Source organism: Euleptes europaea, chromosome 2 (assembly GCF_029931775.1).
Source record: "Euleptes europaea isolate rEulEur1 chromosome 2, rEulEur1.hap1, whole genome shotgun sequence".
Lineage (NCBI taxonomy): Eukaryota > Metazoa > Chordata > Lepidosauria > Squamata > Sphaerodactylidae > Euleptes > Euleptes europaea.
Genome location: NC_079313.1, coordinates 137,920,714 through 137,983,137, shown reverse-complemented (window position 1 = coordinate 137,983,137; position 62,424 = coordinate 137,920,714). Strand labels below are relative to the sequence as shown.

Genomic DNA, 62,424 nt, shown 5'->3' with positions numbered 1-62,424 from the left:
CAGCCGATAGAGATCAGTTCCCCCGGAAAAAATGGCCGCTTTGGCCATTGAACTCTATGGCATTGAAGTTATGGTTGCCAACCTGCAGGTACTAGCTGGAGATCTCCTGCTGTTGCAACTGATCTCTGGCTGATAGAGATCAGTTCCCCTGGAGAAAGTGGCTGCTTTGGCCATTGGACTCTATGGCATTGAAGTTAGGGTTGCCAACCTCCAAGTACTAGCTGGAGATCTCCTGCTGTTGCAACTGATCTCCATCTGATAGAGATCAGTTCCCCTGGAGAAAATGGCCGCTTTGGCAATTGGACTCTATGGCATTGAAGTCCCTCCCCAAATGCCGCCCTCCTCAGGCTCCGCCCCAAAAACCTCCCGCCGGTGGCGAAGGGGGACCTGGTAACCCTACTATCGGCTGGAGATCAGTTGTAATAGCAGATTTCCAGCTAGTACCTGGAGGTTGGCAACCCTATTTAGAGGGTAGAATCTATGGAATTATATCCTGCTGAGGTTCCCTCCTGAAACTCTGCCCTCCCCAGGTCCCCCCCCAGATCTTCAGGAATTTCCCAACCTGGAGCTGGCAACCCTATGTTCAGGATGCATCCTCCCCCCACCTCCCTTGAATGCACCCACAAGTCTCCCTCCCAGCAGACCTCCTCCGCATCTAAACAGAATGACTTCAGGAACACCTTCTGGGAAAGAAATGGCAGAGTGGGCGGATTTCAGACAACTTGGGTGGGGGGGGTGTCGTGAAAGGCAGGCAACTGCAATTTGGGGTTGGTTTGGTGCGCCACAAGAAAATCCTGCCACGCAACCTGTTAGATTTCTAGCTCTTGGCCATTTGCAGTTTACTCTGTAAGCTTGGCCTTATGAGGAAGAACAAACGAACCACAGCAAGAAGATGAAGAAGAAGAATTCGTTTTTATATCCCGACTTTCTCTCCCACTTAATAATTAAGATATATATAGATACCCTTCTGTATTTTGCTTTTGCTTTTTGTATTTTTTATGTTAATTTCATTGTATTTGTGTTTTGATGTTTTGTTATAAAAATTAAAAAAAAAGTTGGTTTTTATATCCCGACTTTCTCTCCCACTTAAGGAAGAATCAAACCGGCTTACAATCACCTTCCCTCTCCACAACAGACACTCTGGGAGGTAGGTGTGGCTGAGAGAGCTCTAAGAGAACTGTGACTAGTCCAAGGTCACCCAGCTGGCTTCATGTGCATGAGTGGAGAAACCAACCCGGTTCACCAGATTAGAGTCTGCCGCCCACGTGGAGGAGTGGGGAATCAAACCCGGTTCTCCAGATCAGACTCCACCGCTCTAAACCACTGCTCTTAACCCCTACACCATGCTGGCTACATAGATGCTCTGTCAGGGCTTCAAATGTGCAACGTTAATCTCTGGCAGTACTAAGGTTATATTTGCTTTGTTAGGGAAATTCTTTTATCAGAGGTTATGGATCGTATGATAATGGCTGGTGAAAGTCATATTAAAGCACACACACACAATGAATAGACAAAGTCCTTTGAGCAAAAACAAACTACTCACTATAAAATAGGGTAGGGTAAACTGGAGGTTAAAACAATAAATCCTTACTACATCTCTAGTTTCCTATACATGCCAGAAAAGATCTGGCAGTTACTAAACTTAAACACATGGCATCTCTAAATTACAGAGTTGCCCCATCCTCTCTGGTTGAGATTCAGAAAGTAACTGCCTACTGCTTTCTCTTCTAAACAAAGGAAGAAAGCAGTAATATGCTAATTCTGTCTACCTGACAAACAACATGTTTGCAACTGATCCTCTCTGATCAATAGCTAATTGACACATCGGCGATTACATCACCTTCTTGAACTGGTCAGCATCAATATAATCAATATTAACCCTTGTCTGTCTGACATGTAACGAAGCTCGCTATCTAATCCTCAACATGCTTGCCATGCAGCTGGGTCACACAGCAAACTTAGGCTAGTCACCATGCTCCCTGAGGCCCCCCCTGCCCCATAGGGATGTTGCTAGTGGTGGGGGGGGGATGCACTATATACCAATCCGGTCCACTGTGAAGGAAGGTTGGCATTAGGGTTGCCAGCTCCAGGTTTGGAAATACCTGGAGATTTTGGGGGTGGAGCCTGAGGAAGGCAGGGTTTGGGAGAGGGGAGGGACTTCAATGCCATAGAGTCCAATTGCCAAAGCGGCTATTTTCTCCGGGGAACTGATCTCTGTCGCCAGGAGATCTCCATCCAGCACCTGGAGGTTGGCAACCCTAATTACAGGATCGACGAGTCAATTCACTCTGAGAAAAGGGAGCTGCAAAGTTATCCAACAGTGAGAAACAGGGCTGCCAGCTATGGGTTGGGAAATTCCTGGAGATTTGGGGATGGAGCCTGGGGTAGGCAGGGTGTGGGGAGAGGAGGGACCTCAGCTGGGTATAATGCCATACACTCTGCCTTCCAAAGCATCCATTTTCTCCAGGGGAACTGACCTCTGTTGCCTGGAGATCCGTTAAAATTCTGGGATATCTCCAGCCACCATCTGGAGGATGGCAAGCCCAGCTGGAGACAGGGCAGGAAAGAAGGAGCTGGGGATCCTGGAGGGTTTTTTGCCTTCCTCTGGGCATAGAGCAGGGGTCACTGGGGGACTGGGGGGGGAGGTAGTTGTGTATTTCCTGTGTTGTACAGGGGGTTGGACTAGATGACCCTTGAGGTCCCTTCCAGCTCTTATGTTTCTATTTCAGGGCCTGCACCCACAAAATGGCAGGAACTGACAGCTGTAACTGGCAGAGCCAGCATGGTGTCATGGTTAAGAGCGGTGGTTCGGAGCGGTGGACTCTGATCTGGAGAACCGGGTTTGATTCCCCACTCCTCCACATGAGCAGCAGAGGCTAATCTGGTGAACCGGGTTGGTTTCCCCACTCCTCCACACGAAGCCTGCTGGGTGACCTTGGGCTAGTCACAGTTCTCTTAGAGCTCTCTCAACCTCACCTACCTCACAGGGTGTCTGTTGTGGGGAGGGGAAGGGAAGGTGATTGTAAGCCGGGTTGAGTCTCCCTCAAGCGGTAGAGAAAGTCAGCATATAAAAACCAATTCTTCTTCTTCTTCTTCATCAAGGGTGCTTGTTTGGAGACACTACCATCTGCCTCATGAGGCAATCACTGAGGGACACACCCCAGTAAATGCCAGGGCCGTGAGATACAAACTGAGTGGTTAGAGCAGAGGCCTGCGGCAGCCTTGTCCCATCGCCTTCTGGTGGCGCTTGGCCCGAGGAGGGGATGTGGCCGGATAAAAAGGTGCGCGGCTTCATTCCTAACAGGGGAGGTGCTGATGCTCAAGGGTCCCTGCCGGAGCAGATCTTCAAACGGTTCGGGGGCAAGGGGAACGGAGCCTCCAGGGTGGTTCTGGCAGCCACACTGGAGTCACTCCACTTGGATCCAGGCCATGATAATGAGGAGGAGAATTGCCCTTCTGCATGTCCTGCCTCGTCACCAGCAACACAACAAGCCCGCGCCCATTGGCGTCGCAACAGTCTGACATAAGAACATCAGAAGAGCCCTGCTGGATCAGAGCAGTGGTCCATCTAGTCCAGCACGGCTTAGGGTTGCCAGGTCGCCCCTGGCCTCCAGCAGGGGATGGGGGTGTAGAGTTTCCAGATCCTGGTTGGGAAACTCCTGGGGCACTTTCACACCTGCCCGAATAATTCACTTTCAATCCACTTTCAATGCACTTTGCAGCTGGATTTTACTGTGTGAAACAGCAAAATCCACTTTCAACAATAATTAAAGTGCATTGAAAGTGGATTGAAAGTGCATTATTCAGCATGTGTGAAAGTGCCCCTGGAGATTTGGGGATGGAGCTTATGGAGGACAGGACCTCAGTGGGGCATCATGCCAGTGTGGTATAGTGGTTAAGAGAAGTGGTTAGGAGCGGTGGGCTCTAATCTGGAGAACCAGGTTCGATTCCTCACTCCTCCACATGAGCGGCGGAGGCTAATCTGGTGAACCAGGTTGGTTTCCCCACTCCTCCACATGAAGCCAGCTGGGTGACCTTGGGCTAGTCACACTCTCTTAGCCCCCCCACCTCACAGAGTGTCTGTTGTGGGGAGGGGGAGGGAAGGAGATTGTAAGCCGGTTTGATTCTCCTTAAAAGGTAGAGAAAATCAGCATCTAAAAACCAACTCTTCTTCTTCTCCTCCTCCTCCTCCTCCTCTCCTCCTCCTCCTCCTCCAAAGCATCCATTCTCTGCAGGGGAACTGATCTCTGTAGCCTGGACATGAGGAGTAATTCCAGGGATCCCCAGGTCCTCCCTGGAGGCTGGCATCCCTACCACAGCTACTATTACTGCTACTAAGGGCCAATCGCTACCATGATGTCCAGCTCCCACCCAAGGTGGCCGTACAGTTGCAGATTCTATTTTTGCCATGTGACATCCGAGGCAGTAACCAGATCTGCCGCCGTCCTCTGCCCGTACATTCCACCGCCAGAACAGTGTCTTCCCATCGGCTTCCCACTCTCACATGCCGCACACTTGCTCGGCTGAGTCACACCGGTTTTTAGCACCAAAGAGGGGCCCCCTGTTCATACACATAGCCGGAGGGGCCTGCCATTTCGCCCTGGAGCTCTGACGGGCACGGTGGGACCGGTCACCCCGGAGTTCGGGGACACCCAGAAAGCAGAGCCAACGTCCCTCCTTGGCGGCCTTCGCTTGTCAGTAAGGCGGGATGACAAAAGGCTTTGTTCTTCACTGAACACTGGTGCTTTGTGTGTTTTGACTTGCGGAGCGGCAGTGCCGCCCCGGCCTTGGCACACCCACACCCTTGCAAAAAGAGGTGGGGTTTTTCCTCTGCTGTCAGCGTGCCAAAATCAGGGAACGGCCAGGGGGAAAGGCGCTTTCTCAGAGTCGCTTCTTTGCCAGCTGGGAGGAAAGCACCTTTTTTCTCAGAGGGAGGAACGCCTGGCGGTGGGCCTCGGCTGAGAGACGGATTGCTTCCCCGGAAAAGCTCAGCTGCTGCCAGGAGGACTGGGGGAGCACCAGTCGCCTAAAGAGGTGGAAGGGGGTGACAGACGGCGCAGGGCCCAGAGGCGCAAACCTCACCTGGTTGTTGTGCACTGTGAAGAAGAGAGGAGAACTGCGCACCAGGACACCCAGCTCTCGGCGAGAACCGCCTGCGATTGCTTCGGACCATGGGCAATGGCATGAACAAGGTATTTGCTTATTCGTTTGTTGGTTTTGATCCTGCTTTTCTCCCCAGTCGGGACTCAAAGAGGCTTAAAGCATTGTTCTCCTCCTTTGTTTTCTCACAACGACAACCCTGGGAGGTAGGCCAGGCTGAGGCGGCGAGGTAGGCCAGGGAGAACCAAGTTCATCCAGCAAGCTTCCATGGTAGATGTGGGGATTCAATCCGGATCCTTTTAATCACCCTCGTTTGCTGATGACTTGGGTAGCTGAAGGTGTTTGTGGACAGAGTTGCAGCTATCCTCCAATGCACACTTGAGGAGACAGTGGCCTTTTATGCAGGGTCGTTTCCCACGGTCACCTTTGCTGACTGCTTCGGGGCGTTCTTCTGATTATGCAGGGCCTTTCCCGGCCGTCACAGGTCTCCTCGCTCTCCCTGCGCGTTTTGCCCGTGTTTTCCAGATGCTGTTTTAGCCAGGATTTGGAAAATGCGGGCAAATCGTGTGGGGAGAGTGAGGTGACCTCTGATGGGTGGAAAAGGCACGCATAACCCAAAGGATGGCCCCGAAGCAGTCAACAGAGGTGACCGCAGGGAAATGTCCCTGCATAAAAGGACAGTGTTGTTCTGGAAAGGGATCACTTATATCTGGGGAAGGATTTGGCCATGAAAACAAAGATCCCTTATGAATGAATGACCTCCAAGACATCCTATTGTAAACGACCTTGCTCAGGTCTTGAAGACTGAGGTCAGTGGCTTCCTTGATGGAGTCGATCCATCTCAGCTTGGGTCTTCCTCTTTTCCTGCTGCCTTCCACTTTTCCTAGCATGATTGTCTTTTCCAGTGACTCTTGTGTTCTCGTGAGTGGTAGCTACTATTTAATCCTGAATAGAAAGGGATGGTTAATTGTATGCCCCAGTTCTTCTTTGGGGATGGAGCCTGGCAAGGGCAGGGATTTCAGTTGGGTACAATGCCGTAGAGTCCACCCTCCAAAGCATACTTTTTCTCCAGGGGACCTGATCTCTATAGTCTGGAGACAAGCTGTAATTCCGGGGGATCCCCAGGCCCCACCAGGAGGCTGGCATCTCTCAATTTGCGCTACCATCCATGGCCAGCATCCAGGAATCTAATAACAAGGTGAGCCAGTGTGGTGTAGGGGTTAAGAGCGGTGGTTTGGAGTGGTGGACTCTGATCTGGAGAACCGGGTTTGATTCTCCACTCCTCCACATGAGCAGCGGAGGCTAATCTGGTGAACTGGATTTGTTTCCCAACTCCTACCCATGAAGCCAGCTGGGTAACCTTGGGCTAGTCACAGCTCTCTCAACCCCACCTACCTCACAGGGTGTCTGTTGTGGGGAGGGGAAGGGAAGGTGATTGTAAGCCGGTTTGATTCTTCCTTAAGTGCTAGAGAAAGTCAGCATATAAAAACCAACTCTTCTTCCTCCTCCTCCTCCTCCTTCAAGGAGTACTATCTAGCCGAGCATCCACCAGGACAGGGGACTTTGGGCCCAATCTAGAGCAAGCAGTTCCCTGGATGCTCTAATCAGGTAGCTCGGCAAGTGTCACGTCACCTGTCCTGCTGGGATTCAGAACATGTCTCCACTACCAACAGGCATACTAGTAATTAACAGTAATTAGAAGAAGGAGAAGAGTTGGTTTTTATATGCCAACTTTCTCTACTTTTTAAGGAGACTCAAACCAGCTACAGTCGCCTTCCCTTCCCCTCCCCACAACAGACACCCTGTGAGGTAGGTGGGGCTGAGAGAGCTCTAAGAGAACTGTGACTGGCTCAAGGTCACCCAGCTGGCTTCACGTGGAGGAGTGGGGAAATCAACCCCGTTCTCCAGATTAGAGTCCGCCGCTCATGTGGAAGAGTGGGGAATCGAACCAGGTTCTCCAGATTAGAGTCCGCTGCTCCTAACCACTACACCATGCTGGTGATTCCCTCTCCCCAGGAAACCCCGGGAATGGCCCTGCACAAAGCATTCCCAGGGCTTTCTCTAAACGATGCCCCACCCCCCTTGGATGTCAAACTGGTACAAAACAACTCAGGGTTATAGTGTAGGTGGCTCTTGGTGTCTTTTGGTTTTGTTGGCGGAGGGGGGTGTTAACCGCTGCTTGCACTCTTGATAGGACTCGTTGAGAGCTGCAGAAACTCCGCTTCGAAGAAGGCTCAAGACATGGGGCGGGGAGGAGCAAGCCACTTCCTTGAGAGCTGTTTACATGTTGCATTTCACCACTTGGACTGGCCTCCAGAAGAGGGGCTGGCATCCAAGGAAATCGGACTCCTCCTCCTCCTCCTCCTCATTCCATTTCCTTGGCAGTCTCTGCCCGGCTCATGAGAAGGTTTTGTGATTGCGTGTCGAGGAAAGTGGGGATCAGCACAAAAGATACTGGCCTTCCAATAAGTGGGAGAATCTGCTCAGAAGGTAGAGAAGAAGAAGAAGAAGAGTTGCGTTTTATACCCTGATTTTCTCTGCCTTTTCAGGAGAATCAAACGGGTATAAAAACCAACTCTTCTTCTTCTTCTTCTCTACCTTTCGAGCAGATTTTTCCCACTCATTGGAATGTCAGTATCTTTTGTGCTGATCCCCATTTTCCTCAACACACAATTTGGTGGTGGTGAAAAGTGCCATCAGGTCACCGCTGACTTATGACGACCCCTTAAGGGGTTGGCAAACACGGTGGTTTGCCATTGCCTGCCTCTGCGCAGCAACCTTGGACCTCCCATCCAGGTACTAACCAGGACAGAACCCTACTTAGCTTCCAGTGTCTGACAAGTTCAGGCTAGCCTGGGCCATCCTGGTCAAGGCAAGAAATGTTCAGAGGCGGTTTGCCATTGCCTGCCTCTGCGTAGCAACCCTGGACTTCCTTGGTGGTCTCCCATCCAAATACTAACCAGGGCAGACCATGCTTAGCTTCCCAGATCTGACAAGATCAGGCTATCTTGGGCCATCCAGGTCAGGGCCTAATCCCCTTTTTTTTATGCCATCCAGTCACATCTGACTAGGGTTGCCATCCACCAGGTAATAGCTGGAGATCTCCTGCTATTACACCTGATCATGCAAAAGAGACCAGTTCACCTGTTAGACTCTTGGGCCAGTCACACTCTCTCCACCTGACCTACCTCACAGGGTTGTTGTGGTGAGGATAAAATAGAGGAGATGAGAATGAGGTCAGCTCTTTCGGGGAGAAAGTCGAGGGTGTCAATGAAGTAAATAAAACAGAAGTCAATAAATCTTTTCGACTTGCTTTTTCCTTCATGCATATGCAAACGATGCCTTCAGGGAAAGGGAAAGGTTCAAAGCTAAAAAGAAAAGAAAAACTGGATTCTCAGGAAAGGCAGAAAGTGTGCCAGACGGTAATGTTTGCAAAGGCAGTGAGGAGGAGTGGGCGGAGCACACAGAGCTCAGCTCGTCTACGCCGATCTTTTCCTGAGTCCAGGAAGTGCCGCTCACACAAGCTTCACTGTTGTGTCTTGCAGGTTCTCCCTGGACTTTACCTCGGGAACTTTGTAGGTGAGTTGAATGAGTGCCCCAGGACTTGAGCTGGAAGGGAAGGAGGGGCCTTGTATTGCCGGGAGCTTCTTTGACCTTGATAGGACTCCTGCATTTTTAAGAGAGGAAGGGCATGAAGGAAATTGCCAGGTGTAGTTTTACCAATTGCTGCCTTTCCATGGCAGGGAAGAGTTTTTACCTGTTGCATTTTTGCCTGTCAAGCACCTGGGGAAAAATAGCAGAATGTAAAAGCAGAAGAGGCCTGCTGGATCAGACCAGTGGTCCATTTAGTCCAGCATCCTGTCTCCCAGTGGCCAACCAGATCCTCTGGGCATTGAGGCCGAGGCCTTCATAAGAACATAGGAAGAGCCCTGCTGGATCAGTAGGGTTGCCAGGTCCCTCTTAGCCACCGGTGGGAGATTTTGGGGGTGGAGCCGGAGGAGGGCGGGGTTTGTGGAGGGGAGGGACTTCAATGCCATAGAGTCCAGTTGCCAAAGCAGCCATTTTCTCCAGGGGAACTGATCTCTATCAGCTGGAGATCAGTTGTAATAGCAGGAGATCTCCAGCTAGTACCTGGAGGTTGGTAAACAAAGAACAGCAGTACAAAAGCACCAAACAATATAGTAATGCAATGTTAATATATTGTATAAGTCTAACTATAATACTTATAACAAGTGCACTGTATATACAAACAACTTGCAAACAAGTTGTTTGTATATACAGTGCATTTGTTATATGTCTTATAGTTAGACTTATACAATATATTAACATTGCATTACTATATTGTTTGGTGCTTTTGTACTGCTGTTCTTTGTTTACCAATCCATTTTGCAGCAGGCTAACCTTTGTTTACCAAGTACCTGGAGGTTGGCAACCCTATGGATCAGACCAGTGAGGGTCCATCCAGTCCAGCATCCTTTTTCATACAGTGACCAACCACTTCCTCTGGAGGTCCAATATCAGGGCACAGAGACTGAGGCCTTCCCCTGATGCTGCTTCCTGGCACTGGGATTCAAATGCTTACTACCTCTGTATATGGTGGTTCCCTTTTGTCATGGCTAGTAGCTATCAATAGACCATGAATCTGTCTAGTCACCTTTTAAAACTTGCAGCCATTACTACATCCACTGGCAGGAAGTACCACAGTTTAGTGTGTGTGTGTAAAGTGCCATCAAGTCACAGCCGACCTATGGCGATCCAGTAGGGTTTTCAAGGCCAGAGACTAGCAGATGGTTTGCTATTGTCTTCCTCTGCATAACAACCCTGGAATTCCTTAGTGGTCCCCCATCCAAGTACTAACCAGCCCAACCTTGCTTAGCTTCTGAGATCTGATGAGATCAGGCTAGCCTGGGCCATCCAGGTGAGGGCCACAATTTAATTACTCATTAAGTAGAAGAAGAATTTCATTTTGGCCCGTCCTGAGTCGACCCCTCCATCAACTTCATTGAGTAACCCTAAGTTCTAGTGTCACAGGAGAGGGAGAAAAAATTCTGTCTACTTTCTCTCCCCCGCCTCCATGCATGATTTTATAAATCTTCCCCTTGTGTTTGGGTGCAAAGTGCCGTCAAGTCACAACCAGATTATGGCGACCCCATAGGGTTTTCAAGGCAAATGGGAAGCAGAGGTGGTTTGCCATTGCCTGCCTCTGCAAAGTCTTTTTTGGTCTTTCCCATCCAAGTACCAACCCTGCTTACTTTATGAGATCTGACTATACTATAGCATTCAACATCCCAATCTTCTCCCTTTTTTTGTGCCGTCAAGTCGCAGCCAATTTATGGCAACCCCGTAGGGTTTTCACAGCAAGAGACAATCAGAGGTAGTTTGCCATTGCCTGCCTCTGCATCACAGCCCTGGTATTCCTTGGAGGTCTCCCACCCAAATACTAACCAGGGCCAACCCTGCTTAGCATCTGAGATATGACAAGATCAGGCTAGCCAGGTCAGGGCAGTCTTCTCTTTAAAAAAGGTAAAGGTCTCCTGTGCAAGCACCGGGTCATTCCTGACCCATGGGGAGACGTCACATCCCGACGTTTTCTAGGCAGACTTTGTTTGCGGGGTGGTTTGCCAGTGCCTTCCCCAGTCATCTTCCCTTTACCCCCAGCGAGCTGGGTACTCATTTGACCGACCTCGGAAGGATGGAAGGCTGAGTCGACCTTGAGCCGGCTACCTGAAACCGACTTCCGTCGGGATCGAACTCAGGTCGTGAGCAGAGCTTTTGACTGCAGTACTGCAGCTTAACGCTCTGCGCCACGGGGCTCCTGTCTTCTCTTTAGACCTCTTTTTTTTCTAAAGTGAAAAGTCCCAGACACTTTTGCCTTTCCTCACAAGATGTAACAACCCCTTAATCATAAAAACATAAGAAAAGCCATGCTGGATCAGACCAAGGCCCATCAAGTCCCGCAGTCTGTTCACACAGTGGCCAAACAGGGGCCTCTAGGAAGCCCCCAAACAAGACGACTGCAGCAGCACCATCCTGCCTGCCACAGCAACTCATATAATAGGTATGCTCCACTGATCCTGGAGAGAATAGGTATGCATCATGACTAGTATCCATTTTTACTAGTAGCCATGAAAACCCCTCTCCTCCGTGGACATGTCCACTCCCCTCTTAAAGCCTTCCAAGTTGGCAGCCATCCCCACATCCTGGCGCAGGGAGTTCCACAATTTAACTGTGCATCTTGGTTGCCCTCCTGCACTGTTTCCAGCTCTGCGATATCCTTTTTGAGATACTGTGACCAGAACTGTATGTATCATTCCAAATGAGGCCACGCCATCGGTCTATACGGGGGTATTACAATCTCGGCTGTTGTATTCTCAGTCCCTTTCCTAATAATGCTCAGCACGGAATGTGCCTTTTTCACGGCTGCCATACACAGAGTCGACATCCGCTAACATCTTTTTCGGTGTATGTGGACAGGAGCTATTTGGTCGCTGGCAGGTTGCTAAATGCAGCCCCCCGAGTGGCAGTTCAGGTCTCTCCAGCTCGACGTTTACTATGTGCTGCCCTCAGCATTTGCTTTGGAAAGAATGTCAAGTGTGTGTCCCAGGGGGTGGGTGGGGGGAAGCCAGCCTTGGATCGTGGCCACCTGCTTCCACTCTGTCTGAAATAAAACCTGGGCATCCGTCCACTGGGGACTCTAAGAACGCTTCACATTTCAAAAACACATACGTGTTAGGAGCCAGATATGCATGAAACGCCAGGGGTGACGCTGTACACTCAAGAAGATTCCTTACACTGAATCAGACCCTTGATCTATTATGGTCAGTATAGTCTATTCAGATTGCCAGCAGCTCTCCAGGGTCTCAAGTAAAGGGCTTTCACATCACCTACTACCTGGATGGTGCCGAGATGTTTTCTGTCGCCCCAGAAGGTCGGACCAGAACCAACGGGTTGAAATTAAATCAAAAGTCATCAGGAAGAATTTTCTAACAGTTAGAGCGGTTCCTCGGTGGAACAGGCTTCCTCAGGAGGTGGTGAGCTCTCCTTCCCTGGAGGTTTTTAAGCAGAGGCTAGATGGCCACCTGTCAGCAATGCTGATTCTGTGACCTTGGGCCGATCATGAGAGGGAAGGCACCTTGGCCATCTTCTGGGCATGGAGTGGGGGTCACTGGGGGTGTGGTGGGGAGGAAGTTGTGAGTAGGGTTACCAGGTTCCCCTTCGCCACCGGCAGGAGATTTTTGGGGACGGAGCCTGAGGAGGGCAGGGTTTGAGGAGGGGAGGGACTTCAATGCTATGGAGTCCAATGGCCAAAGTGGTCATTTTCTCCAGGGGAACAGATCTCTATTGGCTGGAGATCAGTTATAATAGTGGGACACCTCCGGCTAGTACCTGGAGGTTGGCGACCCTAACCTAGAGGTTGGCAACCTGATGTTGCAGGCACCCATGGTCACCACGTTGGGTACCCCTTGGCTAGCCATTCCTACACTGCCGTGCCTCTCCAGCTTGAGAGCAGGGCTTCATAAGTATTCCAAGCGCCTGACAGTGGGGAACAGCATTCGGCCCTCCCTGGATGTGCGGCAGACACGGCCTCGGCCCTCTGCACGGCAGGCAGCTGCTACCTCTGCGGTGGTCTCATTAAATATTGACCGCCTCCCATTAACACAATGTGTCTTAGTGTTGCGGTTCGTGCGCCAGATGGCTTGGAGGTGCACCACCCTCCAAGGCTGCCGCGCACATTAGCACTCAGCCACTTGGGGTTTTCGGGAGCACCCTCCCAAGCACTCTTTCGCAACCTGCATCAGAAGGGTTGCCAACCTCCAGGTACTAGCTGGAGATCTCCTGCTATTACAACTGATCTCCAGGCGACAAAGAACAGTTCACCTGGAGAAAATGGCTGCTTTGGAAGGTGGACTCTATGGCATTATACCCCACTGAAGTCCCTCCCCAAACCCCACCCTCCTCAGGCTCCGCCCCAAAAACCTCCTGCCGATGGCAAAGAGGGGCCTGGCAACCCTAGCATCAGAACCAGCCCTCCCTTGAAGCAGGGAGTGGCAACCCTCCCCCGGGCAGGAGGCGCCATTTGGGTGCCACTGAAAGTGCCAGGAAGACCCATCATTAGGGCGCAATCCACCAGGAAGCTGCCCAGTGCAACACCAACTATATTTTGACCCTGCCCTTGTTTCCGGGAATTCAGGTTGGTGTGGGGGAAATCCTGGAGCTAAGGAGTCACCAGGTTTCCCCAGCTTCTTGTCTGGATGGAGTGAGTGGCGTTATGACCAGATTCACAGAGAGAGAAACCATTGGTATTTATTATACCAGGAGGCAAACTTAACATGAAACATGCATAGCATTTACTACCGAAGAAAACCCATAGAAGAAGAAGAAGAGTTGGTTTTTATATGCTGACTTTCTCTACCACTTAAGGGAGACTCAAACCGGCTTACAATCGCCTTCCCCTCCCCACAACAGACACCCTGTGAGGTAGTTGGGGCTGAGAGAGCTCTAAGAGAGCTGTGACTAGCCCAAGGTCACCCCGCAGGCTTCATGTGGAGGAGTGGGGAAACCTACCCGGTTCACCAGATTAGAGTCCACCTCTCCAAACCACCGCTCTTAACCACTACACCACACTGGCTCTCTAATCAACTAAGCCTTATACCTGGCTGGCGTTTAACCCTGAGGCTCGGACTGCATGCACGCACCCTGCCCATATGAGTTCTTTTCTGTTGCCCCAGAAGGTCGGACCAGAACCAACGGGTTGAAATTAAATCCAGAGTTTTCAGCTAAACATCAGGAAGAACCTTCTGACAGAGCAGTTCCTGAGTGGAACAGGCTTCCTTGGGAGGTGGTGGGCTCTCCTTCCCTGGAGGTTTTTAAGCAGAGGCTAGATGGCCATCTGTCAGCAATGCTGGTTCTACGACCTTAGGCAGATCATGAGAGGGAGGGCAGGAAGGGTTGCGCCCGTGCTTGGCTCTCATGGCCCTTTCTTGCATGCCCAGGGAAATGCCAATCGCCAGTTTGAGGTCAGGAAGCAATTTTCCTCCAGGCCAGATTGGCCAGGGTTCCTGGAGGTTGTTTTGCCTTCTTCTAGGCACAGAGTAGGGGTCACTGTGGGTGTGGGGAGGAGAAAGTAGTTGTGAATTTCCTGCGTTTTATAGGGGGTGGGAGTAGATGACCGTGGAGGTCCCTTCCAGCTCTGTGTTTCTGGGTTTCTATGGCACTGCATGTTCTGATCCATCATCAGGGGAAGTGTGAGCCTCACCTCATGTGCCTGTTGATAACCAATGGTTACAACGGGTGTTCTGTGGCTGCCTCTTCCTACTCTAGACATTAGGAAGAATTAGGAAGAATTTTCTAACAGTAATGACCTTAGGCAGATCATGAGAGGGAGGGCACCTTGGCCATCTTCTGGGCATGGAGTATGGGTCACTGGGTGTGTGTGTGGGGGGGGGGAGGCAGTTGTGAATTTCCTGCATTGTGCAGGGGGTTGGACTAGATGACCCTGGTGGTGCCTTCCAACTCTATGATTCTATTCTATGATTCTACTCCTTTCTTTCTTCCAGATGCCAAAGATTTGGACCAGCTGAGCCGGCACAATATCACTCACATCCTCTCCATTCACGAATCTCCGCAGCCGTTTATTCCGGTATGGATGGGTAGAGCTGCCCTCTCCCAAGTCCCCATGAGGAAGCTGCTGAAGAGCCGGAAGTTATATGCCAGGGGAGGTCCAGGATCTAGATTCTCAGATAGGGTTGCCGACTGCATGGGGAACTATGTCCTGTCTCTTTGATAGAGGTTTGGTGGTGCTGGGAAGTGCTGGGAAGTCACAACCGACTTGTGGAGACCCTTTATGGGGTTTGCAAGGCAAGAGATGAGCAGAGGTGGTGTGCCATTGCCTGCCTCTGCATAACAACCCTGGACTCCCTTAGTGGTCTTCCATCCAGGTCAGAGCAGATGAGCAGAGGGGGTGTGCCAGTTATTGCCTGCCTCTACATAGCAGCTCTGGACTTCCTTGGTGGTCACCCATCCAAGTGCTAACCAGAGCTGACCCTGCTTAGTTTCCAAGGATTTGGGGAGGGACTTCAATGCCATAGAGTCCAATTGCCAAGGCGGCCATCTTCTCAAGGTAACTGATCTCTGTTGCCTGGAGATCTGTTGTAATAGCAGGAGATCTCCAGCCACCACCTGGAGGCTGGCAACCCTGTTTGGCCCTCAGGTAGTACCCTTGGGGAAGGCAGAGTAAGAGACAGATCTGACCCAAGCAGGCCCAATTCAAGAGGAAGGTCTCTTGTGCAAGCTTCATTGCAGTGACCTGGGGGGCTACACAACAACCCTTGACAGTAACGGAAGGGTACGGAAGGGATGATTTCTTGCAGAGCATTCAGAGCAAATTGTCCCATGGCCCTTGGCGAAGCAGAGGTGGCTTCAAGTGGGCAGAGCTGGTAGGAGAGGTGGTGCTTGGAATCTGCCCCGACGTCTTGCTGGAGGGAAGGGGGCTCATCCCTTTCTCTCTCCGTGCCTTTCCAGGGAATCACCTACCTTCGGATTGCTCTGCCAGACACACCAGAGGCTAACATGTAAGTATGCATTGGAAAGAAGATATTACATGAGAGCCAGTGTGGTGTAGTGGTTAAGAGCGGTGGTTAGGAATGGTGGACTCTGATCTGGAGATCTGGGTTTGATTCCCCACTCCTCCACAGGAGCAGCAGATTCTAATCTGGGGAAACGGGTTGGTTTCCCCACTCCTACACATGAAGCCAGCTGGGTGACCTTGGGCTAGTCACAGCTCTCTTAGAGCTCTCTTAGCCTCATCTACCTCACAGGATATCTGTTGTGGGGAGGGGAAGAGAAGGTGATTGTAAGCTGGTTTGATTTTTCCTTAAGTGGTAGAGAAAGTCGGCATATAAAAACAAACTTCTTCCTCTCCCTCCTCCTCCCTCCTCCAAGTGATGGCCGGAGGTCTCTGAGTCCTGAGATTACAACTGATCTCCACCTTCCCAACCTTTTTGAGCCTGCGGGGACCTTTGACATTTTGACACAGGGTGGTGGGCACAACCACAAAATGGCTCCCACAAGAGACACAGCAAAGCACAAAATGTCAAGGAGTGGGGGTCATGCACAACTCTAATAGTAACTCTTCAACATTTTAGGCAGAAGCTCTGCTTAACAGGATGCCTTTTAAAATGAACAAATGATTTAAACGTATTTTCTTGCACACACACGGCTTCCCTGCAGTCACACATCGAAGATCCGTGATCTATGGGGCAGCTGCTGCTGAAAGCCACCCCTGCCACCCTATGGCAAGGAAGAATTTTAGCCTAAAACAGTGTGGGGTGCTCCCTTTGCAAGATGCAGCTCCTGCGCCTGGAACAGCTGCCCAACAGGCAGAAATTCAAATGGTGAAGCACAGGGATGCCACGGTGAATTTCAGCCGGTCGCCATGCAGCTGTTAATGTCTTGTTTGGTTTTGTTGTATTGTTTTCGCTGTGTTACACCTGGAGCAGGACTCTAGAGAGGGGGCATATAAGTCTTCTAAATGAATACATTTCAGAGGGTGGCCATGTTGATCTGCAGTAGAACAGCTGGATTAGAATCCAGCAGCACCTTAGAGACCAACAAGATCTCCAGGGTAAGAGCTTTTGGGAGTCAAAGCTCCCTTCGTCAGAAACATAGACACATAGAGCTGGAAGCGACCTCAAGGGCCATCTAGTCCAACCCTCTGTACAGTGCAGGAAGTTCTCAACTACCTCCATCCCCCAGTCTCCCAGTGACCCCTGCTCTATGCCCAGAGGAAGGCAAAAAAACCCTCCAGGATCCCTGGCCAATTTGACCTGTGGGGAAATTCCAGCATGGTATAGTGGTTAAGAGAGGTGGTTTGGAGCGGTGGAGTCTGATCTGGAGATTCGGGTTTGATTCCCCACTCCTCCACGTGAGCGGTGGATGCTAATCCGGAGAACTGGGTTTGTTTCCCCTTTCCTACACATGAAGCCAGCTGGGTGACCTTGGGCCAGTCACACTCACTCAGCCCCACCTGCCTCACAGGGTGTCTGTAGTGGGGAAGGGAAGGGAAGGTGATTGTAAGCCGGTTTGAGTCTCCCTTAAGTGGTGGAGCATATAAAAACCAACTATTCTTCTTTTCCTTCCTGAACCCAGAATGGTGATCGGCATTACTCTGGGCATGTCAGACAGAATAGGGTCAGATACACAAGAGAATGTAGCCTCTTTCCTTTCTCTGTGCACCACCTCCTCCTCTTCTTCGGTATAGCTTTAATGGCCATAATGTTAAGCCTAACCACACTCATTTAAAGAGAAGGGGGGGGAGGAAATCTCCTTTTCCTCTTCTAAAGCAACCCCAATTATCAAAGTGTTTAATTTTTTATTTTATGCTGAATTACTAAAAGATAAGAGGCCACGGACTTAGCAGTATTCGGTTCCTTCTCCGGCAGAAGAAAAGTGGGGGAATTGATCCTTGCTCATTAACTGATCCTTCTCTAACAATGGGGTTAACCATCTCTCTGTATCTTCACTAAATAAAAGGCATTCAAGTACCAATTGAGCCAAGGTACTTATCTTCCCCTTGTTACAAAAGCTCCAACGTTTTCAATAAGGAACTCCCGCGAATCGCAGGCGATGGTGGGGCATTTCATCTGGCAGCCCTTTCTCGGTGCTGACATACAGACGGGATCAGATTCACAAGAGAATGTGGCTTCTCTCCTTTCTCTGTGCTGTAATTCAAAGGAATTCCAGCAGCAGAATTGCAGCCCAGCAGGAGAAACTGCACCTGCCAAAAATTCCCTCCTTTGTATCTCGCCACTCAAGGAAGAGGCCGACTAACAAAGCCAAAGGGGTTTGGTTCCTAGGCAGGTCCTGCCACCGGAGGAAATCTGCTCGGCCGCCTGCAGAGTCTCAGTAAACAAGTTAACTTGTATAATCCAGTTGCCGGGAGCAATATCCAAACAGTATCGTTTGGCTCGGGTTTTGCAGCGGTGTGCTTCACCTGAGCCTCAACTTTTGCGTGCAAAAACAAGTCAGGCAGTTTGAGTCTCCAGCCAATGAATTTGGGACTTCAGCTGAACGCTTGTTCCAAATCTGGCTGGAAACTGGGCATTTTGCAAGCAGCTGTCGCCTTATTTTATTCTTATTTGCTTCATGTTTACTTTCTCCCCAACACTGGGGACCCAGTGTGGCTTGGCTTACATGGTTCTCCTCTCCCCCATTTTATCTGCACCACAATCCCGTGAGGTAGGTTAGGCGGAGGGACTGTCCCAAGGTCCCTCAGCAAGCATCCTTGGCAGAGCGGAGGATTTAGGGTGGCCAACCTCCAGGTACTAGCTGGAGGAGGGGAGGGACTTCAATGCCATAGAGTCCAATTGCCAAAGCGGCCATTTTCTCCAGGGGAACTGATCTCTTATCGGCTGGAGATCAGTTGTAATAGCAGGAGATTTCCAGCTAGTACCTGGAGGTTGTGCAACCGAAACAAGAGCTAGTGCCCCAAATGTGACTACTGGAATTCTCAAGCACTTATGGCAAAACAGACAAAAATATGCTGATAAGGCAATCACTATATTGTGCATACAAACCGCAAAATGCAAAACAGTGATATACACAGATAATTTCAAAGAAGAAAATACAACAGCCCATGTAGTTTAAGGTCCTTGTAGCTTGTAAAGGAGTCCTTGCAGCTGTGCAGGTGAACTCCAATTGTAAAGGAGTCCTTGCAGCTGTGTAGGTGAACTCCAAGCAGCTGTGTAGGTGAACTCCAAAATAGGTTTCCGGTAAAAGTCCTATTTCGCATGAACGCTTTTTCATCATTGGCAGTTATAGTATATACACAGCTGCAAGGACTCCTTTACAATTGGAGTTCACCTACACAGCTGGAAGGACTCCTTTACAAGCTGCTTGGAGTTCACCTGCACAGCTGCAAGGACTCCTTTACAAGCTACAAGGACCTTAAACTACATGGGCTGTTGTATTTTCTTCTTTGAAATTATCTGTGTATATCACTGTTTTGCATTTTGCGGTTTGTATGCACAATATAACGATTGCCTTATCAGCATATTTTTGTCTGTTTTGCCATAAGTGCTTGAGAATTCCAGTAGTACCTGGAGGTTGGCAACCCTAGCAATTGGACTCTATGGCATTGAAGTCCCTCCCCAAACCCTGCCCTCCTCAGGCTCCGCCCCAAAACCCTCCAGGTATTTCCCCTACCCAGAGCTGGCAACCTTGTGCGTGTTAAGTGCCGTCAAGTCGCTTCCGACTCACGGCGACCCTATGAATGAAAGTCCTCCAAAATGTCCTGTCTTTGCCAGCCTTGCTCAGATCTTGCAAATTGAAGGCTGTGGCTTCCTTTATTGAGTCCATCCATCTCTTGTTGGGTCTTCCTCTTTTCCTGCTGCCCTCAACTTTTCCTAGCATGACGGTCTTTTCCAGTGACTCTTGTCGTCTCATGACGTGACCAAAATATGATAGCCTCAGTTTAGTCATTTTAGCTTCTAGGGTCAGTTCAGGCTTGATTTGATCTAGAACCCACTGATTTGTTTTTTTGGCAGTCCAGGGTATCCGTCACCCTCTCCTCCAACACCACATTTCCAAGGAATCTATTTTCTTCCTATCAGCTTTCTTCACTGTCCAGCTTTCACTGGCAACCTTAGGGGGATTCGAACCTGGGCCTCCCAGTACCTAGTCCAACACTCCACTGTGTGGCACCGGATCTCTTCTCTATGCTGCCAAAGCGATCCCAAAGGGATCCCAAGACTGAGAGAGTTGGGAAGAGAGTGTGTGTGAATGACCCTGTTGTGAATCAGAGGTGGTGGAGTACGTACGCCTGGTGGCCGAGCGCTCTTTATTCAACAAAACAAGTTAGCAGAAGGCTCCCTTCTCCTAACCCAAGGATGCCCGATCTAATGGATCACATTTCACATAGTTTCCTGGAGCAAGGATGCCAATCGCCAGGCAGGGCCTGGCAATCTCCTGGAATTTCAACTGATATCCAGACTACAGAGATCAGTTCCCTTGAGGAAAATGGCTAGAAGAAGAAGAGTTGGTTTTTATACCTGGGTTTTTTGCTACCTTTAAGGAGTCTCAAACCGGCTTACAATCACCCTCCCTTCCCCTCCCCACAGCTGGCACCTTGTGAGGTAGTTGGGGCTGAGAGAGTTCTGAGAGGGCTGTGACTAGCCCAAGGTCACTCAGCTGGCTTCATGGGGAGGAGTGGGGAAACCAGCCCAGTTCACCAGATTAGAGTCCACCGCTCTTAACTACTACACCGCTCTGGCTCTCTTTGGAGGGTGGACTCTAGGGCATGATAGCCCACTCAGGCCTCACTCCTCCTCAGACCCTGCCCTCTCTGTCTGGTGGTCGGGCCAACCCTGCATATTAGAGCAATCCCATCCTCTCCTCTGCTGACATGGGGTTGGACTAGATGACCCTGGTGGTCCCATCCAACTCTATGATTCTATGATTGTATGACATGCCATCTTCCCTGGAGCCTGACTCTGCCTCCAATGTTTTGCTTTGCTTTCTCCCCTTCTAGCAAGAAGCACTTCAAAGAATGCATCCATTTCATCCACTCCTGTCGCCTGCGCGGAGGAAATTGCCTTGTGCACTGGTACGTTCAATTATCGTGTTAGCAAAAGGAGACAAGGGGAAGGCCGGGAAGTGAAACCGGTGTAGAGCCCGATCATAAGAACAAGGCCCCCATTGATCTGTGCCGCAAGACAATTGTACGAGAAAATACGAGAAGGAGACGATTGGGAGGGGACACGATAACCATTTTCAAGTATTTGAAGGGCTGTCCTATAGAGGAGGGTGCCAAGTTGTTTTCTGTTGCCCCAGAAGGATGGACCAGAACCAACGGGTTGAAATTAAATCAAAAGAGTTTTCGGCTAAACATTAGGAAGAACTTCCTGACAGAGCGGTTCCTAGGGTTGCCAGCTCCAGGATGGGAAATACCAGGAAATTTGGGGGGCGGAGCCTGAGGAGGGCAGGGTTTGGGGAGGGAAGGGACTTCAATGCCATAGAGTCCAATTGCCAAAGCGGACATTTTCTCCAGGGGAACTGATCTCTGTCGCCTGGAGATCAGTTGTAATAGCGGGAGATCTCCAGCCACCACCTGGAGGCTGGCAACCCTAGCAGTTCCTCAATGGAACAGGCTTCCTCGGGAGGTGGCGGGCTCTCCTTTGGAGGTTTTGAAGCAGAGGTTAGATGGCCATCTGTCAGCAAGGCTGATTCTGTGAGGCAGGAGTCTCTGACCATTTCCCATTCTGGCCGCAGCCTCGCTGGGATCTCTCGCAGTACCACCATCGTCCTGGTCTACGTCATGGCGGTGACGCAGCTGAACTGGCGGGAGGCCCTGGAGGCCGTCAAGGTGGCCCGGCCGGTCGCCAACCCGAATCCCGGATTCCGTCAGCAGCTGGAAGAGTACGGGAAAAGCAAGTCTGCGCGGAAGGTGAGAGCAAGAGGCGACGGAGGGCCCAGCCTGAGTTGTAAACGTTTAAAGGCCATTTATGCAGGGTCGATTCTGCCCCTCTCTCAATGCTGATTTTTTAAATCCGACCTTTAAAATGACTATTCACGGTCCCGATGCAAGAGGAGAAAGTCAAACAAATTCCACCTCCCCCCCCCTCGCCTGCTCCTTCGTTCTTTCATTTGCATAGCCATTAGCTATAGTTGTTTGCATAACTAAGCTACGGCTGGGATTCTGCATGCTTCCTTCAGTGAATGCTTTGATGCGGGGGTGGAGCAAATACAAAAGGCCGTGTTAGGGGGGCTCTTAAGAAATGCGAAGCAGGTATGCGCCAGCTTCGCCGTGACATCTGGAATTATGGTTCAGCGTGACGAAATTTTTAAAATATGCAGGACACTTCAGTGCTAATTACCAAGCATAAACAGCCAAAATGTTTATGTCCCCACCCTGCCTTCTGAGTTTCCACCAGGCATTGTGGACACAGCTATGAAATCAGTTCTAAAAAGACCTTTATCATTTTTTTAAAATGCCACATTGGGGGCTTGCCCCATGCATTTGCAGGTACACACAGCTACGTGTTGGCTTCTTGCATCTCAGAGGACTGAAATTTTTTGTTATATAATATAGTTTATTTATTGGTTAGGTATGGAGTTTATATCTATGTGTTATGTTTATATATATGAAGGAGAGACATGAAAGGGAAGTGGAGTTTCATTTGTGGGGCTGTGAACTCCCATGCATTTTTGAACTGGTGACTCTTTTGTGTTATGAATTTTCGATTTGATATAATATAGTAGTACTGGGTATCTTTGCCTTTCTGTGTTGATTGAACACAGAGGTGTTATATTTTGTGTAACCTTTGACATTCTCGGCAGATCCGCCGGCAGCTTGAGCACAAGTTTGGTGCATCCCCTTTCAACGAAGAGGAGGAGATCCGAGCCTTGCTGCCGGCTGGCAAAAGACCCGACGCCGACGTGCCTCGGCAGACTCTGGCACCAAAGGGCTGGGGTGCCAAGCACACGGGACCCTTTCTGCTGCGGGTGAAGGAGACATTCTCCTGCCTTCCAGGGTGTCTGAAATGAACCTCCCTCGGGCGTGCTGGGAAAGCACAGAGGCTACGTGCAGTGGACTGGCCAAGGGCCGAACCTGGCAAGGAACGCGCTCGACCCTGGAGCCGCAACAGGAACATTTCCATGGCGGGGGGACACTGTGCCGTTGAGAAAGAGGAACTGTTCCCGGGTAGCCAACGTCTGCCTCGGTTTCTTTCTCCTGTGGAATGAAGGCAACTGTTACAGAAGAGGTGCTCAGGAAACACATTTTTTCAGATTTTAAAGGCCTTCTTATTAGGAGGGCCCTGAGCGAAAGCTTTGTGCCATGGCTTGCAGAATTTTTGACACCCTGAGGCTGGAAGTCATCTGCTGGTCAAAGACTTTCCGACACAGATTCTTTGGCAGGGAAACGAGGACTCTTCAGTAATTGTTGCATAAAATTCGGGGTGGGAGGGGGAGAGAAATGTAAGAAACAGGAGAGACTAATGGAGACGGTTCTTGCACAATAAAAAAACTATTTTCTATCCAAAAGGCACGCCAGGCCTTCCTGTGTGGATGCGTAGTTGTGAGATCAGAGCCCGTATTGTAAAAAATGCCCTGGCCTGGATGGCCCAGGCTAGCCCAATTTTGTCAGCTCTCGGAAGCTACGCAGGCTTAGCCTTGGTTAGTACTTGGAGGGGATACCACCAAGGAAGTTCAGGGTCGCTACGCAGAGGCAGGCAATAGCAAACTACCTCTTTTCATCTCTTGCCTTGACCTGGATGGCCCCAGCTAGCCCGATCTCATCAATTCTCAGAAGCTCAGCAGGGTCGGCCCTGGTCAGTACTTGGATGGAAGACCTCCAAGTAGGGTTGCCAACCTTCAGGTAATTCAAACAAATAATTCACCAGTGCTGTATATGGGCTATGCAACAAAAATAAATCAGCACTAAATTAAACCTCTCAACTTGTATTATATAACTTCAGTTACAATGTGCAATAACGTACAACGTGCAAACTATAAACATACTATACACATAAGCAGACCCACTCTTACAATAATACAGAACCGAAGAAATAAGTCCATATAAATCCTCTGCTTCCATGAACTTGAAAGACTTGCATTTCATCAAAGTCACAATGGTAACAAATCTTTGAAACCTTGTTGGCCACTGTGTGAACAGACTGCTGGACTTTGTGGGCCTTGGTGTGATCCAGGAGGGCCTTTCTTATGTTCTTAACTGATCGAAATAGTTAGTGGGAAGACGGGCTTCTACTATGCCTCCTTAGGATCTTTCTCGTTTCCCGGAATGCAAACGAGAGAGACCGGCTCTCTCCCAGTGAAACAAAAAATGATGAATTTGCCGATTCTCTTTCCAAGCGACTCGGCAGCCCAAATTGCTCCCCTCCAGGGAGCGATCATAATGAACACGCCGCACTAACGATCCGGGTGAAATATGAGGCTGCTGTGCAGCAGGCGATGATACTCCAGCCTGTTGCAGATGCTGCGAAGCCCCCTCCTCTTGGGATTCTGCGCCGAAGCCAGCTGCCCGTCCCCTTCTCCTTTCCAAGAAACTGGCAGAGAGAGCAGTTGCCGACCCCAGGTCAGAGTTAGGTTTCAGGCCTTGCGTCACAAAGCTAGAGGGGTGGTGGTGGTGGAGGATGGAAATCTCCAGCTAGACCAGGTGACCACCCAGCTGTTTCCCGCGACTGAGGAGATGATCCCTTCCACGAGGGTCTTCAGAAAACAACTGTGATGCCCCTGAGTGTGCGTCAATCATTTAGCAAGACAGACCTCCGCTTTCCCCATGGTGGGTCAGTAGGGTTGCCAACCTCCACGTACCAGCTGGAGATCTCCTGCTATTACAACTGATCTCCAGCCAATAGGGTTGGGAAATACGTGGAGATTTGGGAGGCGGAGCTTGAGGAGGGTGGAGTTTGGACAGGGGAGGGACTTCAACGGCCTAGAGCCCAATTGCCAAAAGGGGCCATTTTCTCCAGGGGAACTGATCTATGTCAGCAGGAGATCAGTTGCAACAGCGGGAGATCTCCAGCCACCACCTGGAGGTTGGCTAATCTCCTATTAAGGAAAAATATCCAGTTCACAAAGTTTTCATAACACGATTAACAATACTTAATCGTGTTATGAAAACTTTGTGAACTGGTATTTAAAGAGATACTAAGCATGGGAAAAATATAAAAATAACAAAAGAATTGGAAGTGGCTGCGTGTTGGGATATTTTTCCTTCATAGGAGATTAGCCGGCCTCTATATACAACACCACCTGGAGGTTGGCAGCCCTACACATGGTGCCCAGCAAGTGTTTTCAGAAATGGGAGTGGCTAGGTGGGGTGTTTGCCCACAAGAGCGTCTGTGCAGATTAAAAGGCATCCTGTTAAACAGAACTTCTGCCTGAAATGTTGAAGAGTGACTGATGGAGGTACACATAACCTCACTCCCTGACATTTTCTAGTTGGCAGTGGCTCAGCGGTAGAGCGTCTGCTCGGCATGCAGAAGGTCCCAAGTTCAATCCCCGGCATCTCCAGTTCAAGGGACTAAGCAAGTAGGTGATGTGAAAGACCTCAGCCTGAGACCCTGGAGAGACGCTGCCGGCCTGAGTAGACAATACTGACTTTGATGGACCAAGGGTCTGATTCAGTATAAGGCAGCTTCATGTGTTTATGTGTTCCTGTGGCAGCCATTTTTTGATTGTGCCCACTGTTATGTTGCAAAATTCCAAAAAATGCCCACAGGCTCAAAAAGGTTGGGGACCCCTGATCTATAGCATGACAGCCCCATAGCCCTGTCAGCACACACTTGTGAAGATAAAACCCACTGCCTTCGCCTTGGTACAACTTGGATGCGAGCATGCTCCAGGACTGATTGTTCCTCCAGTCCAAAAATAGTGGTTCGCCATGCAACGAAATCCTGTTAAATAACACGTTAAGAATAGAAAGAATTAATGTGTTAGCCTTGCGATAGAAAGGGACAGATGCAAATGTTTGTTTTAATCACATATATGTTGAAATTGAAGAAGTAGAACTTCTTGTTCTTTATTTCAAGAATAACCTGAACAGTTAACACCTTAAGAGCTAGATTTGAGTCCAGTAGCATCTTAGAGACCAACATGATTTTTGGAGTTTAAGCTTTCGAGAGTCAAAGCTGCCTTCATCAGTTAAATGACAAAGAGTTATTGTTGGAACTTTGTCTCTGCGCCCCACTGACTCATGAGGCCTTCGATGCATGCCAGAAAAGGAGATGCAGGCTGCTGCAATTGGCGGAACGGTTACACGATTGCTCCACCACACAGCAGAACCAGAAGTTCCCCCGTGTGTTCCCACCTCATCATGCTGCCCCAAAGGTTTCCAAATACCCAGCTGACCAGAACCCTGGTTCTCAGACTGGGGTCAGAACCCTAAAAGTGGGCTGTGACTCTCTCAAAGGCTCAAACTCCGGAGCTGGGAGAGGAGTTCCCCTGGGAAGTGAGCGCCATATGTTGATTTTATTTATCGATGTGTTACGGGGCTGGAACTTATCGATTTTAATTGAGGTTTTTGATGTTGATTTTATTGTACCTTTTTTTTGTTGTTGGAATTTTGTTGTGAGCTGCCCTGAGCCCAGGTCCAGCGGTGGTAGGGCGAGGTATAAAATGCACTATCAATCAATCTATTGGCATACATAATACCTGCAGAGAACATAATCATACAATTTTACTCAACAGAGCTCGCCTGTTCCCGTTTACAGTATCTTTCGCAGATCCACATTGCATGTTGCAAAAACTTGACTACATGGTCAATTGTGGCCGCATCCTGAGTAGACATAAGAAAGGCTACCTTGCGCTCAACTGGGTACCATTCCCTACCAGCGAACAACGGGTTGATGAACTTAAAGGTGGATTGTCTGGTAAAGGGGGGCAGTGCAAAAGAACATGTGCAACCTATTCTATGTGATTCATTCCACAGGGGCATAAATAAATAAATAAAATTATACCCTACCAAGGTCCCTCCCCTCCCTAAACCCCACTCTCCCAGGCTCCACCCTCAAATCTCCACGTATTTCTCAACCTGAAGTTGGCAACCCTATTGCATGCCCAGGAAACCAGCATCTCCCCGGCCTGGCCCACTCTGCATTTTCACAGTCACAGTTTCCTTTCTCCTCCCCTTGGGTTCTTTGCCTTGAAAATTGCTCTGGTCACATTTTGGCAAGGAACACAGTAGAACCAGTCGCCAATGACTTGAGCGCCCCCTGCTGGAGAATCCTGGTCTTGACAGCAGATTTCCTAAAATGTATTGAAGAAGAAGAAGAGGAGGAGGAGGAGGAGGAGTTAGTTTTTATCTGCCAACTTTTTCTACCACTTAAGGAAGACTCAAAACCAGCTTACAATCACCTTCCCCTCCACTACAACAGACACCCTGTGAGGTAGGTGAGGCTGAGAGAGTATGACTGGCCCGAGGTCACCCAGCTGGCTTCATGGCTATTATAGAAGAAGCAGAGTTGGTTTTTATATGCCGACTTTCTCTACCACTTAAGGCAGAATCAAACCAGTTTACAATCATCTTCCTTTTCTCTCCCCACAACAGACACCCTGTGAGGCAGGTGGGGCTGAGAGAGCTCTAAAAGAGCTGTGACTAGCCCAAGGTCACCCAGCTGGCTACATGTGTAAGAGTGGGGAAACCAACCCATTCACCAGATTAGAGTCCTCCGCTCAAGTGGAGGAGTAAGGAAACAAACCCAGTTCTCCAGATTAGAGTCCACTACTCCAAACCACTGCTCTTAACCACACCACCACACCACCACACTGGCTCTCCTAGTATGATCGTCTAACTCAGGGGTCCCCAACATGGTCCCCGTGGACACTATGGCACGCACCAATACCTTTCGTGGCACCTGCCAGTGCCAAGTGCTTTAGAAAGAACGTGGGACCAGGTGGGGCTCTTGCCCAGCAAGGCTTCTGATTTGACTATTGGAGATTTGATTGGCTGTGCCAATCACATGAACACATGAAGCTGCCTTATACTGAATCAGGCCCTTGTTCCATCAAAGTCAGTATTGTCTACTCAGACCGGCAGTGGCTCTCCAGGGTTTCAGGCAGAGGTCTTTCACCCCACCTATTTGCCTAGTCCCTTTAACTGGAGATGCTGGGGATTGAACCTGGGACCTTCTGCATGCCAAGCAGATGCTCTACCACTGAGCCACATCCCCTCTCCAGGTTCTCAGGCAGAGGTCTTTCACATCATCTACTCACCTATTCCTTTTAACAGGAGATGCTGGGGATTGAACCTGGGACCTTCTGTATGCCAAGCAGATGACTACCACTGAGCCACAGCCCCTCCCCTAAAAAATTTCTGCCCATCCACGAGCGCCAGCTATCCTGGAGGAAACTTTGGAGAGAAACCAGCTACTAGATGGTTCGATCAGTCCTTTGCCTCTATACCCAGGTCAGATGACCGATTTGCACGTCAGGACCACTACAGACCTCCACCAGAGTTTCCTCTGGCTTCGCCCTGCCCGGGCACAGTTCACCATCTTTTTGGCTGTGTTCTAACCACTATATCACACTGAAAAAATCCTCTTTTGCCCAGGAGTTTCTTCCTTGCTGTGTTCACATTTAATGGTTTCTCCAATAGCTTATGCTAAACAGAACTCACTTGCACTGTGCTTCAATTCAATAGTCTACAGGACCTCATATAATGGGCATGCTCCTCTGATCCTGGAGAGAATAGGGATGCATTATGACTAGTATCCATTTTGGCTAGTAGCCACTGATAGCCCTGTCCTCCATAGAACATAAGAAAGGACCTGCTGGATCAGACCCAGGCCCATCAAGTCCAGCAGCCCGTTCACAAAGTGGCCAACCAGGTGCCTCTAGGAAGCCCACAAGCAAGCACCTCATATAATAGGTCTGCTCCTGTGATCCTGGAGAGAATAGGTATTTATCTGGTGTTCCTTGTTGAGCCAAGCTGCTTCTACTGGTCATGCGCTATGACAAAGAGCATCTCTGAAGGGGAACAGAAACACCAGACTCAGGAGGCAGCCAGAAACAAGCACATGCAAACTGCCATTGAGGGCAGACATTGGTTTGGCCATTAGATGTGATGCGAGGCCAGAGAGCTCCCTGCAATCCAGCTGGCTTCTAGGAGCCAGTTGCTGCTGCCGATTGCCGAATCGTCTCTCGGTTCTCCATTACTGTTCTCATGCATTATTCAGGTTTCAACTGCTTGACTATTATTAGATAATATTTGAGTTTCGATTGCCTGGTTGGCCCGGTGCCCGGCCTCGTTCAAATTACATGTCTTAACACCCCCGGGGACCGTTTTGGATTAAATGTTGCTCGTGTTTGCGAGGAAGGCCGAAGTCCCGCCGCCAGATCCGATCACCCTGCTGTGGCAGAACCGCTCTCTGTTGCAAGAGAGCTCTCAGCAATTACCACGCAAGAAATGCAGATCTCCCCCCCACCAGCCTCCCCGTAATCCAGCAAGGGAGCCGGAGGCATTCATATTCAAAAGTCGTCCTATGGAGCGCGTTCAATTATTCATGTCGGCTAATTGCCACGCGGAGCCTGAAACGCACATTAATCGCCTCATCAGCTGGAGAGTTTTGGATGAGGTCACCCGTTTGACTCCCCCCATCAGCTCCTTCCCCTTCTCTAATGGTCTTCCATCTTGCAGCTGCTGAGTTTCTACTGCTGACGTCCATGCAAATGAAGCAAGTGGAGTTTGGAGGGCCCAGCAGGGCTTTTAGACTGGGGGTGGGCAAATTTGTCAGCCAGAGCCACATCTGGGTCTCTGCTCACTTCCAAGCAGGTCACTGGTTCTTCCTGGGACTGGGGCTCAGTGGTAGAGCCTCTGCTTGGCATGCAGAAGGTCCCAGGTTCAATCCCCAGCACTTCCAGTTTAATAATAATAATAATAAGAGTTGGTTTTTATATGCCAGCTTTCTTTACCTTTTAAGGAGACTCAAACTGGCTTACAATCGCCTTCCTCTTCCCACTACAGACACCTTGTGAGGTGTTATTCAAGCTTTGTACTGCAGCTAATTTATGCGAAGATCTGAGAACAATTTATGCATTTTAAGACTTAAAAATTAGTGGTAGATAGTAAGTAGGATTTAGCTCCACCCCATTAGGCATTAGGTATTTGATGCAGATCTTGTTGTAGGAGTGTAGTGTTGACTACGTAAGGAGTGTGTGTTGCATGTTGTATGTGTTATGTTGTATTGAAAATAAATAAAATTTAAATTTAAAAAAGGATCTCAAATTTCCCAGATTGTGTAAAACAGAATTTCTTATAGAGGGAACCAGCTTGTAGTCTATGTTCAGCTTTCTGTTCGTGATTTCCTCCTCAACCTCTACTTCTGTAATTTCACTTTCTGCATTGTTCACATCCTCTCTGATACCTCTTCTTCTGCATTGTTTTTCCAATTCTGTAATCCTAGCCCAATTGCATCGTTTACTGGATGTCTTATGCTGTTTGATTATGTTGTTTTATATCGTGTTATCCACCTTGAATCTCAGTGAGAAAAGTGGGCTATAAATAAAAATGAATTAATTAATCAACAGGAGCGAAATAATACCAGCTGTCCCACAAAGGATTAAATTGTGTTAAATGGGGAGCTCCCTGCCCCAGGATGTGGTGATGGGTGCCAACTTCGAAGGCTTTAAGAGGGGAATGGGCAGGTTCACGGAGGAGAGGGCTATCCATGGCTACTAGTCAAAATGGATACTAGTCATGATGCATGGCTGTTCTCTCTAGGATCAGAGGAGCAGGCCTATTATATTAGGTGCTGTGGAACGCAGGCAGGATAATGCTGCAGCAGTCCTCTTGCTTGGGGGCTTCCTAGAGGCACCTGGTTGGCCACTGTGTGAACAGACTGCTGGACTTGATGGGCCTGGGTCTGATCCACCATGGCTTTTCTTATGTTCTTATGATTGCCTTCATAGTGAATAACACAAGTCTCTTCCTCTGTTGTGATTCCAGGCAGTATCTTTGACCAGCCTAGCGGATGACTTCTCACACTACACTTTTAGGGGCACATCCAATAATGTGAAGCACAAATGCAACTAAAACATTTGCTAACACAGGTTTAGTACAGGTATGCTCACCACAGAGCCACGATTGGCTACTGCTGGACTCATGTGTCTCTTTTGTCATTAATTACAATAATTGTGGTTACGGGGCACTTTGTAATTAGTCTAATTAATATGAAAGTGAAACCAATTCCCCATCTAAACAGCAGCCATGATGTTCCTCTGTTTTGTTCCTGTGTTTTGTTCAGCCATGATGTTCCTCTGTTTTGTTTGCAGCCATGATGTTCCTCTGTTTTTGTCCTGGGTCAGCTTTTCCACGGGAATTTGAGATTCAGCCATTTCTCCATTTGATCTTCTTTAGCTGCTATGGCTTCTGGAATCCTGGATGCTGCTGTGCTACTCTCCCGTGAGGCGTAGCAGACTGGGCCCATAACCCTGACGCGAGAGCTGGCGGATTGTGCCAACGTCCAGGAATGACCACCAGAACCACTAGAGCTTATAGAAATGCAGTTGTTTATTTACAGTGCTAAATACACACTCTATCCACCATATCTCCCGACACAGACTCATGGAGTCTAACGCTTATATACATAATGCCACCACCAGGCATCAATTAGTAGTTCAGGCTGAGTCACCCTACAGGTGCAACACATCACCTCAGCCTCTGGCCTCAACTGGTTCTGGCCAGTGTAATCAGGCCTCCTAGGGGCTTTCCAGGCTATGACATCAGCCCAGGTTGACAGTTAGATCCCCTACATCTAACTCTGCCTGCCACAGCTAATATGACAGACTTGCATATTCCAACGGCTTCATGTGGAGGAGCAGGGAAGCCGACCCGGTTCACCAGATTAGAGTCTGCCGCTCATGTGGAGGAGTGGAGAATCAAACCCGGTTCTCCAGATCAGAGTCCACCACTCTTAACCACTACAGCTCACTGGCTCATTGATTCACCCATCAACTTTCATGTAAACCACAGGTGCCTCTCATTTCCTTAAAAAGGGGGCGGGGCTTAGTCTATCTGTCTGAAATATGGCAGCGTGGGTGTCCTTGGGGACTACTACAACCCCCCTCCCAGGTTTTGTCCAATTTAGATGGAAAACCGTGAAGGTACAACCCCAAGAAAGGGGGCACGTGTCTTCCCTTGAAACCAATGGGGAATAATAATATAGAATTATGAAAATGAAACAGCAATAACGAAAGAAACAATAATGAAGCAAAACCATATGAAACAACACAGTAAACGAAAGAGTCCCTTTTTGGGATTAATAACAACAGTGAAAGAAACTAAACAAACTCCCATGCGGAAGTCGAGCTACTGTTCTCTGTGGAGTGTAATGAAGAAAAAGAAGAAGAAGATTTGGTTTTTATATGGCGACTTTCTCTACCACTTAAGGAAGAATCAAACTGGCTTACAATCACCTTCCCTCCCCCTCCCCACAACAGACACCCTGTGAAGTAGGCGGGGCTGAGAGAGCTCTAAGAGAGCTGTGCCTAGCCCAAGGTCACCCAGCTGGCTGGTGTGTAGGAGTGGGGAAACAAATCTAATTCACCAGATTAGCGTGTGTAGCTCATTGGAGGAGTGGGGAATCAAACCCGGTTTGATTCAGAGTCCACCGCTCCAAACCACTGCTCTTAACTACTACACAGCGCTGGCTCTCCTACACCACGCTGGGTTAGTTTCCCCACTCCAGCAAAACACTCAGGTTTGCTGCTGCATAATGTGTTAAATGCTCCCAGCAGGGAACAAATCATCGCACCAAGAGCTAGAAACGTCCCCGTGGTAAAAGGAGGCGAAGCAAATGGCTTTCGCTTTCTTTGGTCGGTTCATCTCCAGATAACAGAAAGGCATTTTGCTGTCTTTGCAAACGCCAGGCTGGTTATTTTGTACGATTCGTCCAACAAGGTAGCAAATGGATGTCGTCTGATTATTTAAACTAAGAGAAAAGCGATTCCACCTAAACATTAAATGAACTTTCTAAAAAAGCTAGGATTACATACATGTGTAGGATATGTATGTAATCCTAAAAGAACTTTCTGACAGTGAGGGCTGTTCGATGGTGGAATGCCCTGCCTCGGAGGGGGGGGGAGTCCCAGTCTTTGGAGGTCTTTAAGTAGAGGCTGGAAGTCCATCTTGCTTTGACTGTGGGAGCCTGCATGGCGGGGGGGAGGGTTGGGGTCACTGGGGATGTGGGGGGCAGGTAGTTGTTAATTTCCTGCATTGTGCAGGGGGTTGGACTAGATGACCCTGGTGGTCCCTTCCAACTCTATGATTCCCCCCTCCCCCGCCACGGTGCAAACGGCAACTTTGATCTGCATTATTTAAATTGAGGAGGAAAAGGTTAAAAAGATTCCCTCACAGGTGACCCTTCCTGGATTTTCAAAACAGCCACACGGGGCTGCACATTTGCTAATTTTTAAAAAAATAAATCCTGACCTGGATGGTCCAAACTAGCCTGATCTCATCAGATCTCAGAAGATAAGCAGGGTCAACCCTGGTTAGTCCTTGGATGGGAGACTACCAAATAAATCCAGGGTTACTCCACAGAGGCAGGCAATGGCAAAATACCTCTGTCACTCCAGATGGGGAGGGGGAAATGGCGGGGACTTACAATTTAATTTTTATCAATAAATAACATCACTATTAAGTATGACATCAAGTTTTATTCCGTGCACCTATAGTTTAATTAAGACTCAAAACTTTAATTAAAGTTTCTTAAGTTAATAAACAGTGTGCCTACCTATACAGTTCAAGTTTAAGAAATTTGTCTCTCAAAAGAAATCTCCATCGTCGTACTGTTGGTATTTGGCTCTTTTGACTAATGAGTTTGCCGACCCCTGGGCTAGTCACAGTTCTCTGAGCGCTCTCTGAGCCCCACCGGCCTCACAAGGCGTCTGTCGTGGGGAGGGGAAGGGAAGGCGATCGTCAGCCGGTTGGAGTCTTTGGTAGAGAGAGTCGGCATATAAAAAACTACTACTACTACTACTACTACTTCTTCTTCTTCTTCTTCTTCTTCTTCTTCTTCTTCTTCTTCTTCTTCTTCTTCTTCTTCTTCTTCTTCTTCTTCTTCTTCTTCTTCTTCTTCTTCTTCTGGCACTTTCATTTCCGCGGGTCTCTCCGCTTGGCATCCCCGTCCCCCGACTCCGCCGCCAGCTGGGGCTGCCAGGGGGGGCGCTAGGGAGGAGCCCCCCCTCCCCTCTCCTCCCCTCCCCTCCGGCCCGTCGAGGCTGGCCGGGGAAAGCGAAAGGGGGCGGAGGGAGGGCAGGAGCGAAAGCGAAACCCCCGCCCGCCCGGCCGCCCGGCCGCCCTTTCGGTTTCGCCCGCTGGCGCGGCAGGAGGCTGCGGGGGTCCCGTCCGCCTCTCCCCACGTTGCGCACCGTCGAGGCAGGCAGGCCCCGGCTGCGGTGGCCAACTCCCGGCTGGAGAATCCCTGGCGGCTTTGGGGGCGGTGGAGCCCGGGGAGGCGCCGGCGCCGGCTGGGGGTGGGATGCCCTCGGGGCCGCCCCCGACGGCCGCCCTTTCCCCCCCCCGGGGAGCCGACCCCCGCCGGCCGGAGAGCAGGGGCCGTTCCGGGAGCGGGACGCTCCCGGAACGGCCCCTGCTCTCCGGCCGGCGGGGGTCGGCGGCCGGCACGGAGCCGGACGGGGCGGGCGGCTCCGGAGGGCCGGGGCGGGGGTCCGAGGCGAAGCCCCCGCTGCGGCTGCGGGAGTGGCTGGTGGCGCAGGTGGAGGGCGGCCGCTACCCGGGGCTGCGCTGGGAGAGCCGCGACGGGCAGCTCTTCCGCATCCCCTGGAAGCACGCCGCCAAGCAGGACTACCGGCAGCCCCACGACGCCGCCCTCTTCAAGGTACGGCCGCCCCGTCGGAGGCAGGCAGGGAGGGAGGGAGGGAGGGACGGGGCACCCCCCACCCCCCCCGGCTCAAGCGCCCTTTCCCCCCCGCAGGCGTGGGCCGTGCACAAGGGCAAGCACCGCGACGGGCGGGACCGGGCCGACCCGTCGGCGTGGAAGACGCGCCTCCGCTGCGCCCTCAACAAGAGCGCCGACTTCCAGGAGGTCCCCGAGCGGAGCCGCCTCGACGTCGCCGAGCCCTACAAGGTCTACCGCGTCCTCGCCCCGCAGCAGGCCCGCGCCGCCGGTACCGTCCGTCGGGGGGAGGCCGCCAGCGCGAGGGGGGACCGTCGGGCGAGAGGGGTGGGGGGGCCGTCGGGGTCGGTGCCAGGGGGAGACGGGACAGTCCGGCGAGAGGGGTGGGGGGGTATGAGGAGGGGTGCCGTCGGGGGTACCAGAGGGACGGGGACAGTCGGGCGAGAGGGTTGGAGGGACCGTCGGGGGAGACGGGAGAGTCCGGGAAGAGGGGTGGGGGGTATTAGGAGGGGTGCCGTCGGGGGGACCAGGGGGAGGGCGACCGTCGGGGGAGACGGGAGAGTCCGGGAAGAGGGGTGGGGGGTATTAGGAGGGGTGCCATCGGGGGAACCAGGGGGACGGGGACAGTCCGGCGAGAGGGGTGGGGGTATTAGGAGGGGTGCCATCGGGGGGACCAGGGGGACGGGGACAGTCCGGCGAGAGGGGTGGGGGGTATTAGGAGGGGTGCCATCGGGGGGACCAGGGGGACGGGGACAGTCCGGCGAGAGGGGTGGGGGGTATTAGGAGGGGTGCCATCGGGGGGACCAGGGGGACGGGGACAGTCCGGCGAGAGGGGTGGGGGTATTAGGAGGGGTGCCGTCGGGGGAACCAGGGGGACAGGGACAGTCGGGCGAGAGGGTTGGAGGGACCGTCGGGGGAGATGGGAGAGTCCGGGAAGAGGGTTGGTGGGTAGTAGGAGGGATGCCGTCGGGGGGGACCAGGGGAATGGGGACAGTCGGGCGAGAGGGTTGGAGGGACCGTCGGGGGAGACGGGAGAGTCCGGGAAGAGGGTTGAGGGGTATGAGGAGGGGTGCCGTCGGGGGGACCGGGGGACAGTCGCGGGGGCGCGCGCCAGGCATGCAGCAGCCGTGCGCCCCCTCGTCAGTGCAGCCGCGGGTCCCGTCCAGTTTCGGGGCTGGGCAAGGAGCGCAGGGGGGCCTCCGCCATCCTGCAGGTGTGTGCGGGGGGGGGGTACAGGGCTCAGTTGCCCTGTACTGAACCAAATCATCAGGCCACCAAAGACAGGATTGCCTGCTCAGGCTGGCAGCAGCTCTCCAGGGCCTCAGGTAGAGGTCTTCAGTAGGGTTGCCATCCTCCAAGTGGTGGTTGGAGACCTCCTGCTGTTACAACTGATCTCCAGCCGATAGAGATCAGTTCACCTGGCCGCTTTGGGTACTGGACTCTATGGCATTGAACTCCCTCCCCTCCTCAGCCCCCCCCCCAATCTCTGGGTATTGCCCAGACATGACAACCCTAGTCTTCACAGTTGTGAACTCTGTGCTGGGGATTTGCGGGGAGGGGGGAGGGGGGAGCCTGGCGGGGTCTGATCCCATAGAGCCCCACTTCCAAAGCAGCCGTTTCCTCCAGGGGAACTGATCTCTCTGCCCAGGCACCCTTGAAACCTGGAATGGGCCCTGCCACCCAGCCGTCACAGGGTGAGAAGCCCCAGGGGTCTTGCCCGGCTCCCTCCCCCCGTTGTTGTCCCAGGGGCTTGCTACGGTGCCCGATAGTAAAGAATGTTTTGCTCTCTTCCTCTTCAGACAAGGAAAATGGGAAGGAGGCCCTCCTGGAGCAGGACCGACCCTCGACCTCTGGGCACCAAGAGAGCAGAGTGAATTATGAGCCAAGCAAGGTAAAGGGGTCTTTTATTGATTGTGTGTGTGTGTTAAGTGCCGTCAAGTCGCTTCCGACTCATGGCGACCCTATGAATGAAAGTCCTCCAAAATGTCCTATCTTTGACAGCCTTGCTCAGATCTTGCAAATTGAAGGCTGTGGCTTCCTTTATTGAGTCAGTCCATCTCTTGTTGGGTCTTCCTCTTTTCCTGCTGCCCTCAACTTTTCCTATCATGACGGTCTTTTCCAGTGACTCTTGATTGGCTTTTTTATTGATTGGCTTTTCTTTATTGCCAAGGCTTTCAAAATATAGAAACCAATTCAGTCAGACAGAACAAGACATCCAATAGACAGTGTAATAGGACTGGTAGAATAAGAAAACAGAAGATAGTTTCACAGAAGATAGTTTCAGATGGGTGGTCATGGAAGTTTGTAGTACATAAGAATATCAGAAAAGTCCATTTTGACTAGTAGTTTCCATTTTGACTAGTAGCCATGGATAGCCCTGTCCTCCATGAACATGTCCACTGCCCGCTTAAAGCCTTCCAAGTTGGCAGCCATCCCCACATCCTGGGGCAGGGAGTTCCACAATTTAACTAAGTTAGTTTGCATCTCGCCCCCTTCTCCGTCCCTCCTCTGCAGGCCAGAAATACCTCAGATTCAGGCCAAGACAGCACAGACGTCCCAGCGCGGCAGAACTTGCAGAAGGCAAACCAAGAAGAGCAGCAGGGTAAGGGCAAAGCATCTCTCTTGTGAAAGGTTTGTGCAGACCCAGGCATCCGGGGGAGTTGAATTGCCCCCCTGCCCCCCGAAACGATTGCCAGCAGATATCCCTGTACTCTGCGTCCTTAGGGTAGAAATAGGGTTGTCAGCTCCAGGTTGGGAAATACCTGGAGATTTGAGGGGCGGGGTTTGGGGAGGGGAGGGACTTCAATGCCACTCCCGGCTCTCCAGATTAGAGTCCACCGCTCATATGGAGGAGTGGGGAATTGAACCCGGTTCTCCAGATTAGAGTCCGCCACCCCTAACCACCACACCACGCTGTCTCTCACCTCTGTGAGATGTGCCTCCCTCTTTGCTAAGGAGTGTGTGGCACCTAATGTCCGACAACAGAGTTAGGCCGTGATGTAAATCGTGGGGGGTGCTTGGGTCCTGTTGTCAGTGCGTTGTTCATTTGCCCACAGGTCGTAGCGGGGATGCCATGTTCTCCCCTCTAACCCCTGGTGTTGAATTTTGTTTCTTTTTAAACAAATTCCAGGCTAAAACCTGGGGACAAACGCATAACAGGGGCGGAGGTGAGAGGTCTAAAATGGACACTTCTTTCTTCCTGGCTTGGCTTTTGAGGGCCAGGATTTGGGGAACAACTTGTGTGGTGAGGTAGGGAAAAGATTTAGATGGTGCTGCTGGAGGGGATTTGGGGACACCGCCTCCTGATGCCCTCCACGAGACACACCAAGAGCCCCTTTGATCCTTCAGGGGCTGTAGCTAGAATCCCCCCCAGGGACCTATCGTGGAAGTCACTCCTGACAGGTGCGGTTGGTGTAGGGTTGGCTAAGGGTTGTAGTAAAAATTCCCACTGTCCCTGAGGGTGGGATTTGAACCCCCGGCCGCAGGTGCACAAGCCGAAAGACATTTCTGGGCTTGAATCACCATGCTGCATTAAATAGACTGAGAGCCAACATGGCGTAGTGGCTAAGAGCGGTGGTTTGGAGCGGTGGAGTCTGATCTGGAGAGCCGGGTTTGATTCCCCACTCCTCCACATGAGTGGCGGAGGCTAATCTGGTGAACTGGATTTGTTTCCCCTCTCCTACACATGAAGCCAGCTGGGTAACCTTGGGCTACTCACAGCTCTCTCAGCCTCACCTACCTCACAGGGTGTCTGTTGTGGGGAGGGGAAGGGAAGGGGATTGTAAGCCGCTTTGATTCTTCCTTGAGTGGGAGAGAAAGTCAGCATATAAAAACCAACTCCTCTTCTTCTAAATAAAAGTTCAACACTGCGGCTGATCCTTGTTTCTCCCAGGCTATCGAATAAAAGGGTATTTTTACAACTGGAGCCCAGCGCAATTTCGCTGTCATCCGAGTCTTCGCTTCCTGAGTCCTGGGTCCCAGTACAGCTTCACGGAAAACATCAGTTCAGGTAGGGAACGAGAACATAACCGACAACGAGCTACTTCCAGGCACTATTTGGATCCCGTGCAGCGCCAGACGCCTTCTGTTTAACCGATACACTTTGAAAAGGATTGCTGTCCATCCATTCTACAATGCACAGTCCGGGGCAGGGGTTCCCATGGTGGTACCCATGAGCGCCGTGACATCTTTCCTGGTGTTTGCCCTGTGTTTTTAGAAAATGGGCGGGGCCAGGTGGGGATTTTGCTCAGCCAGGCTTATGATTGGCTATTGGAGATTTGATTGGCTCTGCAGATTAAAAAAAAAATGTTGGCAGCAACTGCTAGCAGCAGCAGAAGAAGAGTTGATTTTTATGTGCCAGCTTCCTCTACCACTTAAGGAAGAATCAAACCGGCTTACAATCACCATCCCTTCCCCTCCCCACAACAGGCTCCCTGTGAGGCAGGTGGGGCTGAGAAAACTGTGACTAGCTTAAGGCCACCCAGCTGGCTTCATGTGTAGCAGAGGGGAAACAAATCCAGTTCACCAAATTATCCTCCGCTCATGTGGAGGAGTGGGGAATCGAACCCGGTTCTCCAGATCAGAGTCCACCGCTCTTAACCACTACACCATGCTGGCACAGTTCAGGAGTCTTCCTTGAGTGGTCAAAAGTAATTGGCAGCTATTTTGTGGCTGGCTGTCCCTCTTGCGGCAGCGGTTTTGTGGCTGCGCCCACCACACTGTGTCAAAATCCCAAAGGTGCCCGCAGGCTCAAAAAGGTTGAGGACCCCTGGTCTGGGGAAAGGAGGGACTTTGGGAGAAATTGTTGACAACCCCATTTACATTACCCGTTCTTCCAGAAACCAAATCCCTAGTCCCTTCTGATCCCTTGACTCACCACATGTGGAATAGTAAGAGGATGATGAAAACAACCTTTAAATTAATGTGCTGGAACCCCTAGGAATCTATCATCAGGGCCACAGAAAACTGTTTTTCCGTTGAAATGAAAACCTAGTTGGCACGTGAAACAAGTCCATTGCGATGTCTTTCCCAAGGAACATTGGACATGGTGATTATTTTCACTTACCTTTTTTTTTTTTAGAGGGCAAATGTGCAAGTTGGAACCATTGTGGAATTTGAAACCATGCACAGGGCCTAGGACATTTTGCACTCTTTTTAGAATACGAGAAGTTAATGGTAGCGTTGTGCAGGGACTGGGAATTATTTGCTGTAGATCTCTGCAGTTTGCAGAGCGGAAATCCCCAGGGGTGTTTCTTAACCGCCACAAAAGCTTTCATTTGTGAATCCTTGACTGAAATCATAAAACAACTATGAATAATTTCTTCAGATCAGAGTCCAGATCACAGATTACACCGCCCAGCTTTTTCTTGGTGCAGAATCTTGATGTGTTTTTGGATTTTCTGAGCTCTGGTTGGATTGTGGCACACGTGCTGTTTGAGCATGAAAGTGCTTTCCAGCAGTGGCTCATCTTTTTACGGGCACACATTTGCAGTTACCAGAGCAGGGGAAAACCTAACAACGCCCTTCAGGAAACAGCAAAATGATGTCGGGATCATACAGTAAATCCATTTCATCAGCTTTTCTGACTTGTAGGCTGGTTGCCACACAACGAACAAGAGCGATCTTGTACATGGTTTGATGCAAGTTTTGCCCGTCTACCCCAACCCATAATAGGTGGCTGTGCCTGGGCCCATCTGTAGGCTGTTAAAGCAGCCATATGTTTTACTTCAGTTGCTTGACTCAGGTACGCGTGGCTTGGGGTCATTTGGCAAGGGTCTTTAAAAAAAAAATCTTATCTGGAAAAATAGGGTTTCTCCCCCACTGCGTAAACTCCACTAGTAGCCACTGATATCTGCCATCATGCAATCCCCACTTTTCTTAAGGGCAGCATCTCTCACTGCCTGGGTTGTGTATTCTGAATCGCTGCTGAATTTGCTGTTTTTATTCTTCTATTATCTGTTTTTATTCTCTGTTACTTTACTGCTAGTTATGATCTGCGCTGCCTTGTTTTGCTTCTTTTTTTTGCCTCCGTTGGATTTCTTTTAAGTGATTTTTACCACTTTGTAATGTTATTAGCCACCCTGAGTGTTCAAAACTGACAAAAGGAAGTATTTCTTCACACAACGCATAGTTAAATGGTGGAACTCCCTGCCCGTGGATGTGGTGATGGCTGCCAACTTGGAAGGCTTCAAGAGGGGAGCGGACATGTTCACGGAGGAGAGGGCTGTCCATGGCTACTAGTCAAAATGGCTACTAGTCAAAATGGATACTAGTCATGATGCATACCTATTCTCTCCTGGATCAGAGGAGCAGGCCTATTATATTAGCAGTCGTCTTGCTTGTGGGCTTCCTAAAGGCACCTGGTTGGGCCACTGTGTGAACTGACTGCTGGACTTGATGGGCCTGGGTCTGATCCAGCAGGGCCTTTCTTGTGTTCTTCTATCATATGGATTCACAGGAAGGCAGGGTGTACATTTTCCAAAATAAATAAACTCATGTCTCTTGTGTCCCCCCCCCCCTTTCGCTCCCCAGATTACCGTCTGTACATCCGCATATACTATTCAGACGTTCTGGTGAAAGAGGTCACCACCAATTCGGCGGAAGGCTGCCGGATCACCTACCGCCCGGTGCCAGCAGAAGACGAGCGCCTTTATGGCCCGAGCAGCATAGAGCAGATCCAGTTGCCCTTGCCGGAGTCTGGGAACGGCCAGGCGGCCAGGACGGCTGGCATCTTACAGCGGCTGCTCCCCCACTTGTACCGTGGGGTGCTCCTCTGGATGGCCCCCGAAGGGCTCTTCTTGAAGCGCCAGTGCCAAGGCCGGGTGTACTGGAAGGGTCAGCTGGCTGCCCACGATGACCTGCCCAACAAACTGGAGAGGGAGAAAACGTACAAGCTCCTGGACTCCCAGCAGTTCCTCCAACGTGAGTCCGTTTGGATCTCTGCACAGTCAGGGATGCCACCGAAGTCTACTTTAACCAGTTGGGGATTACAACCCTGGTTGCCGGCTGGGCTGAATCATTTCCAGGCCTGATCTGGAAGGAACTGGAGAGGGTCTGAAGGGGGGCAGGGTCTTCAACACCCCCCTGCCCCATTGGAGGCCTTGTACCATGCCTGAAATGGCGTTTGTTTCTGGGTGGGGGGAAATGTGAGTAAGAGGAAGGGTGACGCTTCTTCCCTCATCCAGTGGCGGGACCGACATCTTTGGGACCCTGAAGCTTGAACTGTTATGGGGGCCCCTTCGCAACCAGCAACAATAGGGCAACATCCAACAAGGTCCAAAGGGACTTGCTGCCCTTGCAAGGACCTCGAGGGCCAAATGGCGGAGAATAGGATGGTGGGGTGGAGTCCTTGAAAAGGGGCCATGCAGTGAGCCCCTTCCCACCAGCAACGAGGTCTGGGTAACCGCTGTTATCTTCTTCAGTGGGGTTTCTCTATGGCAGATATATTGGTTCATTCTCTAATAGAGTGGCAGAAGGTCATCAGAGGTGGCTAGTTAGGATAAAGAGGTGAAGATCTGATTTTTGGTGTTAAAATGCACAAGTGAGACGAGTGCAGCCTGAATTGAGAATTCAAATGTCTTTTTATGGTTCCGATTGGCTCTAGCTTAAGGGCTGAGCTAAAAAAATGTTAAGCCATGCACCAACAAACGATTCAAGGATCGAGCTGCCAAAACGTAGGCTATGAACAGATTCTGGGGAGCTCAGGGGGCCCATACAGCTGGGGGTTTTGGCCCTGCAAGCCCCCAAGAAAATTTTGAAATTTGACCAATTACAGGGACATTTGGGGGCCATATGAAATATGTATTAGACGTATTCTAAGGTCAGTATTAAGTACTTCAACCCTTTGGCTTATGATTCTGTCACTAAAATAGCCTTATTTTAATAACAGACCCTTAAAAAAACTCCCATCGATTTTGTTGAAAAATTCACTCATTAAAAAAAAGTTGAGTTGCTTCAGGGCCCCTCCGGGATAACGCATAGTTAAATTGTGGAACTCCCTGCCCCAGGATGTGGTGATGGCTGCCAACTTGGAAGGCTTTAAGAGGGGAGTGGACGTGTTCATGGAGGAGAGGGCTATCCATGGCTACTAGTTATGATGCATACCTGTTCTTTCTAGGATCAAGGGAACATGCTGAATATATTAGGTGCTGTGGAACACAGGCAGGATGGTGCTGCTGCAGTCAAAGTCTTGTTTTTGGGCTTCCTAGAGGCACCTGGTTGGCCACTCTGCGAACCGGCTGCTGGACGATGGGCCTTGGTCTGATCCAGCATGGCTTTTGTTCTTATTATGGGATTAGGGGCCCTGACACTTAAGGTTCATTAGTTTCATAGTAGGTCCGCCATTGCCCCCATCCACCGATCCTCTCCTGCCTGAATCTCTCGCCTCTTGCGTTGGGTCAGAAATCCTGCGATTCCCTCACCATGTGCAGTTCTGTCCTAAGCTGCCTCCCTGCTGGGTTTCAGAGGCGGCTTTCTGGAATAGAAGCGGCAAGTTTGAGCCTCTGTGGTTTGGCGCAAGGCCTGCCGAGGCTCAGAAAGCTCACCGGAGCCCTTAAGACTTCCAGGACCGGCTTTGAAAATGGGAGGGCGATGGCTGGCAAACCTCAGAAGGTGTGGCGCTGAATTTGAGGGCGGGGAGGAGGCCTCCAAAAGGATTTTCTGGGGTTAGGGTTGATTTTTCTGTGCTGTGTGTAATTCCTGAAGGAGGGGCCATGGCTCAGTGGAAGAGCCTCTGCTTCGCATGCAGAAAGTCCCAGGTTCAATCCCCAGCATCTCCAGTTAGAAAGGATCTGGCAGGAGGTGACGTGAAAGACCTCCGCCTGAGACCCTGGAGAGCTGCTGCCAGTCTGAGTAGACAATACTGACCTTGTTGGCCCCACGGGTCTGATTCAGTAGAAGGCAGCTTCGGGTGTGTGTGAAGCCTCGCAGAAGCAAGGAAATGGGTATAACCTTCCTTAAGGAGAGAGAGCCAGCGTGGTGTAGTGGTTAAGAGCAGCGGACTCTAATCTGGAGAACCAGGTTCGATTCCCTGCTCCTCCACATGAGTGGCGGACTCTAATCTGGTGAACCGGGTTGGTTTCCCCACTCCTCCACATGAGGCCTGCTGGGTGACCTTGGGCCAGTCACAGTTCTCTTCGAACTCTCTCAGCCCCACCTACCTCACAAGGTGTCTGTTGCGGGGAGAGGAAGAAAAGGAGACTGTAAGCCAATTTAAGACTCCTTAAAGGTAGAGAAAATTGGGGTATAAAAAAGAACTTTTCTTCTTCTTAATTTGAATAACATGTCCCTGCCGGATAATCTGACTGCTTTCCTCAAGAGATGCCGTATGGGGCCAATCTTTTTTTAACGTATTGATGATAACACAGTCCTGCTTACCCAAAGTATCCTGTATCACACTATCTAATCTCTGGATCAGCACTTTTGATAAGTCAGTTTCCTTGGAAGGAAAAAGAACTAGAGGCTTATAGTTTGATAGCATCTGTAAATGTGTCGGCTTCACAAGAGGGTTTCCGGCAAGTTCCTGGATGTACAGTGCTTTAAGAACAGGGTTGTTGAGGGAATTGGCAAGTACTAAACAATTTGCTTTACATAAGCATGGCTGTATATTTCGTGCTTTACAAACATGAGCATTTACAGAAACTCATTCTGCACGCTCCCAGATAATTCTGTTCTTTGTTATCACTTCTTAAGTCACATCGGTAGACCCCAGGAGGGGCTGTGGCTCAGTGGTAGAGCATCCGCTTGGCTTGCAGAAAGTCCCAGGTTCAGTCCCTGGCATCTCCAGTTAAAAAGGGACCAGGCAGTAGGTGATGTGAAAGGCCTCCACCTGAGACCCTGGAGAGTCCCTGCCAGTCTGAGATGCTTCCCATCTTACCTGCAGAAATCTCATTTTTCTTCCTTTCACTAACAACGTTTCATAAGAACACCAGAAGAGACCTTCTGGATCAGACCAGTGGTCCATCTAGGCCAGCCTCCCATCTCACACGGTGGCCAACCAGTTCCTCTGGAGGTCCAACAGTGGGGCAAAGAGGCCGAGGCCTTCCCCTGATGTTCCCTCCTGGCACGGGGATTCAGAAGTTGACTGCCTCTGAACATGGAGGTTCCCTTTAGCCACCATGGTTCCATGAACCTGTCTAATCCCTTTTTAAAGCCGTCTATGCCTGTGGCTGTCCCTGCTTCCTCTGGCAGTGAACTTTGCATTTTAATCACTCTCTGTGTAAAGAAGCATTTCCTTTTTCCATCCTGAATCTACCGCCACTCATCTTGAGAGCCAGCGTGATGTAGTGGTTACGAGCGGTGGACTCTAATCTGATAAACCAGGTTGGTTTCCCCATTCCTCCACATGAAGCGTGCTGGGTGACCTTGGGCCAGTCACAGCTCTCTCCCAACTCTCTCGGCCCCACCTCCCTCACAAGGTGTCTGTTAAGGGGAGAGGAAGGAGATTGTAAGCCGGTTGGATTCTCCTTAATAAAAGGTATAGAAAGTTGGCATATAAAAACCAACTCTTCTTTGCTGGAGGCCCTCAAGTTCTAGTATTTTGGGGGAAGGAGAAAAAGTTCTCTCTGTCAACTCCCTCCGCCCCATGCATAATTTTATAAACCTCTATCATGTTGCTCTGTAATCATGTCTTTTCCAAATTGTAAAGTCCTAGACTCTTCGGCCTTTCCTCATAGGGAAGGTGCTCCAATTGCCTAATTTCCAAACTTTTTCTTCCAGCCTCTAATGGGGCAGGTGAGCGTTACTTCTGAGTAGGGGCCATCCCCACCCAGAGCCTTGAAAGAAACAGTGCTAACTGAAGAACCTGCTTTAGCCAAACAGAAGAAGAAGAGGAGTTAGTTTTTATATGCTGACTTTCTCTACCACTTAAGGGAGGATCAAACCGGCTTACATTCACCACAGGTGGGGCTGAGAGAGTTCAGAGAAAACTGTGACTAGCCTGAGGTCGCCCTGACCTGGATGGCCCAGGCTAGCCTGATCTCGTCAGATCTCAGAAGCTAAGCAGGGTCATACTGGTTAGTATTTGGATGGGAGACCACCAAGGAAGACCAGGGTTGCTGTGCAGAGGAAGGCACTGGCAACCACCTCTGTTAGTCTCTTGCCAAGAAAACCCAAAAAAAGGGGTCGCCATAAGTCGGCTGCGACTTGACGGCACTTTACACACACGCACACAGCCTGAGGTCACCCAGCTGGCTTCGTGTGGAGGAGCGGGGAAACCAGTCCAGTTCACCAGATTAGCCTCCGCTGCTCATGTGGAGGAGTGGGAAATTAAACCCGGTCCTCCAGAACAGAGTCCACTGCTCCAAACCACTGCTCTTAACCACTACACCACGCTGGCTCAATGTGACTTGTCTCTTGGCTTGATACAACCCCGTAGCATTACACTCACAGGATAATTGGAAGGAGACAGCGCAAAGTACTGAATGATGGTGGTGGTTGGTGATGGTGGAAAGCAGCAGATTTAGGGCAATCCTTTAAGGTTTTCACGGCAAGACACGTTCAGAGGCGGTTTGCCATTGCCTGCCTCTGTGTGGCGACCCTGGACTTCCTCGGTGGCCTCCCATCCAAGTCCTAACCAGGGCCAACCTTGCTTAGCTTCCGAGATCTTGTGAAATCGAGCTAGGTTAGGCCATCCAGGTTAGGGCAGCAGATGATGATTACCCCTTAAGAAAGCTGTTGTCATTCCTCCCCGTGGTCTTTCCCTCCCCCCTTTGATGAATATGCCGGGTCCACTTGGATGAAACCCTGCTTGGCCTGCTGCTTGCCTTTCCTTCCAAGCAAGGGGGTGTGAAACCCCTTGACCCCTCTGCTCACCCTCCTTGCCGTGTTCAGAGATCAGTGGCTCATTGCTGGAATCTCTTCTGCCACTTAGAATTACAAGGCTACCTGAGCCGCGGAGAGTCGCCCCCCCAGTACCGGATCCACCTCTGTTTTGGAGAGGAGTATCCCGCTGCCCCTGGTCAGAAACTCCACAAGTTCATCATGGCCCAGGTAAGTATCCTGGCGATGGATTGGTGCAACGGGCCTGATTTGCAATGCAGGAGGCATGCAGGTCGAAAGAGTTGCCCCGTGCCGCATTCCTGAAGCTTATCAAGCCCCATACAAAGTCGGGAGGATTAGAGCAAAAGTCTGTTTTACTTCCCGTGGGGGAGGGGGGAAATGCGCTACAGATTAGCATGGAAACCATTGCTACATCTGTAGTAGTGGTTAAGAGCAGTGGTTCGGAGCGGTGGGGTCTGATTTGGAGAACCTGGTTTGATTCCCCACTCCTCCACATGAGTGGTGGAGGCTAATCTGGAGAACTGGATTTGTTCCCCCACTCCTCCACATGAAGCCAGCTGGGTGACCTTGGGCTAGTCACAGCTCTCTTAGAGCTCTCTCAGCCCCACCTACCTCACAGGGTGTCTGTTGTGGGGAAGGGTAGGTGATAAAGTCGGCATATAAAAACCCAACTCTTCTTCTACTTAATTAGTAAATTGCTGTTTCCTCAGGGTAGCCGTGATGTCTTCAATTTAATCTTGATGGGGGCATTTAATCATGACTTTTCTCTTTGCAGTTGAGGCAGTTGTTCATTCCTTTTTTTCTGTCCTAGGGTTATGATTTCATAATCACAAAATAGCAGGAAAAAAAATAATGGGCATTGGTTTTGGCTGCAAAGCGAAAGCAGTGATCAGAGCTTCCCCTTCCAGAGCAATAACCAATAATTAAGGATAAGTTCACAAATGCCAAAAACACCTTAAGTGAAGAAGTAACTAGTTATGAAGAGGAGGGAAGCAGCTGCAAAAGAAGCAAGGGGGGGAAAGCTGTAGCCTGGAGACCTTGGCTTGCTAGTTCAGACTGAACAGGCTAGTAGTACAGCTGTATTTTTTTAAAGTTTAAATGAACCAGATCTTTTAAAAGACAGGACGACAGCAGGGGAACTACAGAAATGCAGTCAGACGGCAGTGGCATTGGTTAGATCCTTCAGTGTGGTGTAGTGGTTAAGAGCAGTGGGTTGGAGCGACGGACTCTGATCTGGAGAACCGGGTTTGAATTCCCCACTCCTCCACATGAGCGGCGGAGGCTAATCTGGTGAACCGGGTTGGTTTCCCCACTCCTACACAAGAAGCCAGCTGGGTGACCTTGGGCTAGTCACAGCTCTCTCTGAACTCTCAGCCCCACCCACCTCACAGGGTGTCTGTTGTGGGGAGGGGAAGGCAAGGTGATTGTAAGCCCGTTTGATTCTTCCTTAAGTGGTAGAGAAAGTCGGCATATAAAAACCAACACTTCTTCAAGAGCCAGTGTGTTGTAGCGTTGGACTGCAATCTGGGAGACCCAGGTTCAAACCCCCACTTTGCCACGGAAGCTTGCTGGGTGACCTTGGGCTAGTCAAACCCTCTCGGCCTAACCTACCCCATAAGGTTGTTGTGAGGATAGAATGGAGGAGAGGAGAATGATGTGTGTAAGCTGCTTTGGGGCTGTATTGGGGGCAAAATGTGGGGTATGAATGAAATAATTGAATTTGTAAAAACTGAGTTAATGAATGATTGAAAGAACTCGTTTGGAAGCAGCTTCAGGCCACGCTTTCACCTTTAGCAGGAAAGGGACCATGGCATGGTGGGCCTCTGGTTGGCATGCCGAAAGTCCCTAGTTCAATTTCCAGTATCTCCAGTTAGAGAGATACGGTGGCAGGTATTGGGAAGGACCACTGCCTGATACCCTGGAGAGCTTCCACTCTGCGTAGACCAGGGGTGTCAAACTCATTTGCTATGATGGCCGGATATGACATTAATGTCACTTGGGTCAGGCCGGGCCCTGCCTCGCCAGCCTGGACTGGGGGTGGCTGGCTGGCGCACGGGCTGGATAAGAGCTCTCAAGGGGCTGGATCCGGCCCCAGGCCATGTGCTTGACACCCCTGGCAGAGACAGTATTGACCGTGGTGGACCGATGGTCTGATTTGAGTAGAAGAGAGCTTGTGGCTTCGAACCTGGGGGAAATGGATGGCTCCAGAGAGGAAAAAAGCTGGAGCTCTTCGTGAGATAATCACGCAGCGTCAGGCCCAGTCATTTGTCTAGAAAACATGAACACCTGTAGCTGCCGTCTGCTGAATCAGACCCTTCATCCATCAAGGTCAGTATTGCCTAAGACTGGCAGCATGTCTCTATCCTCTCAGGCTGAGATCTTTCACATCACCAGCTACTTGATCCTTGAGAGCCAGCATGGTGTAGTGGTTAAGAATGGTGGTTTGAAGCGGTGGACTCTAATCTGGAAAAGCGGGTTTGATTCCCCTCTCCTCCACATGAGTGGTGGAGGCTAATTTGGTGAACTGGATTTGTTCTCCACATGAAGCCAGTTGGGTGACCTCTTGGAGCTCTCTCAGCCCCACCTACCTCATAGGGTGTCTGTTGCGGGGAGAGGAAGGGGAGGTGATTGTAAGCCTGTTTGATTCTTCCTTAAGAGAAGAGAAAGTCGGCATATAAAAACCAACTCTTCTTCTCTCTGGTGATGCTGGGGATTGAACCTGGGACCTTCTGCATGCCAAGCAGATGCTCTACCACTGAGCCGCAGGCCCTCTCCCTGTTTGCACTTACCGCATATGCCAACCTTGCAGTGACGTGCCGACTGTTGCTCCCCAGGTGGAACCGGTGTTCGCCCGTGATCTCTTCCAACACGCCCAGCGGCTAGGGTCAGGGGCGCTGCCAGGCTTGGAGTTCTGCCCTTCAGACAGTCCCGAGAACATCGTCCAGATGCTGAAACAGCTGTGTCCCCCTTGACTGCAGGGAGGGCAGTGGAGTTTGTGGGATGCAGCAGTTGCCAACGAGACATCTCATCTGGAAGAGAAGGCTTCGCCGTCCTCAGTAGCCGCCATCTCTGACACTCAGCGTGTTCGTTGGACATGTTTCCCATCCTGATTTTTGGCCCTTCTGTTGCATCTGACCTCTTAGACTGACACGAGTTTCCGGAAAGTATGCACTGAACATTTGTAAAAATCAAATTGAGCCAGCTGCAATGCTCCCCCCACCCTCTTTTTGGTAGAAAAGTAACAGAGAAATATTTTAATTGAGTGTGTGCTGGGCTGAATTCTTACACAGAGCAGCTGAGGTGGTCACCCCGTTTCTCTGGTAGGGTGACTGTCAATCCTGCCTGTTTTCCAGTTAAAGGATCTCAGATAGCTGGTGTGTTGGGGAAGATCTCAGAGCCATCGGAGATCTGACTATCAGACAGCTTCAGTGGGACAGGCTGAGGCTCACTGGTAGAGTACTTGCTTGAGTTGCAGAAGGTCCCGGGTTCAGTCCCTAGCCACTTCAGTTTCAAGGGTCCAGGGAGCAGTTGTGGGGAACGGCCTTTCCCTGCCTGAGTCCAGGGAGAGCTGTTGGCCCATCAGTGGAGACGGTAAGAGCCAGACGAGCTGAGCATCTAATGTTGAGGCCCTCTTGGCTCAGTGATAGAGCATCTGCCTGGCATGCAGAAGGTCCCAGGTTCAATCCCTGGCATCTCCAGTTAGCAGGACTAGGCAGGTAGGTGATAGGAAAGACGCCTGCCTGAGACCCTGGAGAGCCACTGCCGGTCTGAGCAGACAATACTGACTTTGGTGGACCAAGGGTCTGATTCAGTAGAAGGCAGCTTCATGTGTACATTGCCAGAGGATGCAGTGATGGCCACAGGCACAGACAGCTTTGAGAGAGGCTGAGATAGGTCCAGGTAGGATAGAAACAGCTGGAAGGCTCCTCCAAGGGTCATCTAGTCCAACCCCTTGTGCACTGCAGGATATTCACAGCTGCCTCCCCCCGTGGCCCTCAGCAGAAGGCAAAAAGCCTCCAGGATCTCTGGCCTGTAGGAAAATTCCTTCCTGACCCCAAAGTGGGGATTGATCAGCAATACCCTGGACATATAAGAAAGGGTCCTAAGAGCCAAGCACTGGCTCATCCCTTCCTCCCCGTCTGCCTACATTCCTAGTGGGTCATAACAAGACACTGTTCCCAGTTTTAGTCTGAAGCGGTTCAGGCCAGATGCAAGTTTAACCCCCTTTACTTGAGGTGTGCAGTTCGTACCAGCGAGTCCTGTGTTAGAACAGTGGACTGGTTTGAAACAGATGCCATGTCCTGGTGTTGCCCCACTCTTTTCCTGGCAGAAAATTTAAAAAGAAGAATATAAACTGGGTTTCAGGGTATAGGATCCAGGCCCAAGTAACAAACCCACCCAAGCCTGCAACGTTTGACATGGCAACTTGGCAGGCACAGAACCGTTTCTTTATTTGAAAAGCAAACCGTGCTTATTTAGAAAGAACTTGGGAAATATATCAACGCCTCTGTGGAACTAACCTCAAAACCTGACCTCAAAATCCTCGAACTTCTCCCCAGATGGCTCGAATAATCCCCCTGGGCTGCTTTCAAAGAAGTTTGACGGCCCTGTGTCAGAACCTTCTGTTTTATCGGCTAACGCCTGAAGATTATACATTCCTGTTTTCACAGCATTGTGTGTGTAAAGTGTCATCAAGTTGCAGCCAACCTATGGCAACCCAGAAGGGTTTTTAAGGCAAGAGACTAAGAGGTGGTTTGGCATTGCCTGCCTCTGTGTAGCAACCCTGGACTTCCTTGGTGGGCTCCCATGCAAGTACTAAGCAGGGCCAGCCCTGCTTAGATTCCCAGATTAGGTTAGCCTGGGCTATCCAAGTCAAGATAGAGATAAACAGAGGTGGTTTTTGCCAATGCCTGCCTCTGCATAGCAACCCTGAATTTCCTTGGTGGTCTCCCATCCAAGTACTAACCAGGGCCGACCATCCTTACCTTCTGGGATCTGATGAGATCAGGCCAGCCTGGGCCATCCAGGTCAGGGCTTCACAACATTACACAAATGGGGGGAAAAACTTACTTTTAATACCTGCTCAAAAAATATCCACCCAAGTGCATTCATCACGGACTTTTCTAGAGATGGCACTGCACGTGTCCTGGAGAGAATTGTTTTCGGGCTTGCCTTTGTTTCTTGAATGTACCACTAGAGGAACCTGGAACCTACTTAGAAAGAAACTGGTCTTTCAATCTTTATTCCCACTGATGTTTTCTTTTTCTCAGGGTTTTTCCAGATGTTTTTTTTAAAGACTTTCTGAAACAGTTGATCTCCAATCTGTAGAAAATTTTCACAACTCTTTGAGCCATTATCAATTTACTGTGAATGCAAGGGGCATTTGTAATGAAGATGAGCCTTCTGGCTATACACACACACACACACACACATACACACACACACACACACACATTGGGTGTGGGTTTGTATGTTTTTAGTTAATTAGATGCATACTGCAGAACTGGATTAGGTGAGCCCATGAAATTAAAACTTCCATGACCACAGCACCAAACTGCACATTGCCAGCGTAGTGTAGTGGTCAAGAGTGGTGGTTTGGAGCGGTGGAGAACTGGGTTTGATTCCCCACTGCCCCACATGAGCGGCGGAGGCTAATCTGGTGAACTGGATTTGTTTCCTCACTCCTACTCATGAAGCCAGCTGGGTGACCTTGGGCCAGTCACACTCTCTCGGCCCCACCTACCTCACAGGCTGTCTTGTGGGGAGGGGAAGGGAGGGCAATTGTAAGCCGCTTTGATTCTCAATTGGTAGGAAAAGTCGGCATTTAAAAACCAACTCTTCTTCATGGTGTATGGGTTGCCAACTCTGGGTTGGGAAATTCCTGGAGATAAGGGGGGTGAAGTCCATGGAGGGGGTGTTTGTGGGGGTGGGACCTCCCCAGGGTATAATGCCATAGACTCCATCCTCCAAAGCAACCATTCTCTCTAGAGGAACTTATCTCTGTAGTCTGAAAATCAGTTGTAATTCCAGGAGATCTCCAGGCCACACTGGGAGGTTGGCAGCCCTGTACATGGGGCACGCTGGCTGGCCGGTCTTCCTTACCTCGGGGTCATGTGCATCTTGATAAGGCTCTCTTGATGTGGGAGAGGGGACCGCATAGCCCCTGGGCCCCTGGGCTGGATTTCACAGATCCATACTGTGAAGAGCATTCCCTCCACTCCCCCGGTTGCAAGAACCTGGGGGAGGAGGCTGCTGATACAAGAAGAAAAAGAGTTGGTTTTTATACCCCACTTTTCTCTACTGTGAGGGGTCTCAAAAGTGGCTTACAATCACCTTCCTCTCCCCACAACAGACACCTTGTGAGGTGGGTGGGGCTTTTTTTTTTTTTGGTAAGCATTTTATTAAATTTGTTGTTAACAAAATTACCATAAACAAAATAAAGAAAAAGGATTTTTAAAAAAAAACACAAAATGATACTTCCGTTTTCATTTGTATCTAATATAAATCTAATTACAACTCTAGCTACATATACAAATTTATTTTTTAAATTATTATTACAACTAAAATATCAAACTTTTCTCTATCATACCTACATTCTTATTCTTCTACTCTTCAAACCCACATATCATCAATTCGTTCTTTTCCGTAATACGCAAAAAGTCCATAAATGGTTTCCAATTTTCTACAAACTTAGATAAATTATTTTCTCTAATCAAAGCAGTCAGTTTGGCCATTTCCGCTAATTGCAACATCTTGACAAGCCATTCTATTGTAGGTACATACGGATGTTTCCATTTTTGCGCATATAATACTCTTGCTGCTGAGATCATATATAATAGAACTAGCCCAGGGTCACTCAGCAGGCTTCATGGTAGGAGTGGGAACTCATGGAACTTCACGCCACAAGATGCAGCAAGGGCCACTAGTTTAGAGAGCTTTGAAAAGGATTAGACAAATTCATAGGGGAGAGGGCCATCAGTGGCTATTAGTCCCATAACTAAATGGAACCTCCATGTACAGATACAGCATATCTTTGGATCCCAAGACACAAGGGACATATCGAAGGGGCGGCCATTCTTTTTCTGCTTTCCATGTCAGATTCTCTGTTGCACCTCCCTGCCCAGTTTCCATAACGAAATGGAACCTCCATGTATAAATACAGCATTTCTTTGGATGCAAGGGACATATCAAAGGGTGGCCATTCTTATTCTGCCTTCCTTGTCAGATTCCCTGTTGCATCTGCCTGCCCAGTTTCCATAACTAAATGGAACCACCATGTATAGATAAAGCCTATCTTTGAATTCCAAGACACAAGGGACATGTCGAAGGGCGGCCAATGCCATTCTTATTCTGCCTTCCTTGTCAAATTCTCTGTTGCACCCGCCTGCCCAGTTTCCATAACAAAATGGAACCTGCATGTATAGATGCAGTATATCTTTGCATCCAATACACAAGGGACAAATCAAAGGGGGGGCATTGCTATTCTGCCTTCCAAGCCAGTTTCCATGTTGCATCTTCCTGCTTGCTGTCGCTGAAACGGCCAAGGATAAAGCCGGGATGCAACGTGGATCCATCCCCACTGCAGTGTTTGGAAAGAACATGTTTGGAAGTGTAGAAGCCCTGCATACCTGGAAGCGTAAAGATGCTGTAAACTTCACAGGAACATGTTCAAGGTTGGATGAGATGGAAACTCAGTTAATTGGGTTAGAAGAGAAATTCCTGCTTGGGGTTGCGTGAGCAATGAGTTGAAAATTATTCTTATTTTGCACCTAGAGAAACGCTCTAGGAGAGCCCTGGGTTCAGGTCCCTTGAAGTCTGGGCTGGGAGATCAGTTCAGGGACCGTCAACCACCCCTTCCAGCTTAGGCTGCAGTGGTCCTGCATAGGGTGAGGTTAGCCCTCAAAGCAGGATGATTGGGGGAGGCCACGTGACAGGACAGGCCCAGAAACGTATCCTGAGTCACAGCAGTCGATCCAAACTGTGTTCTGAATCCACGCGTGGCAGCTATAAGGGGGAAAAGTTCAGATACGACCGGGGAGGTTGTTGGTCAGAAGAAGCTGGGTGTGAAGAATGGAGGGAAGGTGTCAGGTTTTGAAGTAGGAGCGATGTGTTGCTTCAAACATCTGAACGCTGCCTTTCCACAAAATCAGGGTCCACAAGGCGAGGCACATAAAAATCACTCAGACTTCTGGGCAATTAAAAACCACCTTGAATATGATTAAACAATTCAATTCAAAACACATCCACCAACACCAGAGGGAGGGCCAGTCACTTTTCTGGGGGGTATGCCAGATGCAACCGTCAAGTCTTTGCCTGCTGGCCAAAGACATGATAGAGGGAGACGTGTGACTCTCCCTTGGAAGGGAGTTCCACAGTTTTGGTGCTGCGATGGAAAGAAACCCGTTCTTCGCGTTGCCACCCATTTGGCTTCAGTGCGTGGGGGCACCCAAAGCAGGGCCTCTGAAGGTGACCAGAGAGGTTCCTATGAGCCCAGGAGCGTCCATGAAAGACAGGACGGAAGCACAAGCGGTTGAAGCCTCCAGGCCATGGGTAGGGCTGCCAACGTCCAGGAGGTGGCTGGAGATCTCCCGCCGTTACGGCTGATCTCCAGGGGACAGGGATGAGTCCCCCTGGAGAAAATGGCCACTTGGGAAGGCGGACTCTCTGGCATTCTGCTTCACTGGAGCCCCTCCCCTCCCCAAGCCCCGCCCTCCTCAGGCTCCACCCCCACCCTCTCCAGGGAATCCCCCCCCCTGGAGCTGGCCCCCCTCCCAGAGCAGCATGCGTATTGTTGGCATGGTTGCTAAGGGACGGGCCACCTATATAACCTCAGCCCCCGCTGGAGTCCGGCGCATTGCTGGCCGATGCTGCGCTGGACGTTTCTGTTGCGAAGGTGGTGTGTTGGAGGTGGAGAGGTGGAGAGTCGGAGTTGGAGAGTCGGAGTTGGAGAGGAGTTGGAGGGTCGGAGTTGGAGAGTCGGAGAGTCGGAGTTGGAGTTGGAGGGTCGGAGTTGGAGGGTCGGAGTTGGAGGGTCGGAGTTGGAGGGTCGGAGTTGGAGAGTCGGAGTCGGAGTTGGAGAGTCGGAGTTGGAGGGTCGGAGTTGGAGAGTCGGGAGTTGGAGAGTCGGGAGTTGGAGGGTCGGAGTTGGAGAGTCAGAGTCGGGAGTCGGAGTTGGAGAGTCGGAGTTGGAGAGTCGGAGTTGGAGAGTCGGAGGTGGTGTTTCGTGTGTTGGGTGGGTGCGATTCTCTCTTTGAGTTTTCAGTCTCACTTTCCTTTCCAGTCTGTGCTTCACGGTTCGAGGAGGGGGCCGAGTGTCGCCCCCGAAGGTCGCACCAGACACAAGGGCTTGGAATGAAACCCCACTCCCACCCCCCACCCCCACCCCCGGGTCCAGCCGCCTCCTCCCCCCACCCCCCGCCCCTGGCTTTCCGCCGCTGTTTGCGGAGCCGCTGCTGCTGCCGCTGCCCGCCGCGGCTCGTTGGCCCTCTGCGGCTCGCTGCGGCTCTCTGCTCGGCTCTCCTGCAGCTGGGACGGGGCCATCCTGCCCAGGAGCTCGTCCTCCCGGGTCCTCCCGGGTCCTCCCGGGCCCCTCCCGGGCTGTTGAGCGGTTGCCTTGCGGGGGGCTCTGGCCGGGCCCTGGCTCTCTCTGGGGCTCCGCGCCCTTGGCCGGGCAGGGCCCTTGCCAGCAGCTGCTCGCCGCCTCTTGGCCAACGTCCCCGGCTTTCCGCCGCTGGGGTCCTTCCTTGCGCGGCTGGGGCATGCAGGGCGCGCAGCTTTGCGCCCCCGACCCGCGCTGCCTCCCTGCCACGGAGCGAGGCCTCTGCACGGGCACTCGGTCCGCATTCACAGGCGCTCCCAGCCACCTCTGGCGAGCCCCCGCTAGACTGCCCTTACTCCCGGGAGCAGGCACTCACGACAGTGTTCTCCGGGAAGGACACGCGTTTGCATTGCGCGGCATGGCTTAGAGGAATAGTTATGGCACAAGAGAAATTATAAGATTGTCATGCACATTGTGATTTACTGTGACAATTGAGTGATTGACATCACCCATCAATAAGCATTGGGTGTTTTGTCATAATATAGGAGTCTTGTGCTGTTTCTTCTTTTGTTTAGTACGCTTTGCAGCGTAGGTGTTTTTCTAAACCTCCGGGAGGTAGCTGGAGATCCCATAAGAAAGGCCCTGCTGGATCAGACCAAGGCTCATCCAGTCCAGCAGTCTGTTCACACAGCGGCCAACCAGGTGCCTCTAGGAAGCCCACAAAAAAGACAACTGCAGCAGCACCATCCTGCCTGTGTTCCACTGCACCCAAAATAATAGGCCTGCTCCTCTGATACTAGAGGGAATAGGTATGCAGCATGACTAGTATCCATTCTAACTAATAGCCATGAATACCCCTCTCCTCCACGAACATGTCCACTCCCCTCTTAAAGCCCTCCAAGCTGGCAGCCATCACCACATCCTGGGGCAGGGAGTTCCACAATTTAACTATGTGTTGTGTGAAAAAATATTTCCTTTTATCTGTTTTGAATCTCTCGCCCTCCAGCTTTAGCAGATGACCCCGTGTTCTAGTATTATTGGAGAGGGAGAAAAACGTCTCCCTGTCCACTCTCTCCAAACCATGCATAATTTTATAGACCTCTATCATGTCTCCCCTCAGCCGCCTTCTTTCCAAGCTAAACAGCCCTAAGCGTCTTAACCGCTCCCCATAGGACAGTTGCTCTAGTCCCCTAAACATTTTGGTCGCTCTTTTCTGCACCTTTTCAAGCTCTGTAATATCCTTTTTTAGGTGTGGTGACCAGAACTGAACACAGTATTCCAAGTGTGGTCTCACCCTAGATTTGTGCAAGGGCAGTAGGATATCTCCCGCTATTACAACTGATCTCCAGGTGACAGAGATTCCCCTGGAGACAATGGCCGCTTTGGAAGGCGGACTCTATGGCATGATGCTCCGAAGTCTCTCCCCTCCCCAAGTCTCGCCCTCCTCAGGCTCCACCCCCAACCTCTCCAGGGAATCCCCACCCTGGAGCTGGCCCCCCCTCACAGAGGGCCATGCGCATTGTAATGGTTGCTAAGGGACGGGGACATGGCCACCTTTATGACATCAGCCCCTGCTCATCTCTGTGCACTTGCGCAGTTGGTGGCCTTCGACTAAGTTTATGTTTGTTTTTTAAATAAGTTTTATTTCTTTTATAAACAAACATAATATAACAAAAATGTACAAATACACAACCATCATACTATAGTTTACATGGCTCTTCCTTCCTCCCCCCCCCTTTTGAAATTACATCTTAATTATCGGACTCTTTAAATTACAATGCTCTATATTCTCTAAATTCTACATTTTTCCTTTAATATTTTTATTGTTATTCATACATAACCTTAAACATTTGTATTCAATGTTTTATTTTAATTCTATTCTTAATTGTAAGCTATATAATTAGAGAAAATATTCCATTTTTCTTGAAATTCTAACATTGGTCTATTATGTATCAAAGCAGTTAATTTGGCCCTGGTGACAGATTCATTTAACTTATTCTTCCATTCAGTTAAATCTGGGTCATTTTCTGCCTTCTATTTTGCCACATGTATTACTCTCGCCACTGTCACCATATAGTTAAATAATTCACAATATATTTTTGAAATATGGCTTTGCAAAATATTTTAAAACATACTTTTCGGACTAATGTAAACCTAAGTTGTAATATCTTTTGCACTTCATCATGTATCGCTATCCAAGATTTTCTTGTTTTTTACATGTTTACCGCAGCACTTCCCATAATAATCTTTACTGGCTCTTGCTATGTTTTTAGGTACATAAATGCTAAACACAACAAAAAAGGGTTCTTTTCCTACGTACAGAGTAAGAATAAGAACAAGGACAAGATAAGCCCATTGTGGGGACTGGAAAATGAAATTGTAACAGAAGATGAAGAGTGGGCAGAACTACTCAATTCCTACTTTAACTCAGTCTTTTCTTGCAAGGGAAGCGGTGCTCAACATGCCATAGAACACATGATGAGGGAAGGGATTTACAGCCTAGGATTGGCATTGGGGTAGTACACAAATACCTAGTTTCTTTAAATGAAACAAAGTCCTCAGGGCCAGATGAATTGCATCCAAGGGTACATAAGGAACTTGCAGATGTAATTTCTGAGCCTCTTACCTCTTATTTTTGAGAAGTCTTGGAGAACAGGTGAGGTGCCAGAAGACTGGAGGTGGCCAAATGTTGTCCCCATCTTCAAGAAGGGGAAAAGAAAGGATCGGGATAACTACCGACCCTTCAGCTTGACTTCGATACCGGGAAATGTTTTTGAACAAATAATCAAACTGTCAGTCCTTGAGCATTTAGAAAAGATGATCTGATTACTAAGAGCCAGCATGGGTTTATTCTTGTTGACAAATTGGGGGAATGTAGTTTAGATCCTGTTACTGTTAGGTGGATCTGTAATTGGTTGACAGATCGTACCAAAAGAGTGCTAGTTGTTTCCTGTTGCCACAGAAGGTCGGACCAGAAACAATGGGTTGAAATTAAATCAAAAGAGTTTCCGTCTGGACATGAGGAAGAAATTTCTAACAGTTAGAGCTTTTCCACAATGGAAGAGGCTTTCTTGGGAGGTGGCAAGTGCTCCTTCCCTGGAGGTTTTTAAGCAGAGACTAGAGACTCCTACTTTTCCTCAGTCTTTTCTTGCAAGGGAAGCGGTGCTCAACATGCCCTAAACAGAACATGTGATGAGGGAAGGGATTTGCAGCCTAGAATTGGCATTGGGGGAGTTACAAAAGTTCTTGGGGTTGTTACATAAGTAATTATGTATTCCTTCTTTAATGTCAATTATTTCCAATGTTACAGTTGATTTGATCGGAGGAGGAGGGCGTGTACCAACAGGTGGGCAATTGTGTGGACGTTATTTCGTTTTATTTTTTATTCGATGTTTAATTTTAATTCTATTCTTAATTGTTAGCTAAATAATTAGAGAAAATGTTCCATTTTTTTCTTTAAATTCTAACATTGGTCTATTATGTATCAAAGAAGTTAATCTTTATTCCAAAACATCAGTAGTAACTGAAAAGACCAGCAGGGGGCGGCAAAGATCTTCTTAACTCACTCAATTGTCTCTCCCCCTCCCTCCCCCAACTTCTTAAAATTTGGGATGATTACACCAAAGAGAGTCTGGAAGGAAGACAGTTCCAGAAGTAAAAATCCCGAATTAAAATGTATGGTTCCAATACAAAGTCAGCAAGAGAAACGTCCTTTTATAAGAGAGTAGTAAAACTGCCGTTTATTTTCTGTCTCTCAAATTTCTTTTTACCTGGGGAACAAAAGCCAAACAGATGCCTAATATTTACAAACCAATCTAGATGCTGCAACAGTCTTCAACTTTTTGATCCATAAACTTAATTAGTTGCAAACTTAAACACAGGAGCATAGAATCTGAGAATCCTAGAATCCTAGAGTTAGAAGGGGCCATACAGGCCATCTAGTCCAACCCCCTGCTTAATGCAAGATCAGCCTAGACCATCCCTGACAAGTGTTTGTCCAGCGCTGCTTAAAGACGGCCAGTGAGGAGGAGCTCACCATCTCCTAGGTAGCTGATTCCACTGCCGAACAACTCTAAAATCCCGCCCCCTCCCCCCACCCCGCAAGATCCAGCCTTTATCTTTCTGCCTCCAATTTAAACCCATTATTGGGAATCTTCTCCTCTGCTGACAACAGGAACAGCTCCCTGTCCTCCTCTAAATGACAGCCCTTCAAATACTTAACGAGAGCAGCCAAGGAGTAGAATTTTGCCATTGCCTGGTATACTGCAAAATTAATAAAAATAATAATAATTAGTAATAATGAAAAAAGACTATTTAAACTAAACCGCCTACATCTGCCATTACACACACGATCTAAGAGGCAGAGATTACACAACGAGCCCTTTGGGGCTTATAGGAGCATAAGATGCTATGAAAACGTATGTAATTCATTCTGCTTATGTAATTGTTTGTATATTTTGTTGCTGCTTTTGCTTCTGGTGTTTGTTGCAATTATGTCATATTTTGCCAGGCTGACGAAGCCCCTAGTGGCGAAAACGCGCATAGCAATCCGGAAGGCGTTCCTTCTATCCCTTACCGGTTCCTTGTCTTGTATTTTGTATGAATAGATATATGTTGCATTGATTTGAGCCTCTTGCTAATTTTTCAGTCATTGCCTGGTATACAGCAGCCCCCTTATCCTCAAGCAATAGTTTGACCGACCCCTCCAGGATCCCTGGCCAAACAGGCCTGGAAGAATTTTGCTTCCTGACCCTGCAGTGGCGTTACCCTGATGTTTAGCCAAAAACGCTTCTGACTTAATTTCAGCCCTTCTGGGGCAGCAGAAAACAACTCGGCACCCTCCTCCATATGACAGCCCTTCAAGTACTTGAGGATGGTGAGAGGGGATGATGAGAGAGGGGATATGATAACCATCTTCAAGTACTTGAAGGGCTGTCATAGAGAGGAGGGTGCCGAGTTGTTTTCTGTTGCCCCAGAAGGTCAGACTAGAACCAAACGGGTTGAAATTAAATCAAAAGCGTTTCCGTCTGGACATGAGGAAGAAATTTCTAACAGTTAGAGCTTTTCCACAATGGAAGAGGCTTTCTTGGGAGGTGGCAAGTGCTCCTTCCCTGGAGGTTTTTAAGCAGAGACTAGAGCCTAGAGACTCCTACTTTTCCTCAGTCTTTTCTTGCAAGGGAAGCGGTGCTCAACCTGCCCTAAAGAGAACATGTGATGAGGGAAGGGATTTGCAGCCTAGAATTGGCATTGGGGGAGTTACAAAAGTTCTTGGGGTTGTTACATAAGTAATTATGTATTCCTTCTTTAATGTCAATTATTTCCAATGTTACAGTTGATTTGATCGGAGGAGGAGGGCGTGTACCAACAGGTGGGCAATTGTGTGGACGTTATTTCGTTTTATTTTTTATTCGATGTTTAATTTTAATTCTATTCTTAATTGTTAGCTAAATAATTAGAGAAAATGTTCCATTTTTTTCTTTAAATTCTAACATTGGTCTATTATGTATCAAAGAAGTTAATCTTTATTCCAAAACATCAGTAGTAACTGAAAAGACCAGCAGGGGGCGGCAAAGATCTTCTTAACTCACTCAATTGTCTCTCCCCCTCCCTCCCCCAACTTCTTAAAATTTGGGATGATTACACCAAAGAGAGTCTGGAAGGAAGACAGTTCCAGAAGTAAAAATCCCGAATTAAAATGTATGGTTCCAATACAAAGTCAGCAAGAGAAACGTCCTTTTATAAGAGAGTAGTAAAACTGCCGTTTATTTTCTGTCTCTCAAATTTCTTTTTACCTGGGGAACAAAAGCCAAACAGATGCCTAATATTTACAAACCAATCTAGATGCTGCAACAGTCTTCAACTTTTTGATCCATAAACTTAATTAGTTGCAAACTTAAACACAGGAGCATAGAATCTGAGAATGCTAGAATCCTAGAGTTAGAAGGGGCCATACAGGCCATCTAGTCCAACCCCCTGCTTAATGCCAGATCGGCCTAGACCATCCCTGACAAGTGTTTGTCCAGCCGCTGCTTAAAGATGGCCAGTGAGGAGGAGCTCACCATCTCCTAGGTAGCTGATTCCACTGCCGAACAACTCTAAAATCCCGCCCCCTCCCCCCACCCCGCAAGATCCAGCCTTTATCTTTCTGCCTCCAATTTAAACCCATTATTGGGAATCTTCTCCTCTGCTGCCAACAGGAACAGCTCCCTGTCCTCCTCTAAATGACAGCCCTTCAAATACTTAACGAGAGCAGCCAAGGAGTAGAATTTTGCCATTGCCTGGTATACTGAAAAATTAGTAAAAATAATAATAATTAGTAATAATGAAAAAAGACTATTTAAACTAAACCGCCTACATCTGCCATTACACACACGATCTGTGAGCTCGGATAGTCCTAAGAGGCAGAGATTACACAACGAGCCCTTTGGGGCTTATAGGAGCATAAGATGCTATGAAAACGTATGTAATTCATTCTGCTTATGTAATTGTTTGTATATTTTGTTGCTGCTTTTGCTTCTGGTGTTTGTTGCAATTATGTCATATTTTGCCAGGCTGACGAAGCCCCTAGTGGCGAAAACGCGCATAGCAATCCGGAAGGCGTTCCTTCTATCCCTTACCGGTTCCTTGTCTTGT

The 62,424-nt window shown here is 49.7% G+C and overlaps 2 protein-coding genes across 2 annotated transcripts; both read left to right on the top strand.

Moving 5' to 3' along the window:
* Positions 1 to 5,138: 5,138 nt before the first annotated feature.
* DUSP15 (dual specificity phosphatase 15) lies at positions 5,139 to 22,658 on the top strand. The gene is made up of 7 exons (XM_056843959.1): positions 5,139 to 5,192; positions 8,646 to 8,679; positions 14,658 to 14,740; positions 15,622 to 15,671; positions 20,627 to 20,701; positions 21,367 to 21,541; positions 22,435 to 22,658. Exons 1-7 carry the CDS (start codon positions 5,172 to 5,174, stop codon positions 22,639 to 22,641), a joined length of 645 nt encoding a protein of 214 aa, XP_056699937.1. The 5' UTR covers positions 5,139 to 5,171; the 3' UTR covers positions 22,642 to 22,658.
* An 11,439-nt stretch (positions 22,659 to 34,097) lies between these two features.
* Positions 34,098 to 49,225, top strand: LOC130473408 (interferon regulatory factor 4-like). The gene is made up of 8 exons (XM_056844927.1): positions 34,098 to 34,457; positions 34,554 to 34,746; positions 36,275 to 36,366; positions 36,990 to 37,077; positions 38,368 to 38,484; positions 41,007 to 41,396; positions 46,345 to 46,463; positions 49,088 to 49,225. The coding sequence occupies exons 1-8, from the start codon at positions 34,098 to 34,100 to the stop codon at positions 49,223 to 49,225; spliced, it is 1,497 nt and encodes a 498-aa protein (XP_056700905.1).
* Positions 49,226 to 62,424: the final 13,199 nt, after the last annotated feature.

Excerpts from the sequence above, each read along its gene's own strand:
- DUSP15 (XM_056843959.1), top strand. The coding sequence starts at position 5,172 with ATGGGCAATGGCATGAACAAG. Across the intron at positions 14,741-15,621 it reads CTCCGCAGCCGTTTATTCCG|GGAATCACCTACCTTCGGAT; the intron begins GTATGGATGGGT and ends GTGCCTTTCCAG. Across the intron at positions 15,672-20,626 it reads GACACACCAGAGGCTAACAT|CAAGAAGCACTTCAAAGAAT; the intron begins GTAAGTATGCAT and ends CTCCCCTTCTAG.
- LOC130473408 (XM_056844927.1), top strand. The coding sequence starts at position 34,098 with ATGCCCTCGGGGCCGCCCCCGACGGCCGCCCTTTCCCCCCCCCGGGGA. Across the intron at positions 34,458-34,553 it reads ACGACGCCGCCCTCTTCAAG|GCGTGGGCCGTGCACAAGGG; the intron begins GTACGGCCGCCC and ends TCCCCCCCGCAG. Across the intron at positions 34,747-36,274 it reads GCAGCAGGCCCGCGCCGCCG|ACAAGGAAAATGGGAAGGAG; the intron begins GTACCGTCCGTC and ends CTTCCTCTTCAG.